The 69,091-nt window shown below is 47.9% G+C and overlaps 4 protein-coding genes across 10 annotated transcripts in view; all 4 read right to left on the reverse strand.

Moving 5' to 3' along the window:
• Nucleotides 1-736, reverse strand: part of LOC121168774 (WD repeat-containing protein 13) — a 9,079-nt gene extending 8,343 nt beyond the window's left edge. The window contains exon 1 of one of the 2 annotated variants that reach the window (XM_040999083.1): nucleotides 677-736. The gene's annotated coding sequence lies outside the window, so the exon portion shown is untranslated. Of the gene's footprint in view, nucleotides 1-269; nucleotides 355-676 lie in introns of those variants that run through there. The other variant, XM_040999094.1, reaches the window with a different exon arrangement.
• A 17,012-nt stretch (nucleotides 737-17,748) lies between these two features.
• Nucleotides 17,749-20,996, reverse strand: LOC121168784 (RNA-binding protein 3). Of its 3 annotated transcripts, XM_040999112.1 has the most exons (7): nucleotides 20,903-20,996; nucleotides 20,297-20,413; nucleotides 20,009-20,115; nucleotides 19,193-19,301; nucleotides 19,005-19,095; nucleotides 18,647-18,731; nucleotides 17,749-18,352 (listed from the first exon to the last, which is right to left on the reverse strand). In XM_040999112.1, exons 2-6 carry the CDS (start codon nucleotides 20,394-20,396, stop codon nucleotides 18,671-18,673), a joined length of 468 nt encoding a protein of 155 aa, XP_040855046.1. In that variant the 5' UTR covers nucleotides 20,397-20,413; nucleotides 20,903-20,996; the 3' UTR covers nucleotides 17,749-18,352; nucleotides 18,647-18,670. The 3 variants fall into 3 exon arrangements, with proteins under 3 accessions (XP_040855046.1, XP_040855039.1, XP_040855057.1); XM_040999105.1 differs by lacking the exon at nucleotides 20,903-20,996 and having other exon boundaries at nucleotides 20,297-20,807; XM_040999123.1 differs by lacking the exon at nucleotides 20,903-20,996 and having other exon boundaries at nucleotides 18,647-18,728; nucleotides 20,297-20,806.
• An 8,614-nt stretch (nucleotides 20,997-29,610) lies between these two features.
• Nucleotides 29,611-52,434, reverse strand: LOC121168794 (TBC1 domain family member 25). 3 transcript variants are annotated; one of them, XM_040999149.1, is made up of 6 exons: nucleotides 52,190-52,434; nucleotides 48,687-48,796; nucleotides 47,311-47,465; nucleotides 31,801-31,928; nucleotides 31,472-31,660; nucleotides 29,611-31,218 (listed from the first exon to the last, which is right to left on the reverse strand). In XM_040999149.1, exons 1-6 carry the CDS (start codon nucleotides 52,310-52,312, stop codon nucleotides 29,848-29,850), a joined length of 2,076 nt encoding a protein of 691 aa, XP_040855083.1. In that variant the 5' UTR covers nucleotides 52,313-52,434; the 3' UTR covers nucleotides 29,611-29,847. The 3 variants fall into 3 exon arrangements, with proteins under 3 accessions (XP_040855083.1, XP_040855071.1, XP_040855094.1); XM_040999137.1 differs by having other exon boundaries at nucleotides 48,687-48,829; XM_040999160.1 differs by having other exon boundaries at nucleotides 52,178-52,434.
• A 9,861-nt stretch (nucleotides 52,435-62,295) lies between these two features.
• LOC121168799 (3-beta-hydroxysteroid-Delta(8),Delta(7)-isomerase) lies at nucleotides 62,296-68,697 on the reverse strand. 2 transcript variants are annotated; one of them, XM_040999173.1, is made up of 5 exons: nucleotides 68,585-68,697; nucleotides 66,962-67,320; nucleotides 64,061-64,097; nucleotides 63,814-63,944; nucleotides 62,296-62,792 (listed from the first exon to the last, which is right to left on the reverse strand). In XM_040999173.1, the coding sequence occupies exons 2-5, from the start codon at nucleotides 67,260-67,262 to the stop codon at nucleotides 62,569-62,571; spliced, it is 693 nt and encodes a 230-aa protein (XP_040855107.1). In that variant the 5' UTR covers nucleotides 67,263-67,320; nucleotides 68,585-68,697; the 3' UTR covers nucleotides 62,296-62,568. The 2 variants fall into 2 exon arrangements, with proteins under 2 accessions (XP_040855107.1, XP_040855115.1); XM_040999181.1 differs by lacking the exon at nucleotides 68,585-68,697 and adding an exon at nucleotides 68,464-68,537.
• Between the last annotated feature and the right edge of the window lie 394 nt (nucleotides 68,698-69,091).

The following is a 69,091-nucleotide window of genomic DNA, read 5'->3' on the forward strand; positions in this document are numbered from 1 at the left end:
ATAGAAACGGAGTCCCGTGAAGCTGGCATGTCACGAAATCCCACCCGACTGTTACCATGGTCATCACCCCTGAACTACCCTGCCTAGACAGAGCCCGAGGTGGCTCACAGCCCCGATTCAGACCTGACCCCGCCCCTCCGGGTCGCCATAGCAACGCCCCCTTCCCCCACCCAGCAATTTTTGTTTGACAGTCCCCGCTCTTCTGACCCCCCGCCGCCCTCCGCCTTCCCTTCTCGGGTCCAAGAGAATAGCCCAGGATCGAGGACCACCTCCGGGGCTGCCTCCGGCTCTTGAGGCCCCCCGGGGCGGCCTGGAGACCACTGTCACCCGTTTCTTCGGTCTCGCTTCTTCCTCTGTCAGGCTCCAGACAAGATGGCTGCCTGCTACCAGAAAGAGCTGCCGAGTGCAGAGTGCATCGATAGGAGCCCTTCGCCGGGCGTGGGAGTCCCGCACGCGCACTGAGGGACAGTAGCGCCGGCCCCGGGACTGAGACTCCACCCCTCGGGCGGACCCTCTCCTGAATGACAGTTTTTACCTGGGTGAGCCAGTTCATTACTCATTACAAATCAGAAATACGACTTTCAGAAACAGAGACAAACAAAAACAGACTTTTGAAAGAATAATGCAAGAGTAGGCTCTTAGTCAAGCAAGACTAAATAATAGAATAAAATATCACCGTGGACGCCGAAACCCTTGGAAAGCTCTTCAGTTCCGGAGTGACTGACTGGCGGGCCTCCGGACACTCCCAGGATAAGTGTCGGTTGTGTGGGTGTAACCGGGAGTGGTTGGGTTCCCATGCCCCCACGGGGCTGGAGGCTTGTCTCTATAGGCGCAGAAATACTAACTCAGGACAGGCTTTGCGGTTTGGATCCAAGTAGGCTGTTCGAAGCTTAGTTTCACCTTGAACAGGAAGCTGTCGCTCAAACTGTTCACCTTAACATCGCCAGCACACAAAATTGAAAAGATTGGGACACAAAGTTGAATGGCTTGTAACTGGACGACATTTTCTGACAAAAATTTTAAAGCTTAGTTTTGTTTTGCTTAGGTCGGCTTGGCTTATGAGCAAACTGTTTCCTCCTTTTTTTAGTTGTTGTTATTATTACTATTATTATTATTATTATTATTAGAAGGGAGGCAGATTTACAGTGAATGACAGGTCTTCTGTTGGTTCACTCCTGAAATGGCCACAATTAGTGCAATTGAGCCTATCTGAAGCCAGGATCCAGGAGCTCTTCCAGGTCTCCCACGTGGGTGCAGGGTCCCAAGGCTTTGAGCCATCCTGGAACTGCTTTCCCAGGCCACAAGCAGGGAGGTGGATGGGAAGTGGCACAGTTGAGACTCAAATATGGGCTGCTCGTGGCTGCCAGGAGGAGACTAACCATGTTCAACCACCATGCCAGCCCCAAAACTTAGTTTGTATGCTATGTTTATTTTATTAGTAGTAGTATTTTTAATTTGAAAGAGAAAAAGGGAGGAAGGGAGAGAGAGATCATTTGCTAACTCACTTCCCAAACTCTCACATCAGCTGGGGCAGTTAAGGTAAAGCCAGGCAATGGGGAACTCAATCAGTGTCTCCCACGTGGGGGGGGGCAGAAGTACAAGAACTTGAGCCATCACTGCTGCCTCCCAGGATGCACATTAACAGGAAGCCGGAATTGGAAGCACAGCCTGGTCCTCAACGCAGGCACTCTAATATGGGATGCATGCGCTCCAAGTAGCTATCTTAATCTTAAGCACTACACCAAATGACTGCGTCTTTTGCACTGTTTGCATAAGACAATGAACTAAGGTGTTAATGAAATGAGGAGATATATCCAAAATGTTATTATCCTTTTTTGTGTGTTTCAACAAAAATATACACCTTGTGGCAGAATAACTTTACGTCCCCCTTGAGCATGTAATTGTCATCATCTTTTCTTTTTTTAAGATTTATTTATTTATTGGAAAGTCGGATATACAGAGAGGGGGAAAGACAGAGAGGAAGATCTTCCGTCTGATGATTCACTCCCCAAGTGAGCGCAACGGCTGGTGCTGTGCTGATCTGAAACCGGGAACCAGGAACTTCTTCCGGGTATTCCACATGGATGCAGGGTCCCAAAGCTTTGGGCCGTCCTCGACTGCTTTCCCAGGCCACAAGCAGGGAGCTGGATGGGAAGTGGAGCTGCCGGGATTAGAACCTGTGCCCATATGGGATCCCGGGCGTTCAAGGCGAGGACTTTAGCTGCTAGGCCACGCCGCTGGGCCCATCATCTTTTCATATTAAGTACCCTGCTGTAATATGTTTGCTAGAGAGTGAAATGTGTAATCTCAGCAAGAACCACTAAATGTTGATTGGATAATACACGGCGCACTAGACAAAGTGATTTATATGTATTAATCTATCTAATTTTTACTGGGAAGGCAGATTTACAGATATAGAAGGAGAGACAGAGATTTTCCACATTCTGGCTCACTCTTCAAAAGGCAGCAATGGCTGGATCTGGATAGGTCCTAACCAAGACTCCAGGAGCTTCTTCCAGGTCTCCTACATGGGTTCAGGACCCCAAGGACTTGGGCCATCGTCTGCGGCTTTCCCAGGCACATTAGCAGGGAGCTGGGTCAGAGTGGAGCAGCCAGAACTAGAGATGCCTCCCTCACGGTTGGAGGCACAGTGCCAGCTCCAATTCATCTAATTTTAATAATGGAATGTTGTGGGGCCTACTGTTTTCCTCATTTTACAGGTGAGGAAATCTGAAGACCAGGAAATGACACTTAATTGGTCCCATGTTTGTGATCAGCACTGAATTTATTTCCATGATTGTTTATTAATTTTGCTTAGATAAAACACATGATGCATACCATTTCTATCCATTTCTCCCCTCCCTGGACGTAGTCCTGTCCCATTCATTCCATCCCCTGCTTCCAGAGAAGCATGATGGGAGGAACTCGCAGAAAAGATGCCCCAGAGGACCAGCATGATGACTCAGTTACTAATTCTCTGTCTGCATGTGCTGGGATCCCATACTTCCCGCTCCCTGCCTGTGGCCTGGGAAAGCAGTGGAGGACGGCCCAAAGCCTTGGGACCCTGCACCCACGTGGGAGACCTGGAAGGACTGCTGGCTCCTAGCTTTGCATTAGCTCAGCTGTAGTCGTTGCAACCATTTTGGGAGTGAACCAGTGGATGCAAGATTTTCTCTCTCTCCTCTCTGTAAATCTCCCTTTCCAATGAAAAATAAATCCTAACAAAAAGGGGGGGAGGGGCTCCTAGATGCATTATTGTCTCACTATTGACATGAAATCTCTTATTGCATTGTTATTTTTATGATTTTCATATGTTATTTAAATTTTAATTTAGTTTTTGGAAGGCAGAGAGAGAAATCTCTCATCTACTGGTTTACTCTTCAAATGCCCACAATAGCCAGGATCAGACCAGGCTGACGCCAGGTTCTCAGAACTCAATTTAGGTCTCCTATATGGTTGGCCAGGACTCAGGTACTTGAACCATCATCTGCTTCCCTTCAGTGTGTGTGTGTGTGTAACATTTATTTGAAAGGCAAGGTTACAGAAAGAGAGAGGGTGGGGGACACACACACACACACACACACACACACACACACACACACACACTGAGAAAGCTTCCATCTGATGGCTCACTCTCAAAATGGCCACCATGGCTAAGGACTAGAAGTTTCTTATGGCTCACTATGTGGGTATAGGTACCCAAGGACTTGGATCATCTTTCACTACTTCCCAGGCACATTAGTGGAAAGCTGGATTGAAAGTGGAGCAGCTAAGACTCAAACAAGGGATTATTAAAAAAATTATTTATTTTTATTGGAAAATAGAGAGGAGAGACAGAGAGGAAGGTCTTTCATGCGCTGGTTCACTCTCCAAGTGGCCGCAAAGGCTGGTGCCCAGCCAATCAAAGCCAGGAGCCTCTTTCGGGTCTCCCACATGGATGCAGGGTCCCAAGGCTTTGGGCCATCCTTGACTGCTTTCCCAGGCCACAGGCAGGGAGCTGGATGGGAAGCGGGGCTGCCAGGATTAGAACCAATGTTCATATGAGATCCCCGCTAGTTCAAGGTGAGGACTTTAGCTGCTACGCTGTTGCGCCGGGCCCCCAAGCAGAATCTTTTTTTTTTTTTCTTAATGCTCCATACTTGTGGAAATAATTCGAGGACAGCCCAAAGCTTTGGGACCCTGCACCTGTGTGGGAGATCCAGAAGAAGCTCCTAGCTTCTGGCTTCAGATCAGCACAATTCCTGCCACTACAGCCGCTTGGAGATTGAATCATCAGCCAGAAGATCTTCCTCCCTGTCTCTCCTCCTCTTTGTAAATCTGACTTTCAATAAAACTAAAATAGATCTTTAAAAAAATCTCATCCTACAAGGCCATGTTATATAAAACAATATAATGAAAGGGTTAAATATAAATTAGTTTTTTTTAAAGATTAATTTTTTATTTGAAAAGTAGAGTTACAGACAGAAGGAGAGACAGAGAAAGCTTTTCCATCTTTTGGTTTTCCCAAACATCTGCTTCACTCCGCAACAGCTAAGGATGAGCTGCTCTGAGACTGGGAGTCAAGAGATTCCTCCAGGTTTCCCACCTGGGTGCAGGGTCCCAACGATTTGGGCCATCCTCTGTTGCTTTGTAGGCCATAGGCAGGGAGCTGGATTGGAAATGGAATCGCCAGGACATGAACTGGCACCTATATATAGGAAGCTGGCGCTGCAGACAGAGGCTTAGCCTAGCACACCACAGCACCAGCCCCTGTAAGTTAGTTATTAATACACATACAGTGTTTGCTACATTTGTAGTGTGAAGGTTACTGTGTTTTGGAGAGGCGATATAATCCATTTCAGATACAGTATAACTTGGCCGGTGCTGCAAGCTATGCCAACTCTGAGTTATATGGCTTTGTGTAAATAGTGTAACCTCTCTGTGACTCAGTCTTGTCATGCGAAAGAAAGCTGTCTTGGTGGGTGGGTATGAAGACTGAATGAGCTAGTACCTGTGCAACTTAGTCTCGTGTCTGGAACAAAGTCAATGTCCATTCAGTGCTGCCTGCTACTTGTTGTTTTAGAAACTTTACACAGTCAAGATTTCCCTCCCAGAGGTCAACCTACTGCAGAAGTGATTGATACAAACGAGAATTATTCCAGCTGCCACTTGGATGTTCATATTTTGAATTTTTCTTTCTTTTTTTTTAAAACTTAATCTGCTTACTCTAATTCCATTAAAATAAGCGCTAACCGACAGCAGAAAGTACTTGTAGTTGGGAGCTTTGGAGACAAAGAGCAGATGTAGCTGCTAAATGGCAGTGTTATGCAACCCAAATCTAACACTTGTCACAAAGAATGCAATAACTGCAGCTGGCATTTTGGTACGGTCAGAGTGCTGGTTCAAGTCCTGGCTGTTCCACTTTCAAATAAATCTTAAAAAAAAAAAAAAATCCAGTAACTCAGGGTAGGGGTTTAGGGAAAAGAAAGGCAGCAAAATTTCCTCAGGATACTAGCAACCTGGGAGGTGGCAGGTTAATGCCTGGATAGCCAATCTCTCCGGTGAACAAAACACAACCAGAACTTCCATACGAAAATACAGATGTAGCTACATGAGCACAATGAAGCGAGTGGTACGCGGGAGAGAAGTTTTCCCAGTCATTGTGACAACATTCTGTGGAGGCACCTCTGACGGGAAGCATGGCTGTCCGAGCTGTAGACGTAAATCTCTTCCTCAGGCCTGGCACTATAGCCTAGTGGCTAAAGTCCTCGCCTTGCACACCCTAGGATCCCATATGGGTGCTGGTTCTAATCCCAGCAGCTCTAGTCCCCTGGCCATGCTGAAGGTACTGTGCTGATTACTTTGTGCCTTAGGCAACTTTCTTATTAAGGCCAGTTTCTGGAATTCTCCAAAAAGCATTGTATATTGGTTGAATTGGACCAACACTTAGCTTTTGTTCCTTAGAGTGGGAAAAAGGAATTTAAAATGTATTTAGTACAGATTTGGCATGGTTGGGGGAAATGTGGGCCATAGGCCTGTGGGGGCGGGTAGTAAGGCACTAGAAGCAACTTCGCTTGGTTGTGAGTGACCTTGGTTGTGATCATGACCTCTGGAAACAAAGCTTCAGCCATGGCGAACCACAGGCCCCCTGCATTCCAAGAGGAGCTGGGGCTGTTTCCATGCCAAAATCATAGTGAAAGGAGCCCAACCAATAAACCAAACCAGATTTGTACAGAAAAGATAGGGAAACTGGCGCTGTTTTAAAAGGTTCTTTGGGAACTGCGTGATGGCTCAACTGGGTAATCCTCTACCTGCATGTTTGAGCAACCCATACAGGCACTGGTTCATGTCTCAGCTGCCCCACTTCCCATCCAGCTCCCTGCTTGTGGCCTGGGAAAGCAGTAGAGAATAGCCCAAAACCTTGGGACCCTGCGGCCATGTGGAAGGCCTAGACGAAGCTCCTGTCTCCTGGCTTTGGATCAGCTCAGCTCCAGCCGTTGCAGTCATCTGGAGAGTAAACTAGCAGATGGAAGATCTTTCTCTCCTTTCCTCTGTAAATCTGCATCTTCAATAAATAAATAAAAATAATTACATCTTTTTCTAAAAAAGAGAAGAGAATGTTCAGTAGTGGGGTGACTCCATTCACGGAGACACAACCATGCCTTTTCTTTTTCAGGCTTGTTCTTTCTTCCCAGACCTGCTGCCCATTTGGCCCCGCCCCGAGTTGAGAAATGCAAAAGGAAGCTTAGGATCATTTGGGGAGTGCACCAGCATAAGGAAGAAACACAAAGGAAAGTAAGGCCTGCAGTGGCTGAGGCTGCTTTTCCTGACTTCCACTGGCAGAAGCCGGCCCGACTTCACAAGACAGAATGGAGCATGGCTTGAGGGGAAGCAGGTGGCCTGGGATGATCAGGAGGTGCTGAGAATCATGGCCAACGGGGAAATGGGAGGAGCTGTGGTGCTGAGTGTAGGAGTGTAGCCATGTCATCCTCATTCACTGATCTCATTTCTGAAGTTTTTTTCTGAATAGTAAAAACTATTTCCTGATGAGAAGAATTTGGCTCAGGGCTAGAGTCCTGACATAGGGGGATAAGCCACCACCGCCTATGATACTGCAGCCCATATTAGAGTGTTGGTTCAAGTCCCAGCTGCTCCATTTTTGATCCAGTTCCCTGCTAATGCACAAGGGAAGGCAATGGAAAATGGACCAAGTGCTTGGAACCCTGTCACCTATGTGAGAGCCCTGGGTGTTGTTCCTGGTTTCTGGTTATGACCTGGTCCAGACCTGGATGTTGTAGCTATTTGAAAAATAAACTACTGGATCAAAGATCTCTTTCTGTCTCTCTAACTCTCCCTCTCAGCAACTATGTCTTTCAAATAAGTAATAATTACATCTTTAAAAATAAATGAGCCCTTGTTATATTCATATGTCACGTAGACATCCAAAAACAAGAGCAGCCACAGGTTTCCAGTTCACATCTCTCATGTCAGGCATCATGGCGAGGAAAGGGACAGAAGGACTGCGTTGGCAGATGCTAAGACATCGTTCGCCATGGCTGAGTTCCCACTGCAGCTGAGCACTGCGCCAACACAGAGCCCCGGGGAGAGGAGGCCAAGATAGCCTTACACCCCTCCGGAACCTCAGCAGGCCAGAGGGAGAGTGTCTCATGAAGCCTGCCTGGGAACTGGCAACATGAACTGGGAATGGCCTTGCATCAGCTCAGCATGTCCTGCCAAGACTAAGATGAGTTTATCCATAAGGCCTGTGCAGCAACAAGGTAGCCAGAACGCCATGGTGAAGCCATGGCCTCCTATCACAGTTCCTCTTTACTGGCTCCCCCGGAACTCAAGTCTCTGTGCAGAGGCTGCTTCCTCCGTGGTGCCTGCCCTGACTACCCTTACCCTTGAATGCTCTGTAAAAGGGCATCACTTCCATCTCCATGCTGCTTTATTTTCCTTAAGGCATTCCACTCCCCAATATTATACAGTTTTATTTCTTTTTAAAGATTTATTTACATACTTGTTTATTTATTTGAAAGGCAAAATGGCAAAAAAAAAAAAAAGAGACAAATCTTTGAATTATTGGTTCATCCCCAAATGGCTGCATTGGTTGGGGCTGGGCCAAGCCAAAACCAAAAGTACCATACAGTTCCGTTCAGATCTCCCACATGGGTGTAGGTGCCCAGGCGCTTCTGCTGCTTTCCCAGGCTCGCTAGCAGGGAGCTGGAGGAAAAGTGGAGCAGCTGAGACTCAAACCAGCTGAGTTTTTTCTTTTTTAAGATTTATCTATTTTTGGGCCCGGCGCGGTGGCGCAAGTGGTTAAGTCCTCGCCTTGCACGCCCGGGGATCCCATATGGGCGCCAGTTATAATCCCGGCAGCCCCGCTTCCCTTCCAGCTCCCTGCCTGTGGCCTGGGAAAGCAGTCGAGGACGGCCCAAAGCTTTGGGACCCTGTACCCGCGTGGGAGACCCGGAAGAGGCTCCTGGCTTCGGATCGGCATAGTATCGGCCCGTTGCGCTCACTTGGGGAGTGAATCATCGGATGGAAGATCTTCCTCTCTGTCTCTCCTCTCTGTATATCCGCCTTTCCAATGAAAAAATAATAAAAATAAATCTTTAAAAAAAATAATAAAAAATAAATAAATAGAAAAAAGATTTATCTATTTTTATTGCAAAGCCAGATATATACAGAGAAGAGGAGAGACAGAGAGGAAGATCTTCCTTCCTTTGATTCACTTCCCAAGCGGCTGCAACGGCTGGAGCTGAGCTGATCTGATCCGAAGCCAGGAGCTCTTCCGGATCTCCCACACGGGTACAGGGTCCCAAGGTGTTGGGCCGTCCTCGACTGCTTTCCCAGGCTACAAGCAGGGAGCTGGACGGGAAGTGGGGCTGCCGGGATTAGATCTGGCACCCATATGGGATCCTGGAGTATGCAAGGCAAGGACTTTAGCCACTAGGCCACCGTGCTGGGCCCTCAAACCAGCTTTTATAAGGGACACTGGCATCACAGTTGGTGCCTCAGCCTACCACACCACACATAATGTACCCCTCTTAATCTGTTTTATGTAGAATCCACCAAAGCCTCACTGCTAAGCAAAACAACTTTTGAATCTGGCATCCCACTCCTAGTTGTATTATAGGGCAACACACAATACATGCTGTCACTTATTCACTCTATGACAATCAGCAGGTGCTGTGCTAGGTTTTCCCCATGGTGTAGCTAATTTTTATCTTTTAAAAATTATTTATGGGCCCGGTGCGGTAGCCTAGTGGCCAAAGTCCATGTTTTGCACGCTCTGAGATCCCATATCAGTTTGTATCCCCATGGCCCCACTTCCTATCCAGCTCCCTGCTTGTGACCTGGAAAAGCAGTCAAGGACAGGCCAAAGTTTTGGTACCGTGTACCATGTGGGAGACTCAGCGTAGGCTCCTGGTTCCTGGCTTCAGATCAGTGCAGCTCTAGTTGTTGCAAGCACTTGGAGAGTGAATCAACAGACAGAAGATCTTCCTCTCTCTCTTTTTTGTATATCTGACTTTCCAATAAAAATAAAATAAATCTTTAAAAATTATTTTTGGATAATCAAGATGGCAGAATAGGGTAAGGACATGTTTAAACAGACAAACATTAGCCAGTGTGAAGCAGAGACGGCACATTCCAGGAAATAGGAGAGGACAGAACAACAGCAGAGGGGTACCTGGAGACTGACAGACACAGGAAAGCAGCGGACACAGTGGTGTGGTGTTGCAGTGATGGATACCCCAGCGGCATTCAGTGAGTGGTGATCTAAACTCTACCAGCAGCCAGAACTCCACCAGCAGTAAGGTGGGAAGGGACGTTCACTGGGAGCTTGGGAGGTGAACCCAGACAAAGAACTGCCTGTCCTGCTGGGCTGTGTGATTTGACCAGGAGCAGAGATAGAGCGGCAGGTTCCAGATGGGCAGTGCAGGAATAGGGTGGATTTCACAGCCCAGTCAGCCCTCTGGTGCCAAATTGGCACCATTTTGTATAGAGAAGCACAGGCTATGAACAGTACAGCACAAGCACTGAGCTGGGAGTGAACTCATTTCTGGCTCAGTGAACTGCAACAATGTGGCATTCTACAAGTTCCACCCAAGATAGGTCCGAGGGCTGAGTAGCCCTCAGACCTGACGGCCAGATGGTCAAGAACTCTAGTAGTGGCATATCAGGTGCCATTTTGTACAGTGTGAAAAAACTTTAAGACTGCAGGGACAGGCTTGGCATGGTGGTCTAGCAGCTAATGTCCTTGCCTTGAACACATCGGGATCCCATATGGGCTCTTGTTCTAATCCTGGAAGCTCCACTTCCCATCCAGCTCCCTGCTTGTGGCCTGGGAAAGCAGTCAAGGACAGTCCAAAGCCTTGGGACCCTGCTCCCATGTGGGAGACCCAGAAGAGCTCCTGGCTTCGGATCGCCACAGCTCTGGCTATTGTGGTCACTTAGAAGTGAATTATTGGATGGAAGATCTTCCTCTTTCTCTCTCCTCCTCTCTATATATCTGACTTTCCAATAAAAATAAATAAATCTTAAAAAAGAAAAGACTGCAGGGACAACCGTGAACTGCACATGTGCTGAGCTAGAAGCGAACTCACTGAGCTCAGTGCATTGCACTGGTCCCACAGTGAAAATAATACCGACTATTGCATCCTACGGATCAAAGTAGGTCCGTGTGGCCCTCAGACCTAGCAGGTAACAGGGTCTGTCAAGATCAGCACCACCAACAACCTAGCTATATAGGATACCTGGTGTCTCCCTAATCCTGGGACCTACTCCAACTAGAAGTGGGAGAAAGGTTGTACAGACAATGGTGCAGCCTCAGCACGGTATCACAGGAGGTGGAGAGTGGTGAGCCAGGAGCTGGGGCTACAGAGACCATGGTGTAAATCTAACATAAGAATCCACACCTGGAACTCGCTGCAGGGAATGGCACAACCCAACTAGAGCTGGGTACCAACTACAATAAATAAAATCGAACTGTAGACTTGTGGGTGACAAAGCTTAGACACCTGCCCCAAGAAGAAGAATCTGCTAATCAGAAGTACAATGACCAAGAGCAAAAGAAGAGACAAAGGCACAATGAATACTACTGAAGATTCCCCTGCAAAGAAGCAAAAGCCTTTGCCAACCTCAGAGTTGCTGAGGAATACATCGAGAAAATGGGGGATACAGAATTCAAAATTCTTGTCATAAAGTTTCTTATCAATGAAAAGCATGTAATACAGGAGTTCAAGGAATTTAAGGAACATGTCACACAGGAAATGAATCAGATATATCAGAAATTAAGAATACAGTGGAGCAAATTGAAAGTATCATGGAAAGTCTCCAAAATAGAATGAGGCAGAAGAAAGAATCTTAGAGTTATGAAAATCTCAGAAATGTGAGGATTACTATATTTTGACAGTAGGATGCTGGACTATTTGCCATTGTCCATTTCTGCAATGATGGACAGATGATTGTTTATGAAGAACTATACTATAGTAATAATATAGGGGAACTAGGTAGAGGGAGAGGGAATTTGGGGAGGGGATCAGGAAAATCCCAGGACCTATGGAACGGTATCGCAAAATGATAATAACAATAATGATAAAGAACAAAATATTTTTGTGAGGGGATTGGTGTCATTGCTTAATAGGTTAATCCTCTGACTTCAGGGACTGGCATCCCAAATGGGTGCTTGTTTGTATCCTGGCTGCTCCACTTCCCATCCAGCTCCCTGCTTGTGGCCTGGGGAAGCAGTGGACAGCCCAAGGCCTTGGAACCCTGGACCCCTGTGGGAGACCGGGAAGAAGCTCCCAGTTCCTGGCTTCAAATTGGCTCAGCTCTGGTTATTATTGACACTTGGGGAGTGAGCCAGCAGATGAAAGATCTTTCTCTCTGTGTCTTTCCTCATAGAATTTAAAAAAAAAAAAATGGAAAAAATTACTTGAAAGGCAGAGTTACAGAGAGAGGAGAGACAAAGATCTTCCATCTGCTTACTCCCTCAAATAGCCATAATGACTTTGACTATGCCTCACTGAAACCAAGAACCAGGGGCTTCTTTTGGGTCTCCCACACGGGTGCAGGGTCCCAAGGACTTGAGCTATAATTTACTGCTTTCCCAGATGCATTAGCATGTAGCTGGATTGGAAGTGGAGCAACCGGGACACGAACCAAATCCCATATGGGATGATGCCGCTGTGGGCGACAACTTTATTCACAATGCCATGGCACTGGCCCCAGATGTAGCTCATTTAATGAGCTAACTTTATCATCCCTGGGTTATATACAAGGAGACAGAGGTGTTCAAAGTGGTCCTGTTAATTTTTTTTTAAGATTTATTTTTATTATGTTTTATTGGAAAGGTGGATATACAGAGAGGAGAGACAGAGAGGAAGATCTTCTGTCCGATGAGTGAGCGCAACTGCCAATGCCATGCTGATCCGAAGCCAGGAGCCTCTTCCGGGTCTCCCACGCGGGTTCAGGGTCCCAAAGCTTTGGGCTGACCTCGACTGCTTCCCCGGGCCACAGGCAGGGAGCTGGAAGGGAAGCGGGGCTGCTAGGATTGAACCGGCGCCCATATGGGATCCCGGGTGTGCAAGGCGAGGACCTTAACCACTTGCACCACCGTGCCGGGCCCAGTCCTGTTTATTTTTGAGATTTTTAAAATTTTATTATTTTTTAATGGAAAGTTAGATTTACAGAGAGAAGTAGAGACAGAGACAGAAATCTTCCATCTGTTGAGTCATCCCACAGTGGCTGCAACAGCTGGAGCTGTGCCAATCCAAAGCCAGGAGCCAGGAACCTTCTCCGGGTCTCCCACGTGGGTGCAGGGTCCCAAGGCTTTGGGCCATCCTCTACTGCTTTCCCAGGCCACAGGCAGGGAGCTGGATGGGAAGTGCAGCATCTGTGATAAGAACTGGTGCCAATATGAGACACTGGCCCATGCAAGGTGAGGATTTTAGCCAGTCGGCTATTATGCCAGGCCCTTGTTTTGTTTTTAAAGATCTATTTTTTCTGAAAGAGGGAGACACTTCCACTCACTTGTCACTCTTCATATGGCTGCAATGGCTTTTACTGTACCAGTCAGAGGCCAAGGATCCATGAGCTTCTTCTGGGTCTCCCATGTGGATGCATGAGCCCAAGTACTTGGGCCATCCTCTGTTGCTTTCCAAGGCATATTAGCAGAGAGATGGGTAGGAAGCAGAGCAACTGGGACTCGAACCGGATACATGTAGGCTTCTCAGACAGTGACTCTACCTAAGTGACAGCATCAATACCAGATCTTTGGGTTTTAGAGAAGGAAAGCCGTGACATCTAGTGCTAGGCAAATGGAAACTTCTGCTGCCTGAGGAAGCGAGAGGGGTCCTGAGATCTGTACATAGCAAGGGGAAGAAGGAAGGTGGTCCAGGACCAGTATCCAGAAAATAGTAACCTGACAAACAAACATCAGAGGGCATGTTAAGAATATGGTTTCCAGGGATCCTTAGAGCAGAAATGCCTCTAACTGTGGAACGGCATGGGCAGGGGGACAGAACAGGCCATCAGGAAAATGTGGTAGCTACCCCCATCCATGCCACTGTTGGCAGCTGAACAAACTAACCCCCTTCATGACCTTCTCCTATTTACAATGAATATTTAAGATTTAAATTTTATTTATTTGAAAGATGCAATGACAAACAGCATGGGGAAGGAGGGATGGAGGGAGGGAGAGAGATGGAAGACCTCTCTTTCTCTCTTTCCCTGTCCCTCTGTGTAACCCTGGATTTCAAATACAGAAAATCTATATTCATAAAAATTGGTAAAATAAAATATATGATATTAGAATGAAAACAGGCAAAAACAAGCAGAATAGAGTTCAGAAATAAATTCACAGAGCCAACCAAACTGTGACAGTGATGTCATGAAAACACATTGGGCAAGGACAGTCTGTTGGGAACTGGACGTTGCCCTGCAAATTCACATCCTTGGATCATGGTCAAAACTTCGTCATAAGGTATTGGCCTTAGGCTTAAGGCCTGCAACCACAACTGGCCCCAGTGGGAAAACAGGCAAAAAGCTGCTGTATGGGAAATTATATTTTCTTGGCTCTTCCAGCAAAAGCTTGCAAGGGGGAGTGCAAGCAAAACCTCGGTTCCGCAAAGGAAACAACCCACACAAGGCAAAGGCAACTTACAGAGTGGGATGAAACATTTGCAATGACTTATCTGTTCAAAGGCTGATATTCTTCAAAATGTAAGAAACCAAACAGCACAACAATAACAATAATCGGATGTAAAAAAACAGGCCAGGGACATGAGCAAATGTTTTTCCAAAGACATACCAAATGGCTCATATTCCCTGAAAGATGCTCAACGTCACTCATCAGGGAAATGCAAATCAAAACCACCATGACATGTCATCTCACAACTCTTTCAATGGTTAATGATAAAAAAAAAAAAAGTAAAGCTGGTTCGTGGGTTTCAAAAAAGTCATGATAGGGTTGGCCCTGTAGTACAGCAAGTTAGCCTGCTGCCTCCTATTGAACAGCCCCTGTGAACAAAGGCTCAAGTCCTAGCTGCTCCACCTCTGACCCAGCTTCCCCCTGATGACCTAGAGAAAGCAATGGAAGATGGTCCAAGTGTTTGCTTGGGCCCATGCACTCATGTGGGAGACTCAAATGGAACTCCTGGCTCCTGGCTCCTGGCTTTGACATGGCCTAGCCAGCCCCAGCCGTCACAGCCCCTTGGGGAGTGAAGCCACGCATGGAAGCGCTCACCCTCCATCTCTAATTCTGCTGATCCAATAAATGAACAACTCCTAAGAAGGCAAGGGAGGGTGCTGTGGTGCAATGAATTAAGTTGCTGTTCAGGATGCCCATGTCTCCTATGGCAGTGCCAGTTCCTATCCTGACTATCCTGTTTGCAATCCAGCTCCCTGCCAATGTTCCAGAGAAGGTAGACCTGGGAGCCCTGCTCCCATTCTTGCACTTGAGCTACTTCTCTGCTTTGAATGTGTCTCTTACACGCTGGAAGAAATGCACCTGGGCACCCTTACAGAGCCCAGAAAATGGACTTGGGGAAAGTGTGTAGCAAATTCTTTGTCTTCCTGCACTGTGCACTTTGGGTGTGACAGATTTCAAACCAGTATCCAGGGCAACCTCTGGGTACATAAGTTGGTGCTGGGACTTCCTTCCTGAACTCCTCAGCTACTCTTGCTACTTTTCCTTTACAGTTTAACTTACAGGCCAGCCTCCTGAACATATAAGGATTTCAAGGTCTATTGGTGTTGATGCCATGGCTTAGTGAGACAAACCTCTGACACAGTACCAGCATCCTAGATGGGTATCAGTTCATGTCTTGGCTGCTGCACTTCCCCTCCAGCTCCCTGCTCATGGCCTGGACTGGAGAGCAGTGGAGGATGGCTCAAATCCAGCTCAGCTCTGGGCACTGCACTCTTTTGAGGAGTGACTCAGAGGAAGGAAGATCTCCCTCTTGGTCTCTCCTCTCTCCGTAAAAACCCTTTGAAATTAAAACCAAATGAAGAGATCACCTTTTTTTTTTTTTTTTTTTTTTTTAAGATTTACAGGAAAGTGGGTAAGACCATTGTTTCCACATTCTTTTTTCCTTCTTCTGTATCTGGGGTAAGGGGGGGAGATAAAGGGAGAAGCTCCACCTATCCTCCCACCCTTCCCAGTGTCCCTGACCTGGGCATGCTCTGAGGGAGCATGCTCAAGTGGTTTTGATATTTCAATAGTTCTGAATTGTTGCCAGTCTCGCTATTCCAAGCATGATAAAATCTCTCCAGAATCCACTGCCTGACTTAGTCCACCTTACACTGTGTTTGCCCAGATTTTCACTGCCAAAACGTAGCTGGGGTAGTTGATTTGTTCTGTCCTCAGTCCTCTGTTGTGGTACCAGGTGTCCTCTGCAGGTTCTGATGGACTGCCATATCCTCCATGTGCACCTGGATATGCTGTCCACTTCTCTGAGCCACTGAGGCAGCCCAGCTCTGACACATGCACTTCATGGTTAAACCATGGAACCTGCACTTGACAGATTTAGCCCCCAGTGCCATCCTCTGCCAGCCAGTGCTGCAGCAAAGCCTAAACCACCCTCACCCACTCTGACTTATGCTTGTACCAGAAGGAAGTCAGATTTTCCCTGATCTAGTTCACATGAGGGCCACAGGTGTTACAGTCCTGCCTGGTCTGCCCCCATCCCAAATCACACTATTAGGCGTGGTGGTCCAGCAGACGAACCCTACACATTCCCTCTACCAGCTTTGCCTCTTCCCCCGGTCCTCACATGTGCTGACTGTTGGGCCTGGCTAGGCTGCACCCTCATCTGGCATGGCCTGCCTCACCTTGGCATTTGCCAGTGGGTGCTGCAGCCTAGCCAGGCCCAGCCCACCACAAATTCCAGGTCACACTGGTGGGGGTTCCAGCCTAGCTAGCAGTTACACAGAAATCGGATCTTCCATTTGATTGTTCAATGCCCAGATAGTTCCAATTGCCAGAGCAGAGTTGATTCCCAGGAGTTCCATGTGCCCAACGTGGGTCCATGGGACTTGGAGTCTTTGATTGCCTTACTAGGTCATAATCAGTGAGTTGGATTCAAAGTGTGGCAGCCAGGAAATGAAATGGGCCTTATATGGGGTGTTTATGCCTGTTAAGAACTTGAACTCCATGAGGAAGGTTTCACATTTTACATGTTTAAAAAAAATTGGGCCCAGCACAATAGCATAGTGGTTAAAGTCCTCACCTTGCATGCGCCAGGATCCCATATGGGTGCGGGTTCTAATCCTGGCAGCCCCACTTCCCATCCTGCTCCCTGCCTGTGGCCTGGGAAAGCAGGTCAGGACAGCCCAGAGCCTTGGGACCCTGCACCGGTTGTGTGGGAGAACCGTAAGAACTCCCGATTGGCTCAGCTCCAGCTGTTGCGGCCACTTGGGGAGTGAACCATCAGAAGGAAAATCTCTCTCCTTCTCTGTATAGCCGCCTTTCCAAAAAAAATAAATCTTTATGCTTGAAAGGCAGATTTGCAGAGCAAATTTCTGATGGCTCACTCCCCAGTGGTAAGGGGATCTTCTTTCCAGTCTCCCATATGGGTACAGGGTGCCAGGGACTTCAGCCCTCCTCTGCTGCTCTTACAGGTTTTCATGGAATTGGATGGGAAGTAGACACAGGAACTGGGGTTCATGACAAGCCAGCACTAAAGCTTAGCCTTAGCCCAGTGCACTACTTTGTACCCAAAATCCTTACACTCCCTTCTCCCATTACTGGCAGGGATGTAGAAGTTCAATGTTTCAGCTGCCACCTGCCATTACCAGGATCCCCTGTAGGAGTCCTGGATGCTCCACTTGGGGTTGTTACTTGCCCACACCTGGAGCAGTGCTTAGACCGTGTTGTGCACATGAAGACACAGATAAAGATCCTGGCTCAGTCCAGCCCAGCTTATTTGGACTGGTTAGGGGGGAACCAGGAAAATGTCCTCTCTGCAAGACTGCCTTTGAAATATTTAAACAGGCTCTCCCCAATCCCTTAGTCCTCCCCAGGTTTCATCATGGACCAGGAGCTGCATATAGCTCATCCTATGAGATGAAGTCCTCACCACCCCGATCATTCCTTTATCAGGGTACCCACACCAATACTCAAGGGAGCACAGTAATTCAACATGATGGGAAGATCTCTGGAAACTCAAGCCTACCCTGGCGCTCAGTTATCCCCTCATTGCAGGTCTGGATAGCCCCCAAGTTCAAGTCAGCTCTGAAGTGAACAATGAAAAAAAGCACTCGTTTTTCAAGGTTCCAACTTTTATTCAGCTTAGTGAGACTATTCTAAGCACACAAGACACAACAGAATACTTTCTTCCAGCACTTAAGTAAAAATGACAATTACCAACATTTTGAAGTTCTCTAAAACCTGGATAATGATCTGGAGTAAAAAAAGTCTATCATGTTGATACAGATTTCTTCCAAGTTCATTTGGAAATTGCTTCCGTGGTAAACAATGTGTACACATTAAAAAAAAAAAAAACTTTAGATACAAATGGAAGAAAAAGTCTGACCAAATAGGCTTTTTCTTTTTTTGTCCAGAAGAAAATAATCCTGAGTCCGAACAATGAAAGGAGTAATACTGAGGCCCTGCAAATATCCTAAAATTTACCTCCAAATGTGCAAGGAAAAAGAAACCACTCAATTTTTAATAAACATACATGGAGCTTTCTAAAAAGGTCTTTCACAAGCTACCCTGGGAAGCTCAATTCAAAAAAAAAAAACAAAAACCAAAAAACAAAAGCTGATGTTAAAAACAGGTGTTTCAGTGCAGCTCCAAAAAACTGTTATAAATACAGCTGTTTAGAAGGATGGTCCTGGGTCAGAAGTGTTAGTCCTTGTGTATCTGAGAATAGCAAGAAGGGGGAGAATCACCCCTGGAAGGATCTGGCCGCCATCTTGCTCACCTTCCAGAGGTGCCTTCAACACCCCCTCCCTCAAGCCCCAAAGAAAGCAGGTGAAAGCACCCCACCCCCACCTGCAAACTAGCCCTGCTGTGCAAACTCAAAGGGGGGGGGGGAGGGCAAAGGATGGGGGTTGTTGGTGGGTTGGGGTATGCGGGGAAACACAGTGCTGAGCAGTTGGACAGGAAGTTGCAAGGAGTACAGCAGGAAGTTTGCAGTCAACACCCGGGTCTCACCTCTGTGACGTGCAGAGCACCGTCCTAGTTGTCGTAATTGTCCCTGTAGTTTCCTCCTGGGTAGCGGTCGTAACCCCCCTGGCTTCTGGGAAAAACCATGCTAGCTTTATATGGATACCTCATAAACAGCTGTTTATATAGTTACACGTGCCACATTAAACCATAATACATGCCAGCACAACATGTCTACAATTAAATGTCATAGTACAATACAGCCAACATAAATGCAGAACTTGGTCTTGGCACAATCCCATGATTAATGCCATCACAAAACCTGAAATGCTATGCTACATAGCCATGCATAGCGCACACAGCTCCACACCCAGGTGTGACAAGCACTAGCCCTTGCATTACCCACCTGCCAAAGTCTCGGGGCCGTGTGTATCCATAGCCATATCCTCCAGGGCGAGCATCATACCTACCAGAGCCATAGCCCTGGTCTCCACCACCTGTAGCAGGTAAGAAATGTCTAACCAGTTACCCAAAGGCCACCAATGGATGGATTCCCCAGACCAACTCCAAAGTCAAACGGATTCCGACACTTACCTCTGGGGTAGCTGCGACCACGCCCCTGGGCCCCAAAAGCGCCCCCTCCTCTGGTCCCCCGGGCAGACTTGCCTGCGTGGTCCACACGGATCTGGCGACCATCCAGGGACTAGGTGTGGCAAGGAGACAGAAGGAGGATGGGTGGCAGTCAACTAAGGCAGTGGTGAGATGGGACTGGGCGGGGGTTTGGGGTGGGTTGGGAGGGTAGGGGTGGGGTGGCACAGGTGGGCTTAAGAGCCCAGAAGTTGTTGCCAAGCACCAGGTTCTGGGTGCCGCATTCCAGAACAAGCTCCTCTGACCAGAGCGGCTTCAAGCAGGAGCTACAGCATCCCACACAAACGACCTGGATCCACCATGATCCCCCTGCTACTACTTACATCTTGACTGAACACAGGCTGAGTTCTCCTCCCCACTCCTCTAAGCTGCCCTACTATTAGGGCTGGACAGACACCTCTCTTGGTTTAAGGCTTCCGAGTCCATCCCAGAAGACTCACGAGGTCCTCTCCGGGCCAGGCCCACAGGTCTGCAGACTCTACTATCTAAGCCCAGAGCAGGTCAACCATCCACAGGTGGCTTCTCGGCCTCATGCAGGACCAGTCGTCGCCTCCCAGGCAGCCCGGCTCTGTCTGCCGCTGCCCTCCACCCCCTAGAACAGAAGGCAGTCACGCTCCTGTGAGTGGGAACTGCGGGGCTTGGTGGCCACGCTGCCCCAAGCAGAGACATATAGGGGAAAAGAAAAAAACAAAACAAAGAAAAAACAGAACGGAGGAAAATGGCACACGGGGACGGGGCCCCACTACAGGCAGAAGACCTCACCTCGCCATTCATGGCTCTCATGGCATCTGAAGCATGTTCCGGGTTAGTGAAGGTGATGAAGCCAAAACCCCGGGAACGCTGAGTCTCCCGGTCCTTGACAACGACCACTGCGGAGGGCAAGAGGCGGGGGTAGCCATGACAACAAGCAATGGCTTGCAAAGGGGACCGTGGGGAACCCACAGAATCCCAAAGAGACTCCAAGCTTTACAACCAAGGCAAAGGAATGTCGGAAAGCCTGAATCCCTCTTCCCCTGGTGTTCCCTGACAAAGGCTGCACCTACTCCTCACCCTCAGAAATCGGTCCGAAGCTGCTGAAGTGGTCTTCCAGTGCCTGCTCATCGGTGTTGAAGTTAAGTCCTCCAACGAACAGCTTCCCTTCTTCGGACATGGCGGCGAGTTCAAGTCCTGCAGGTAAAAAAAAAAAAAGCTACGCAAGTGCGAACAGAGCCACACACGGAAAACACATAGAAAAAAAAAAGGACATCCATCGGGTGGGCAAGTCCTTTAAAGTCACAACTGCGCAAGCTCAGTCTCCGCCCCGGCTCCGGCTACCACGCCCGTCATTCTGCGCAGACTCAGAACCTCCTCACGTTTCTCCCGCGCCCGGACAAGATGGCGGCGGTCACGTGGGCGATGGAGGGGGTTAACCAGGTCCCGGAGGTAGCGTAGTCCCTGCAGCCACCGGGGCCGGCAGCCCCTCTCCGCGTTCAGATGCAACTCCCGAGGCTCCCAACAACCGAGCTATGTTTCACCACTAAGCCGCCCATTCCGATAAATAAAAAAAAAAGCCTCAGCCTACGTGTCAGACTGTCACTTTCCCCGACCCGCGTTCCTTCCCGCTGGCTGCCGCGGCACGTCAAGGAACCCGCTGCACAGCACCTGGACTTTGCTTACCTGGAAATGTAAAAAAAGACGAAAGAGCCGGGGAAATGGCAACCGTTGGAAGGCAGAGGAAACAGGGAAGCTGGAGCGCGGGAAGACGCTTGATAAAGCCTACGTAGAGCGGACGTATGGGAACGCCTCTCCAACGAGCCCCGGCGTCCGTGTTCATTGGCTATGGCCACAGGAAGGGCGGAGAGGAAGGAAGGGCGTAGCTAAGGGAATAATCCACTCTCCGCGTTGGAGAGAGTCGACCTAACCTTGATGCGTTTGCTGCCGCCTAACGGCAGCCTCCTGCCTGCGAGCAAAACGCCTCTGCCTTACCCGCGGGACCCAGATGCTGCACGTCTCTTTGATCATCGTGCTGTGAGGTCAGCCGACCCCGTCATCTAGCGCGTTCACCTCGTACCCCGTAAGGGACTGCTGTTCCTTGCCCTGGTCCACTTTCAACCGCACCTTTACGCACTTTCTGCTTCTCACCCTTAGGCTTTCTCCTGTGTGGCCAACATTTAGCCGAGAGCGCTGGGACCCTTTACACCCTGTCATTCCTTTTTATCTGTGACTTCAGCTCTCACCCTCTAGTTGTACCCTGAAACCACCTCCACATTAAACCGCCTAAAATGTTTTCTGCAAAACAAGATGCTCCGATCTTTTTTTAAGCTTTATTTTTATTTATCTGAAATGCAGAGTTGAGATTTTCCATCCCCAGATGGCTGCAACAACGGGGGCTGAAGCCAGGAGTCAGGAGGTTCATCTAGGTCTCCCATGGTGGTAGGGCCCTTGGACCATTTTCCACTGCTTTCCCAGGCATGTTTGCAGAGAGCTTGATTTGAAGTGGAGCAGCCGGGACTCACCTTGCTGCAACATGGCGGCAGCCCTCCACGTTGTTCTGTCTAGCCTGTGCCTTCTCTGGCAACAGCAAGATTCACATTTTTGCATGGAGTAAGGGAGTTTCTCTTGAGGAAAATTTCATTGCACCCGGCGCAGTGGCCTAGCAGCTGAAGTCCTCATTTTGAAAGCCGGAATTCCATATGTGCTCTGGTTCTAATCCCAGCAGTCCCGCTTCCCATCCAGCTCCCTGGGAAAGCAGTGGAGGGCGGCCCAAAGCCTTGGGAGCCTGCACCTGTGTGGGAGACCTGGAGGAGGTTCCTGGCTCCTGGCTCCGGATCTACGCAGCACTGGCTGTTACAGTCACTTGGGGGGTGAATCATCAGACGGAAAATCTTCCTCTCTGTCTCTCCTCCTCTCTGTCTCTCCTCCTCTCTGTATATCTGACTTTCCAATAAAAATAAAATAAATATTTTTTTAAAATCCAGACTATAATAGCCCCAATAAATGAGTTGGACAGTTTTTGTTAATTTTTTTGTATTTTTTGGAACAATTTGTATAAGATGGTAATTATCAGTTTCTTGAAAGTTGGATAGAATTATGATATGAAAAAAAAATAATCAGTCTGAGCCTGAACCTTTGTTCTTTTCAACAGGCAGACAGAAAATCCAGGAGAGACAGGAGATAAAGAAGTCCCATCTGCTGGCTTATGCCACAAATGGCTGCTGTACTCCAGCTGGGTAGCTGGGAACTCCATCCAGGTCGCCCTCGTGGGTGGCACGGCTCTAAACACTTGGACCATTCCTGCTGTCTCCCAGGGTCTCCATGAGCAGGAAGCTGGAGTGAGGAGCCAGAGCAGGGAATAAAACCCAGACATGCTGGTGTGGGCAAACAGGTGCCCTAAACTAATGGCTTAACGGCTAGGACAAATACTCAGCCATGTGCCTGAAGCTTGTTGTTGCTAGAGGGTGCATGTTTGACCGTCATTTTTGTCTTAAAAATTAGTTATATTGATGTTTTGCATTTGTTTCTGCATCAGTTTAAATGCAGTCTCTTTTCTAGAAAGTTGAACTTTTTCCTCTACTTTTGTGTCTGCAATTTCCCTATTCATCTATTTTTAAAATTTATTTTGGTTCTGTAGTTTGCATCCTTCTCAATGAGTCTTGGCAAAGGTCTGTTTTTAATATTTTCCATGAACCAGCTTTTAAAAAATATTTTGTTTCTTTGAAATGTGGAGTGACACAGAGAAAGGTAGAAACAGATGTAGACAGAACCCTTCCATCTGCTGCTTCATGCCGCCATTGCTCACAACAGCCAGTGCTGGGCCAGGCCAAAGCGCAGAGCCAGGAACTCAGCTCTGAGTCACCTATGTGGATAGCAGGGCCCACGCACTCAAGCTATCTTTTACTGCCTTCCAAGGTGCATTCATAGGGAGCTGGACTGTAAATGGAAATTAGCAATCTGATATGGGATGCTGGCCTTGGAAGCAGTGGCTTAACCACTGGGTTACAACACTAGCCCCTCCAGGAACCAGCTGCTTTATTACCTTTCGTTCTCTAACATTTCCTTCCACACTTACACTATTTCCTCCATGACTCCACATTCTCAGTTTGTTTTCTTCTGTTCTTTTAAAACAAGTTTAAAAACAAGTCTTAATTTTAGAAAATGTATTTATTTGGGAAGGTAGGGAGACAGACAGGGAGATCTCTCATGTGCTGCATTGTTCTCCAAATGTCCACGGCAGCTGAGGTTGGACAGGCTCAAGTCAGGCGTCTGGAATTCAGTGTATATGGGTGGCAGAGACTTAAGTATTTGATCCAGCAACTGCTGCAGCTCAGGACATGCTTTGGCAAAAATCTGGAATCATTAGTGGAGCCAGGATTCAATCCTACGCACTGCAGTGTGGGGTGTGGGTATGTGGTATTCCAGGCAGCATTTTTTAAGCAACTTAAAAAAAAAAAAACAGATTTATTTATTTGAAAGGTACAGAGACAGAGAAGGAGAGGGCTTCCATTTGCTGGTTTATTCCCCCAAATGCCTGTAAAAGACTACAGGTGGGCTGGTTCAAAGCCAAGATCCAGGAGTTTCTTCCAGGTCTCCCCACATGGGTGCAGGGATCCAAGGACTTGATCTATCATTTACTGCTTTCCCAGGCACATTATCAGGGAGCTGGTTGGGAAGTGGAACAGCAGAGGCTTGAACTGGTGCTCATAAGGGATGCTGGTTCCACAGGTGATGGCTTTGCCTACTATACCACAACACTGGCAACCAGATAGTATCTTAGCCAGGATGTCGTCTTTTTTGGCTGCTTTTAAATTGATACATAGAACCTGGCACGATAGCCTAGCAGCTAAAGTCTTCGCCTTGCACGTGATGGGATCCCATATGGGTACCTATTCTAATCCCAGCAGTCCCACTTCTCATCCAGCTCCCTGCCTGTGGCCTGGGAAAACAATCAAGGATGGCCCAAAGGCTTGGGACCCTGCACCTGTTTGGGAGTCCTGGAAGAGGTTCCTGGCTCCTGGTTCCGGTTCGGCTCAGCTCCAGCCGTTGCGCTCACTTGGGGAGTGAGTCAGCAGATGGAGGATATTCCCTGTCTCTTTTCCTCTCTGTATATTTGACTTTCCAATAAAAATAAAATAAATCTTTAAAAAAATAAATAGATACATAAAAATTGTAGGTAATTTTGGGTGCCCATGATTTCCTTCTTTTTTTTTTTTTTTTTTTGAGGGTTGAGGGTGTTCCCATCTACTGGTTCATTTTCTGAATGCTCATGATGCCTAAGCCTTGACCAAGGTCAAAATCAGAAGCCAATCACTTTAGCCATTTCTGCTGCCTCCCAGGGTCTGCATTATTAGGAACTTGGAGTCAGAAACTGAGGTCCAGGTACGCAACGTGGGGCATGGCTTTTTAGCTGTTAGGCTAAGCATTCACCCATGGTGTGATTTTTTTTTAACGTAAAAGGTTTAATTGGGGGTGGGGGGCACAGGATCTAGTCAAATAAGCCGAACCCCATGTCGTGGGCTGACTCTAATGACTTTTCTTTCTTCTGTTCCACTGCTGCAGGGGCCGACCTGGTGGCCGCGGCAGTCAAGCCTGGCAGCAGACAAGGCCACAGCCCCGGCTGCAGGCACACTGGCCAGCTTGCCAATGCCCTGGGCGATCATGTCCCTGGTGTTCTTGCTGTTGAGCTCACAGCTAACCTTTTTTTTTTTTTTTAAAGATTTATTTTTTATTATTTTTTTATTGGAAAGGCGGATATACAGAGAGGAGAGACAGAGAGGAAGATCTTCCGTCTGATGATTCACTCCCCAAGTGACTGCAACGGGCCGATACTATGCCGATCCCAAGCCAGGAGCCTCTTCCGGGTCTCCCACGCGGGTGCAGGTTCCCAAAGCTTTGGGCCGTCCTCGACTGCTTTCCCAGGCCACAGGCAGGGAGCTGGAAGGGAAGCGGGGCTGCCAGGATTAGAACCGGCGCCCATATGGGATCCCGGGCGTGCAAGGCGAGGACCTTTAACCACTTGCGCCACCGCACCGGGCCCCACAGCTAACCTTTTTGAGCTGCTCGCCGTCTGCCTTGATGCCCACGCTGTCCAGCACCTTCCTGATGTCCTTGGCACTCATTGGGCGAGGCATTGTCCTCCTCCCCCAGGACGACCAACAGGTAGGAGGTGACAGAGTGCATGGCAGCATCACCCTCCTCTCGCTTGATGCGCTGTTTTGAGGTATGTTTATATTGTGTAATCTCTAACCAGGGCAAGCGTATCTCTCTCCTTAAATACTTAACATTACCTTATGTTGCAAATATTCGTATTTCTCTCCCTGTCTCCTTTCAAGGGGTCCTCCATCTCGCAACCCTCCCGTGGGAGGTGCTTCCCCGTTTCCTCTTCCCACGGTCACTCGGTCACTTCATGAATAAAACATCTTTCCAACTGAAAAAAAAATTCAAAATAATTTCTAGCTAAAGGCATGCTTATAGGAACATTATCTATGATTTTCATTTGTGATAGATGTATTTAGAATTGAACATTTTTTAACAGTTAATATTACTGTGTCCCATGAATTTGACATGTAGCATTTTTATTATTTTTTGCATCCCCTATTTTTTTAATGATTGAGTTTTATTTATTTGAAAGGCAGGGTTACACACAGAGAGATCACCTGCTGATTCATGCCCCAGCTGGGGCTGGGACTGAGCCAAGCCAAAGCCAGGAGTCAGGAACTTCATCCAGGTTTCTCTCCCATTGGGTGGCAGGGACCCAAGCACTTGGACCATCTTTTACTATCTTCCCAGGCAAATGATCAGGAAACTGGACTGTAAGTGGAATATCCAGAATTCAAACCAGTGCTCCAATATGTTGGTGTCTCAACCTGTTGCAGTAAGACACCAGCCCCATATTGTTATTTAGCTTCAACTATTTCTTTTTTTTTTTTAAGATTTATTTATTTTTAGGGCCTGGCGGCATAGCCTAGTAGCTAAAGTCCTCGCCTTGAATGCCCCGGGATCCCATATGGACGCCAGTTCTAATCCCGGCAGCTCCACTTCCCATCTAGCTCCCTGCTTGTGGCCTGGGAAGGCAGTCAAGGATGGCCCAAAGCCTTGGGACCCTGCACCCGTGTGGGAGACCTGGAAGAAGCTCCTGGCACCTGGCTTCGGATCGGCGCAGCACTGGCCGTTGAGCTCTCTTGGGGAGTGAATCAACAGATGGAAGATCTTCCTCTCTGTCTCTCCTCCTCTCTGTATATCTGACTTTCTAATAAAAATAAATAAATCTTTTTTTTTTTTTATTACAAAGCCAGATTTACAGAGAGGAAGGGAGGTAGAGAGGAAGATCTTCCATCCGATGATTCACTCCCCAAGCAGCCATAATGGCTGGGACTGCGCTGATCTCAAGCCAGGAGCCAGAGCCTCTTCTGGGTCTCCCACGTGGGTGCAGAGTCCCAAGGATTTAGGCCTTCTTTGACTGCTTTCCCAGGCCACAAGCAGGGAGCTGGATGGGAAGCAGGGCTGCTGGTCTGATAAAAGTTAAATAAATCTATTTTAAAAAGTGTTGGGGCTGGCACTATGATGTAGTGGGTGAAGCCACTGCCTGCAATGTCAATATCCCATATGGCTGCTGGTTCAAGTTTGGCTGAACAACTTCCAATCCAGCTTCCTGCTAATGTGCCTGGAAAAGCAGCAGAGGATGGACCAAGTACTTGGACACTTGCACCAATATGGGAGACCCAGATGGACTTGTCCTTCATAGCCTGGCCCAGCCCTGGCTGTTGCAGCCATTTGGGCAGTGAACTAGGGGATACAAAATCTCTTTCCTCCATTCTCTCTTTCAAGTAAAAAAGTCTTTTAAAAATTTTATTTTCATTTTTTTCAGTTGAAAGTCATATATGTGTGTATGTATCTATAAATAGATAGATAGATAGAGACTCTGCTATCCTCTTGTTCACTCATCAAATGCCTGCAATGGCCTGGGCTGGGCCAGGCTGAAGCCAGGAGCCTGGAACTCAATCTGGGTCTCCCATGCGGGTGGCAGGGGTTCAAGTTCCGTTCTTTTGTTAATATTTATTTGTTTTTATTTGAAAGGCATATTTATAGAGAAGGAGCAATAGAGAAGGGGACTCAAGTTCTTGGGCCATCGTCTGCTGCCTTCCAGGGTGTGCATCAGCTTGCGGGATTCTGCTTCCTCCCCAATCATGAACTTATGGTCCAAGTTCCCTGTGAGCCTGAGGACTGGACTTGGCTTGGGCAGCCAACAAGCTGGGATAACAAGCAGAGGTAGACTCAAACCCAGGCCTTGTGTGTGATACGGGATGCAGGTAGCTCAATTTGTGTTTGTAACTGCTATGCTGAACACCAGTCCTATAGGTAATTTGTTGCACAGCAAGAGATAACTACCATATGGGGTTCATTTCCTTATTGCGATGAACTGTTGTCATATCTAAGTTGTCAATTTGTGCAATCTGATGAAGGGCTGGAGGCCCTGCTCTTACCTGCTCTGGGGTAAAGGGCAGTGTGTGGAGATAAACCAGAATGCTGGATAGTCCCAGTTCCTGGCGATGTGCAAACCTCACTCCTGCCTGCTCACACCCGGGATTCCCCCTGGTTGGGGTTCATTTGTCAACCCTCAGAAGGAGGTCGCTTTTTGAAAAGGCAGTCTTTCCCAGTGTGCTGCACCACTTCTGGCGTCGGCAGGAGGTGTGGGGCGGAGGTGATTGCCTCTGGCTGCCGGGGACTAGCTAGCTCCCCAGATACCTGTACTCGTGCACTAGTTGAGTTCTGCCAGGAGGGAGCACCCGAGAGCCTCCCCAAGGCAACACAGGAGAGCAGAGAGCCAGAAGTTAACATTCGGTCTCCATCCCACTCCACCCCCATTTGCTGCCTCTAGCCATGTGCCCTGAAAATGCATCTCGTTACAGTCCTACCTTTGTGCACACATGGGCCTCTCCGAACTACACTGCAGGTTCTGGAATCCATGTGTCTCTAATTTCTTTTGGCTGGCTTCAGGCACAGAAACCGGCAGCTCATGCCATCTGTTGATTTGGGCAGAAGCCAGAGCCTCCAGTGCCCTAGAGGAACACATTTTTTTCTGCCCTTCAGGGCACCTAGCGTCTGAGTCACACAAAGGGCTTCTTGCCTTGGTCCTTGGAGGCCCCCAAGTTGCCATGCACAGAAATGACTGGTCTGGCCTTTCAAATGGCTGAGCTCATTACTCATAGCCTGGAGCCCAAGGGCATCAGGTGGTTATGAAGAAAGGGAAATTTCTGATCCTGGGGCGCCAAACATCCCCTATCATGAGTGGCCCTCAGGGGACTCTGAGCTCCCTAGATCCAGCGAACACTTGTGGGGAGGCACAGCATTTGCACACCCTTGATGCACAGTGGTCTCGTCCTGTTCAAGCCACAGAGCTCTCAGCTGAGCAATGGTCTCCTCCCTCTTCAGCACTGTGGCAATGGGAACCTTTTGAAGGTCACCCCCAGCTTTATATGACATGCTTAGGGCTGGCGGGAAATAAACAGCATGGGCTGCCCTGATGCCCCTTCTACTTTGAATGCAGCAACTTCTGGCCAGGACCTGGCACTGTGAGAGGCTATGAACTGAGGATCCCACTTGACCTGTGAGAAAGCCCCATCTTCTAATGTCAGTGGGAAAAAAGGACCATTTTTGATCATGAGTCTAGCAACGAGTAGGTGGCTTCTTTTAGTGCCAGAATTCTTATGACACTTGATTTGTACGGGAATGGAGAAGGCAAATAAATGCTTATATAAGGAGTCAAGGCTGCAGTGGTCACAGCAGGGGCTGTGAGTTGGCAGCCTGGTTAAGGGCCCTACATCACATGGCAAGGGTACAGTCCCCCAGTTTGCTTCCCAAGCAGATGCCACAGTAGGAGCCTTAGATTCCTGTCCCAGGGCTGCTAAGATTCACGCCTAAGACTTGCAGAGAAGGGTCAGGTGCCAAACTGATACTGTGAAATGCCAGGGCCAGCTCACCTGCTGTTCCTCTTAGCAGCTCATTACTTTACAGTCTTTGTAATATAACCTTGCCCCTTTTTTGGAGCCAGGAACTGCCTCTCCTCTCTGCTTCTGGGTCCTGTCCTGGAAACCCGCATTCCTAATGCATGCCCCTCCCTGCCCCCCACCCCAGGCAGACAGATGAACCAAAAACCGAACGCAGGCAGCCTTTCAGCCTTTCCTCAAGCCCTCTGGCATCTGGGCTCACCTCCTAAGATTCCCAGCTGCTACCCCTACCCCTGCCCCTCTCGCCACTGGGGGAAGTTGGAGCTACCCTCCACCAAGGCAAGGATTTCAGCTGTCTGTTCGAGGACCATCCCTGCAGCCTCCTGCCTAGTGAAGACTTCGGGGAGAGAAATACACAGACTACCATGACCTTCGTGTGTGCAAAGTGTAGTTAAAAATAAAACCGCGCATGGAAACAGAAGAGGCTGTAGCCTCTGGGGATTGCTGGGGAAACTGAGGGGGAGGCAATGCCGAAGCAGAGCCCAGTACACTCAGGCCCAACTCTCCAACAGGTCAAGGAGTGGCAGGCAGGGAGGTTGGGGGTGGGGTGGGGAGGAGGGCCTCATGTGAAGGCCCTCCGGGCAAAGAAAGAACTGGCAGGGTTGATGGGCTGCCTGGTCAAGACGGGGCTGTAGCCTCAGCCCCCTCCTCCGAGTCCCACACCTCTGACTGCAGGTAATCGGCGAACAGTGCCTTGGCCCGGCGCAGCACACGCCCCAAGTGGTGTTTTCGCACGAGGCGATCAAAGTGCATGGCCAGCTCGTTGTAATCCAGCCCATTGCGCATGATGTGGTCGCGATGCTCCAGCAGGATGGCCAGGCAGAGGAAGAGCATGAAGGGGTTCCCTCGGCCAAATTCCTGGGGTGGGGGCAGGCCTGCTGGGGGTGGGGGTGGGGGAGGCAGGGGCTTCCCAGGGTCTTGTGGAGAGCCTGCCTCTGCCATGAAAGGGGATCCTATGGCCAAGTCGCTGGTGGGAGAGGCCTCCTGGGTGGAGGGTGGAGAAGAGGAAGATGGGGAATCGGGATGGGAAGAGGAGGAGAGCAGTGGGTCTGGGGAGTTCAGCAAGGGCTCGGAGAGGGACTTGGTGCTGAGAAGGGTGGCTGGGTGGGGCAGCTGGACACGAGGGTCCCTCCGGGGGCCCATGTTATCCCTGAGTTGCTGTAGGCCATCCAGGCTAGCTTGCCGCAGGAGGCGGCCCCCACCGCCAGGCCCTTGGCTACTGCTATTGGCCAAGTGGTCAACAGCATCTTCAAAGGCTCCGCCTCCTGCACCGGCAGGCCTCAGCATGTGCCGCTGGCGCATAGGCCGCCCCCTGTGGCCACTGAAGCCAGTTTCTGCTGCTTGGCTAGGGGGTCCAATGAGCTCCACCTCATGTTCCGGGGGGTCAGGAGGCAAGGAGCTCCAAGTGACCTCAAGCATACGCAGGGCGTCATCGAAGGCGAACTCTCGCTTGAGCTCAAGCAGTAGCCAGCGGTAACAGAAGAACAGGTCGTCAGCACCGGCTTCTTGCAGGTACTGGTAAAAGTCGGGGTCAGCGTGTCGCAGCAGCAGCTTGAGGTGGGCAAACTTGGTGGCCATGGCACGGCCGTCGGGGTGGAAGTTGGCAGCCAGGCGCTTCATAATGCCACAGAAGCAGACAAAAGCATGTCCCTCATGGTCCATGACGGCGAGAATGGGCGAGGCGAGGTCACTCATTCCCTGACAGTAGGACACCTGTGGGTGGGTAACAGCGTAAGTGGTGAGTAGGTCGTGCAGGGCCCGCAGGTGTGGCCCGTCTTCCGGCCCTGCGTAGTAGGGGTGGGCCCGGTCAGTGCGCAGCACGTCTTTGAGGACTGTGCTTCGGATGAACTCCAGGTCCTCTGGGCTTGCTCGCTGTGCCCACTCGCTCTTGAGCTGCTCATACTCTCGGCTCTTGCGTTTCATGTAGTCCATCCGCTCGCGGCCTGTCAGCCCGTCAGGGTATACATTCAGCAGGTACCTCCATACCACCTGGCCAGGTAGGAGAGGGATGAGGCCAAAGATCAATCCGTCATCATCCACCTACAACTCCTCTCTCCCCTGCCCAGGGTCACGTGAGACTTCTGTCTACAAACCCCCTACACATACACCCCACACGTCCCTACCCCCCGCTGCTGTCCTGGAGTATCTCCATCCCAGCCACCAGTTTGTGGGCTACAGGTGTCTGGAGGGCTGCCGATGAGTGCAAGATTAAAGGAGCTAGTAAGTGATGCAGGAGGCTCACCTTCCGCAGAGAGGGCTCCACCCCGCCGTGGTAGATGCGCAACCGCAGCTCCTCCGGGCGGGAGAGCTGGCCTTCATGGTTGAGGTATGTGTGGAACTCGGCATCACTCAAGGGAGGCTTGAAGGGCTTGGCATCTTCCCCATATGACCAGCTCAGCACCTGCTGGACCTTAGACAAGGTACGGCCTACCTGTGGAGGAAGGAGGGTGGCCCACGTGGATCAGCTGGGTAGGTGAGGGGCACAGGCCGAGTGGGAGGCTCAGAATCAGGAGATGCCAGCTAGGCCCCACCCTCCAACCATGGTGGGGCCCCTGGGGTCACTGCCAGCACCTGAGAGAGGATGGACTGCGTGAAGGGCAGTGCAGCTGTCGTCAGCGATGACCGCTTCTCAGCCAGCAGCACATCAGAGCCAATGACATCCTTGGGGCTGATTATGTCCCAGTCTTCCAGCAATGGACCTGGGTACACAGAGGGAAGCACCGTGAGGGCAGGGCCAAGACCCTGACCTCAAGACCTGATTCTTTTCCTTCTACAGATGCCAGACCACTGCAGGGCAATGCAGAACTATCATCCCCTTTTCTTGTGTCATCCAAAACACGTAACCAAATCACACTATGAGCAATTCTTTGGCGGTCCATGTTTTGCAGACAAAATGGCTGGGTAGCCTCCAATTTTTTTTTAAAGATTTATTTTATTTTTATTGGAAAGGCAGATATACAGAGAAGAGAGACAGAGAGGAAGATCTTCCGTCCGATGATTCACTCCCCAAGTGACTGCAACGGTTGATGCTATGTTAATCCCAAGCCAGGATCCAGGAACTTCTTCTGGGTCTCCCACACGGTTGCAGGGTCCCAAGGCTTCAGGCTGTCCTCGACTGCTTTCCCAGGCCACAAGCAGGGAGCTGGATGGGAAGTGGAGTTGCTGGGATTAGAACTGGTGCCCATCTGGGATCCTGGCGCATTCAAGGCGAGGACTTTAGCTGCTAGGCCATCACACCAGGCCCAGATTTATTTATTTTTATTGGAAAGACAGTTGTACAGAGAGGAGAAGAAACAGAGAGATCTTCCACCAGATGATTCACTCCCCAAGTGACCACATCAACCAGAGCTGTGCTGATCTGAAGCCAGGAGCCAGGAACCTTCTCTGGGTCTCTCACGTGGGTTTAGGGTCCCAAGGCTTTGGGCCATCCCTGACTACTTTCCCAGGCCACAAGCAGGGAGCTGGATGGGAAGTGGGGCTGCCAGAATTAGAACCAGTGGTCATATGGGATCCCAGCTCGTGCAAGGCGAGGACTTTAGCCGCTAGACTACCATGCTGGGCCCAGTATTCACAATTCTACCATTCAGTGCTACTATTACAATCACTCCTCCCTCCTCCCCACCTTTTTATTTGAAAGGCAGATTTACAGACAAAAGGAGTGACAGAGAAATAGCTTCCATCCTCTGGTTCACTCTCCAAAATGCTGCAACAGCTGGAATTGAGCCAATTTGATACCAGGAGCCAAGAACCTGCTCCATGTTTCCAATGTAGGTGTAAGGTCCCAAGGAATTGGGCCATCCTCTGCTGCTTTCTCACTCCATAGCAGAGAGCTGGATGAGAAGTGAAGCAGCTGGGACATGAACTGGTGCCTGTATAGGACCTTAGTGCTTGCAAGGTGAGGATTTAGCCACTAGGCCATTGTGCTGGGGCCAATCACTCCTTTTATTATGACAACATAGGTACAGTCAGGATAAGATACTCACTGCAGTCTCCACAGTGAATGAACTGATATTTCGGGGTGGGCACAGTGGTGCGGTGAGTTAAGCCGACAGTTGGGATAGTCATATCCCACACTGGAGTCCTGGTTGGAGTTTTGAGCTCCTTTGCTTCTAATCCAGTTCCCTGCTAATGTGCCTGGGAGCAGCAGAGGATGCCCCCAATACATGGACCCTTGCCACCTACACGGGAGATCTGTGTGCAGTTCCTGGGCCCTGGCTTTGGCCTGACCCAACCCTGTATGTTTGTTGGCATTTGGGAAGTGAGCGTGTTTCTCTGTGTGCCTCTCCTTCCCTCCCTCCCTCTGTCACTCCTCCTTGCTCACACGGAGTGGAGGGGTGAGCAAAGTTTTGGCAATATTTGGTTTGCCACAGAAGTTCCCTGGATGTCTCATGGATGCCTGTAAACCTGAACGGCCCAAAGGTGAAGCCTGAAACCTAAGAGCTGTCCATCCGTGCCCCAGCCATCCCCCCATTCCCTGGGGCAAGCGCTGCTATGCCTTGTGGCTCCCGTGTGTAAAAATGACTCTAAGTCTACCTCTTGTTTCATCTGCACCTCTTCTTTCATCTGCAACTGCCTCCTACCAGGCCTCTGCTCCCTCCCGGCTCCTCTCCACTATCCCAACAGCCTGAATTTCTAAAATATTTAACAGGTGACACAAAGAAGTTCATATGAGTAGCAGAGCAAATTAATGGCTGGTGTTGTGGTGTAGCACATTAAACTACATAGCCTGCAGCACTGGCAACCTATATGGGTGCTCGTTCGAGTTCCAGGTGCTTTATTTCCAGTCTAGCTCCCTGCTCATGTGTCTGGGAAGGCAGTGGATGATGGCCCAAGTCATCGGGGTTATGCCATTCACGTGAGAGACCTGGAGGAAGGTCCTGGCTTTAGCCTGGCTAAGACCTGGCCATTGTGGCCACTTGGGGAGTGAACCAACAGATGGAAAACTTTCTCTCCCTATCTCTCTTTTTCTCTCTCTTTCTGTGTATGTGAAATAAATAAATATTTACAAAAAAAGAACAGGGAGATTAAAAAAAAAGAGAGACAGAACTAAGGTTTGATAATTTGAATGAAGATAAAGAGACTTGAGGCCTGGCCAAGGAGATCAGGAAATGCAAGGAGAGGACAGGAATCAGGTGAAAATGCCCAGATTAAACAGGAAACCGGTAGAAGAAGGACTTTTCTGAGATGAAATAGCTCATCAGGTGGGACTAGTGAATAAACAACTCTTTCATGAGTCCTCTGCTCCCCCTCCTCATATGCTGGTCAAATACCCAAATCCTGTGAACGAGGGAAAATTCTTGTCAGTTCCCAAAGCCAAAGAATGGGCTGCTGACAACAGAAAGCAGACTGGCCATGCCTCTGTGTCCCACAGCTCTGGATGTGAGAAGACAGATGGCTTGTGGTACCCTTGCAGCACTACGGAAAAAAGGCCCCCCATCCAAGGGCCCAGCACCCAGACAAGAGTGCCAACACACCTGACCAAAGCCAGCCATCAGGATATATTCAAGTCACATGCCCGAGCAGGGGAGGACAGTGAAGTTCTCTAAGCAGATCAATCCCAAGTGAGTATGAGTGCTCCAGATCAGCGAAGGCAAAGGAGAGGATAAATGACTACCCATCATGCTTGCACAATTAAGCATGATGGGACCCTGTACTCTCGTGGGAAGAGGCTCCGGGCTCCTGAGTTCCGATCTGTTCAGCTCCGGCCATTGTGGCTACCTGGAGAGTGAACTAGCAGACTGAAAACTTTGTCTCTCCTCCTTTCTGTAAATATGACTTTCCAATAAAAAATAAATCTTGTTTTGTAATTATTTTATTTTTATAATCTTTACATAGTTGATGAGGGCAGAAAGGGTCAAGGGCTACAGGAAAGTAGGTAAGACCATTGTTTCCACCTTATTTTTTTTCCTGTATCGGGGTAAGGGGGTTAGGATTTAAAAAAAATACATATATATGTGTATATGTGTGTGTGTGTGTGTGGGAGACCTGGAGGAAATTCCTGGTTCCTGGCTTGGGATCAGCGCAGCACCAGCCGATGGGGTCACTTGGGGAGTGATTCATCGGATGGAAGATCTTCCTCTCTGTCTCTCCTCCTGTCTGTATATCTCATTTTGCAATAAAAATAAAATAAATCTTTTTTTAAAAAAGATATTGCCTAGTGATGACCTCAAGACTATCATGATGTAGTACAATACACCACACAAGGGTATGCAGGATGCTGATGTGAGCACACCTGCTGCGCTGCTCCTTAGGTAAGTGCAGAACATCCACAATGATGTGCAGTACAGAACAGTTGGTAATGATAATAGAAACAACTACATTACTGGTTTATGTACTTACTGTACCACATTCTAATATTATTTCAGAGTGTACTGCTTCCACTCTAAAAAGCTTAGGAGAGGGCATTATGGGATTATTGCCACTTGGGATGCCTACATTCCATATCAGAATGCCTAGGGATGAGGCCCGTCTCTGCCTCTACTTCCAATCTAGCTTCCTGCTACTGTGTACTCTGGCAGGCAGCAGACGACAGCGTAAGCACCCACATGGCACACACAGAGTTCCTTGTTCTTGACTTTGGGCTGGACCAGCCTCAGTTGTTGTGAGGAATTTGAGCAGTTGAGCAGTGAATGGATGATCTCTCTTAAAATTATGCTTTCAAGAAATAAAAGTTATTAAATAAACATGTTTTTCATAAAATATTTTTAATTGGAAAGGCAAGATATACAGAGCAGAGAGGAGATACAGAGAAAAGATCTTCTGATCCAAAGCCAGGAGCTTCTTGCACTCTCCCATGCGGGTGCAGGGTCCCAAGGCTTTGGGCCGTGTCCTCCACTGCTTTCCCAGGCCACAAGCAGGGAGCTGGATGGGAAGTGGAGCAGCCAGGACTTGAACCAGCACCCATATGGGATCCTGGGATACAAGGCAAGTATTTAGCCACTAGGCTGTTGTTCTGGGCCCAAACAAGCATGTTTTAAAAGCTAAAAATTATGGGGCTAGCCATAATTTAGTACCTGATATAGTACTAAAGCCTCTATCTGTAGTGCTGCCATCCCATGTGAGTGCTGGTTCAGATCCCAGCTGCCCCACTTCTGATCTAGCTCCCTGACTGGGAAAGCAGCAAAAGACAGCGCAAGGCCTTGGGGCCCTGTACCTGCGAAACCTGGAAGAAGCTTCTGGATCCTGGTTTTTCAGACTGGTTTTGCTCTGGCCATTGGGGCCATTTGGGGAGTAAACCAGGGAATGGAAAATCTCTCTGTGTCCCTCTCTCTCCTTTTCTCTGTAAATCTGTCTTTTAAATTAAAATAAATATTTTAAAAATTAAAAACCTTACTGTAAAACCTTACTTATTATTCTGGCAGGAGCCTTACATACCTTTGATTTACTGGATCTCTTGATTGTGTAAATTCCCTTATGCTTAACGAAATCTTGCGGTGTTTTGTGCATCAGGGCCCTAGGAGAATTAGCTGAACTACACACACACACACACACACACACACACACAGCCTCACAGTATAGTAGGCTATCCCATCTGGGTTCATGTAGTACGAACATCCAATCTATGATATTCGTGCAATGAGGAAATCAACAACCAACAAATGTCTCAGATTGGAGCCCCATCATTAAGCAACATGGTCCTGTAGAGTAAAACGTAAGATGATAGAGAGAATGTGATTGGCAAATTAGTTTGCGTTACCTTAGGATTCCTAGAATATAAGTGACTCAGAAAATGTTAGCGAGACAGGATAATGGTAACCTGGAATTTAAATGGAGGTGGAGGGATTGCGGAATGGAAGTGGTCTAAACACAATCCAAATGTTGGGAGTTAGAGAGCAGGGAGTTAGAATTAGAAGTGCTCCAAATTTGTACTTCTAGAGCTGTAGAGGGTGGGATAGATGGAAGAAGGGGTCTGGCGATTGCACCGTCAAGTCTGTAAGAAGCACAAATACAGCAATGCAGCTTTGATAAAAACATACTTCAGACGAGGTGCCAAGGATGGCTGCGGAAGGAAGAAACCTAAAGGTGCAATCGGCAAAGGCAAAGGAGACGGCAACAACGGCAACGTGAGTGGCAGACAGAGCACGACTCCAGGCTGAAAGCACACCACTGGAAAAGACAGACCTTGCCTGGACGAAAGGAAGATAAAGCAAGACTCGGAAAAATAGGCAAGACTGTCTGCAAGCATATTATCCAGTGTAAAACCTGACCTCAGCTGACCCAAGACTATATATATATATATATATATATATATATATAGTCTTTATGTAACCCACATGGTGTGAATATGCACACATTTCCTGAAAAACATCCAAGTGTTTCCTTATGGGCTGCTGGCCCAGACCCTGCTGGTGGTATTACATAACACTTGAGCTATGCATGACATTTCCTTATCACATAGTCATCAAACTTGCCAAATCCTAAATTAATACAAAAATTTAGGGCAATGCCAGCCAGTAATCTCAGAAGGTTTCCCCTAGATCTAGGTGAAATTATTTTAAGGTTCGTGTGGAAGAATTCATATTTAAGAATAGCTAAAAACAAAACAAAACAAAACAAAACAAAAAAAAACAAAAAAAAAGGTTTGTCTTATGAAAACAGACCAGAAAACCAATGGCATAAAAATAACAGTCGGGCCCAGTGGCGTGGCCTAGCAGCTAATGTCCTTGCCTTGAACACGCTAGGATCCCATATGATCGCCAGTTCTAATCCCGGCAGCTCCACTTCCCATCCAGCTCCCTGCTTGTGGCCTGGGAGACCAGTCAAGAACAGCCCAAAGCCTTGGAACCCTGCACCCGTGTGGGAGACCAAGAAGAAGTTCCTGGCTCCTGGCTTGGGATCGGTACAGCACTGGCCATTGTGGTCACTTGGGGAGTGAATCATCAGATAGATCTTCTCTGTCTCTCCTCCTCTCTGCATATCTGACTTTGTAATAAAAATCAATAAATCTTTTTTAAAAAAGCAACACAGTGTCAGCCCAGCAGCAAGCACAGCTAGTTGGGTGAAATGCAACAGAGAGACCAAAAATCAATGTGCATGAACATGAAGACCCAATATAAGGCAAAAGTGATATTGCAAATCAGCATAGAAGATATGACTATTTAATAAAGGATGCTGGCAGCGTTGATGACTTGGAATTTTTTTTTTTTTAAGATTTCATTGTGTTTGAGACTGGTGCAGTAGCTCAACAGGCTAATCCTCTACCCTGTGGTACCAGCATCCCATATGGGCACATTGATTCAAGTCCCCTCTGCTCCCAGCTTTGGATCAGTTCAGTGCTGCCTGCTGTAGTCATTTGAGGAGTGAACCAGAGGATGCAAGATCTCTCTATCTCTCTCCTACCTCTCCTCTCTCTCTGTAAAAACTACCTTTCAAATTTAAAAAATCTTGATAAAAAAGATTTATTGTATTTATCCCAGTGGTCCTGCTTCCCATCCAGCTCCCTGCTTGTGGCCTGGGAAAGCAGTCGAGGACGGCCTAAAGCCTTGGGACCCTGCACCCGCGTGGGAAGAGGCTTCTGGCTTCGGATCAGCTCAGCTTTAGCTATTTGGGGAGTGAACCAGTAAGTGGAAGATCTTTGTCTCTCTTCCTTTCTGTAAATCTGCCTTTCCAATAAAAATAAATCAATCTTAAAAAATATTTTATTTTACTTGAAAGTGCGAGTTACAAAGAGAGAAAGGGAGAGAGATCCTCCATGTGCCAATTCACTCCCAAAATGGTCACAACAGTCACAGCTGGGTTGATCTGAAGTTGGCAGCTAGAAGCTTCCTTTGGGTCTTCCATGTAGGTGCAGGGTCCTAATGCCCTGGGACACCATCTAGTACTCTCCCAGGCCATAAGCAGGGAGCTGCACGGGAAGTGGAATAGCTGGGACTTGAACAGGCACTCATACGGGATGCTAGCACAAGTGGAAGATTAGCCTGCTTCACTGCTACTCAGGCCCACAAATGCCTTTTTCTAAAAACGTTAAGTTTTCCACAATACATTTCTGTATGTATAGAGATTCATGTTTCCCCTTCCCTTCCCCTCTCCATTTTCTCCTTCCACCATTTCCCTCCATGGTATCACAACAGTATAGTCCCGTAGCATGTTACAAGTTGAATTTGCTGACAATTCAATTTATCATGACAAGAGTATAGGCAACAATAAAAAACCTAGTATAATGTTTTAACGGTATATTTAAGTTTCATTGGGAGTTCTACTTTTATTTGGAAGTAGAGGCGCATATACTGCATAGCACCTTAACTTCCTGGTGTGCTAGTCCCTTTGTACAATATATATATATATATACACACAATACATACATACACAGATATATATATATTAGACAGAGAAAACATTGCATATTGGTTGTCTTAGAACATATGATATTTTTCCTTTTGGGACTGGCTTACTCCACTAAGCATAATGGTTTCCAGGGGGACCCTTTTGTTGCAAACAGCAAGATTTCATTTCTCTGGCTGAGTAGCAGTCCATGGAGTAGGTATACCATAATTTCTTTCTCTACTCCTTTGTTGATGGGCATCTGGGTTGATTCCATGTCTTCTCTATTATAAATTGTGCTGCTGTGAATATAATGTGGCAGGTCGCTCTCTTGAATGCAGATTTCATTTCCTTTGGATATATTCCCGGAGGTGGGATGTTCTCTGAGCACCCCCCATACTGACTGACAAAGTGGCTGTACTAATTTACATTCCCACTAAGAGTGGAGTAGGCTACCCTTCTCCCCACATCTCCACCAGCAGGTATTGCTTGCTGGTTTTTGTATGTAGGCCATTCTCACTGGAGTTTAGATGGAACCTCATGGTACTTTTAATTTGCATTTCCCTAATAGCTTGGGGACTTGAGAGCATTTTTTCATATGGCTATTAGCCTTTTGAATTTCATCTTTTGAGAAATATCTGTTCATGTCCTTTCCCCGTTTCCTTTTATTTTATTTTTAACATTGCTTACATAGTTGAGAGAGACGCATGCCCGTGGGGGTCTCTGATTAGGGTTAGGAAGGTTGAGGCATGGAAGAAGGTAGGTGGGACAAATGTTTTCATTTTTTTCATCTGTGTCTACAGGAAGAGAAAGGGAGGGAGCCACTCCTTGCTGTCAAATTACAACAGCATCTGGGGATGGGGGACAATCATGTGATGACTCCTTAGAGACCCTGGTGGGGAACAGTGTTCTGAGGGTGTTACTTGAGTGATATTGATAGTTTCTGAGACATTGTCAGGTTTATTGCACCAGGGTTGATCATCTTTCCAAGGTCTATTGATGGACCAAGTCCACCTCAGTGCATCCACAGGCCAAGGAACATGTTACAAAGTTTGGCCAGGAGAACTGGCCAACCTGTTCTGCTTTGCATCCTCTGATGAGGCACTCAGAGTCTTCTGCCAGCCTAGATCAACTGCCTGTCATGCATCTGAGCATGTTAACCACTGTACAGGAATCAGCAACTGAGGTAGCCCTGTCCTGACACCTGCACTCCAAGGTAGAACCACATAACTTGTGACTTCTCCCTGTGGCCAGGGTTTTCAGTGCAGAAGTCTAGTTAGTTCCCTAAGAAACCTTGCCTGGGGGCCCAGCGCGGTGGCCTAGCAGCTAAAGTCCTCACCTTAAACACACTGGGATCCCATATGGCTGCTTGTTCTAATCCTGGCAGCCCTGCTTCCCATCCAGCTCCCTGCTTGTGGCCTGGGAAAGCAGTGGAGGATGGCCCAAAGCCTTGGGACCCTGCATCCCACGTGGGAGACCCGGAAGAAACTCCTGGCTCCAGATTGGCTCAGTTCTGGCCATTGTGGTCACTTGGGGAGTGAATCATCAAATAGAAGATCTTCCTCTCTGTCTTTCCTCCTCTCTGCATCTCTGACTTTGCAATAATAATAAATAAAACTTTTTTTAAATTATTTCTTTTTATTATTATCATTATATGATACAGATCCATAGGCCCTGGGATTTCCCTTATCCCCTCCCCAATTCCCTAAAAAAAAAAAGAAGAAAGAAAAAAGAAAAGAAAAGAAACCTTGCCTGGGTGACGTCAGACTTTTACGTGCACTAGCCAGTGTAAGGTCAGGTTCAGTCTGTCACCTGCAGCACCCAATGCACATACCTGTGGATGTAGCTACCTGGTCTGCAGCCCAATCCATCCTAGCCCACCACAGACCTGAGCTTCATGAATACCAGTGTGTACACTGGCCTAGTCAGGGACAACTGACCCTGACAACCCCCACCAGGCCCACCTCCAACCCCAGTTTTTGCATGTGTTGGCATGTGATGTATCCTAGCCCATTCTGTTCCACATCCCATCTGGCTCATGCGCATACCCATGGCTGCCAAATCTTAGCTCAGCCTACCCTGCCCCCAGACCCAGCCCACATTGCATGTTCGTGGGTGTTGCCGCCACCTTGCCCAAACTGGTATTCTACCATCCCTGGCTCTTGTTCTCACCAGTGAGAGCTGCAGCCTAGTAGAGAAGTGCCCAGTTTCTTTACCAGGCTCATTCCCAGCCCAGATCTTGTGCTTGCCAAGGGGTACTGTGGTCTAGCCTGATTTGACTTTTCCCCAGCCTAACACTTACCAGTGGGTAAAGCAGCCTAGCCCAACCTGGCCTGCTCCCAGCCTAGCTCTCACCTCACTAGTGGAAGCAGCAGTCCAGCAATAGGGTCTCCAAAGTTCTCCTACCAGGCCCACTCCCAACCCTGGGTCTTGTATGTGCTAATAAGTGCTGCGGCCAAGTCTGAGGTGGCCCACTTCCTGGTCTCGGCATTCGCCAGCAGGTGCTACAGCCTGGCTCAGCCCAGCTAGCCTCCAGTTCGAGCTCTCATAGGTGAGTACAGCAGGCTACCTCAGCCTCAGGTGAACTGGCAGTGTTGTAGTCCAATCTGGCCTGGCCTTCACCCTGTCCTGGCTCTTAGTGGTGCCAGTGTGTGCTCTGGTCTGGCTCAGAGCAGCCTGCCTCCAGATCCGGGTCACACAGATACTAATGATTTACCCATTTCCCATCAGTGTTGTTTGTCTTGCAATTGTTCAGTTTCTGAAGCTTTTTGTACATTTTTCATATTAGACATCCGTTGAAGTGTGTTGACTGTGAAGATTTTCTTCCATTTTGTTAGTTGCCTCTGTACTTTGTTGACCTTTCTGCACAGAAGCTTCTTAGTTTGATATAGTCCCATTTGTTTATTTTGGCTCTGACTGTCAGTACTTAGGTTTTCTTCTCTAAGAAGTCTTTGCCTATGCTTATTCCTTGTACGGTGTTCTGTATGTTTTCCTCTAGCGGTGTTATGGTGCTTGGGTGTAGGTCCCTGAAATGCTTTATTAAAATAAAGATTTATTTATTTTTTATTGGAAAGTCAGATTTACAGAGAGAAGGAGAGACAGAGAAAGATCTATCTGCTGGTTCACGCCTCAAGTGGCCACAGTGGCTGGAGCTGAGCCAATCTGAAGCCAGGAGCCAGGAGCCTCTTGCCAGTCTCCCATGAGGGTGCAGGGTCCCAAGGCTGTCCTCTATTGCCTTCCCCAGGCCACAAGCAGGGAGCTGGATGGGAAATAGAGCAGCCAAGGCACAAACAGGCACTCATATGAGATCATGGCACATGCAAGGCAAGGACTTTAGCCACTAAGCTACTGCGCTGGGCCTTGAAATGCCTTTTTAAAAAATATTTATTTATTTATTTATTTGAAAGGTATAGGGAAAGGGAGAGGGAGAAGGATCTCTTTAATCTGATGGTTCCCTTTCCAAATGCTTACAATAATTGGTGTTGGGCCAGAACTAAGCAAGGATCCTGGAACTCTGCACGGGTCTTCCATGTAGGTAGCAGGGCTCAAAGTATTTGGGCTGTCATCCTCTGTGTTCCCAGGCACATTAGCAGGAAGCCAGACTGGAAGCAGAATAGCTGGGATTTGAATCAGTGTTCCGATATGGGATCATGATGTTACAGGGGGTGGCGTCAATCACTGTGCCACAGCGCTGGCCCCTGGAGTGCCTTGTTCAAGTCTGGACTCTTCTGCTTCCCATCCAATTCCCTGCTAAGGTTCATTCTGGAGGGAGCAGGTGGCAACTCAGGTACTTGGATCCCTGTCACTCATATGGGAGACCTATGTGGTATTCTGGGTTCCTGGTTTCACATCCTGGCTGATGTGGGTATTCAGGGTGTTAATCTGTGGATGAAAGGGCTATCTGTCTTTGTTCTTTGTTTCACAGCATTCCAAATGAACAAGAACACATAAATAAAGCCCCCTTCTAAAAATGGAAAGAAAGGAGTGCCAATGACAGTAAAGGATTCACTGTTCTGCCAATGGCAGAGGTGCCAGAAATGGTCTACTTCCCAGAGAAGGGACCAGTCCACCCAAGTGGCTCACCACATGCGTACTGCTTTCAGGGTCATGAAATGATCAGAAGAATGCCACAAATAACATTTATAATTATAGTTGCACATATACAATGTTAGCTTAATAATAGGTGATGCACCACATCTACTAAACATACTTGTGCGGCTCTATATGTGGATTACTCTATATGTGAGTGTGGAAATATGTAGAAGTCCATCAGTGTACACACCAAGCTACTTTTGAGACCAGGCCACATTGTGTCCCAGAGATTTCCACATTATCTGAAATTTTATTATTATTATTATCATTTTAATAAAGCAGAATGTATTTAGTGGGTGATTAAAAAGTATCTTCTTTGGCAGGTGAAATACCTCAACAGGCTGATCTTCCACCTTCAAGTGCCAGCATCCCATTTGGGTGCTGCTTTGTGTCCTAGCTGCCTCTGATCCAGCTCTGTACTTACAGCCTGGGAAAACAGGAGAGCATGCTCGAAAGCCCTGGGATCTCACACCTGTGTGGGAGACTCATAAGAAGCTCCTGGTTCCTGGCTTCAGACTGGCTCAGTTCTGTCTGTTGCAGCCATTTGATGAGTGAATCAGCAGATGGAAGATCTATCCCTCTGTCCTTCACTCTGTGTAACTCTGCATTTCAAATAAAACTATATATATTTAAAAAAAAAAACACACACACTTGCTAAAAATGAAAATAAAAAAGAAATGCAACTCCAAGGAAATAATCAGGATTTTAATGGGATGATGAGCTAATTCTATTAAAGGAAAGAAAGTATACAAGCAAATTCAATAAAAATTTTAAAATGTAGAACAACAAATCAGAGACTAGCATTAGGATGCAGTTAGTTAAGCCGCCACCTGCGCCACCAGCCTCCCACATGCACCAGCTCAAGGTCCAGATATTCCGCCTTTGGTCCAGCTTCCTGTTAAGGCACGTGGGAAGGTACAAGATGGGCCACTTGAGCCCCTGACACTTTTATGGCAGATGTAAAACAGAGTTCTAGGCTTTGAACCAGCTTAAACCTGGCCCTGGCTAAGCAGTCATTTACAAAGTGAACCAGTGGGCTGGAAATCTGTTTTTCTTTGTCTCTGCTTCTCCCCTTTCTCTGTCTCCCTGCCTTTCTTCCTTTTTTTTTCTTTCAGATTTATTTTATTTATTTCCTTTTATTGCAAAGTCAAATATACAGAGAGGAGGAAAGAACAGAGAGGAAGATCTTCTGTCCGATGATTCACTCCCCAAGTGACCTCAATGGCCGGTGCTGCACCAATCTGAAGCCTGGAGCCAGGAGCTTCTTCCAGGTCTCCCATGCAGGTGCAGAGTCCCAAGGCTTTGGGCTGTCCTCGACTGCTTTCCCAGGCCACAAGCAGGGAGCTGGTGGGGCTGCCGGGATTAGAACCAGTGTCCACTTGGGATCCTGGCGCGTTCAAGGCGAGGACCTTTAGCCGCTAGGCCACAGTCCCGGGTCCCACCCTGCCTTTCAAATGAACAAATAAACCTTTAAAAAAAATCAAAGTGGGCCCGGCACAGTAGCCTAGTGGCTAAAGTTCTAGCCTTGCATGTGCCAAGATCCCATATGGGCGCCAGTTCTAATCCCAGCAACCTCGCTTCCCATTCAGCTCCCTGTTTCTACCCTGGAAAAGCAGTTCAGGATGACCCTCTACCAGTATGGGAGACCCAGAAGAGGCTCCGGGCTCCTGGCTTCAAATCAGTGCAGTTCTGGCTATTGCGGCTGCTTTGGGAATGAATTAGTGGACAGAAGATCTTTCTCTCTGTCTCTGCTTCTTTTTGTATATCTGTCTTTCCAATAAAAATAAATCAAATCTTTTAAAAATTCCAAAGCTATGATGATTGAAACAACATGGAGTTGGTTTAGGAGTTAATAAAGTCTTTTAATATTTATTTTCATCTACTTGGGAGTGTGAAAAAGAAAAACAAAAGCAACAACAACAAAACACACACACAAAGTGGCGGACTGATTTTTCTGTCTGCTGGTTTACTCCCCAAATGCTCACTCCATCTGGATCTCCCATGTCGGTGGCACAAACCCAAGCTCTTGGGTATCCTCCACTGCCTTGGATACAGAGGAGGCTGCATCAGAAACACCGAGTAGCAGGCACCTGAACTGACATTCTAATATGAGATGCTGCATTACAACACATGTCCTGCAGTGGGAATTTTCTTCACATTAGCCAGGCAGACGTTTCTTTAAAACAAAACATTTACAGGCCTAGCGTAGTGGCCTAGTGGCTGAAGTCCTTGCTTTGAACACTCCAGGATCCCATATGGGCGCCGTTTCTAGTCCTGGTGTCCCCACTTCCCATCCAGCTCCCTGCTTGTGGCCTGGGAAAGCTGTCAAGGACGGCCCAAAGCCTTGGGACCCTGCACCCACGTGGGAGACCTGGAGGAGGATCCTGGCTCCTGGTGTCAGACGGCGCAACACCAGCCATTGAGGTCACTTGGGGAGTGAATCAATAGACAGAAGATTTTCCTCTCTATCTTTCTCCTCTCTGTATATCTGACTTTGCAATAAAAATAAAATAAATCTTTAAAAAAAATAGAAAAGAAAAAGAGAGTGAGAGAAAATCTTCAATTCTCTGATTCACTTCTTTTTTTCAACATTTATTTTTATTGGAAAGTCAGATATACAGAGAGGAGAGACAGAGAGGAAGATCCTCTGTCTGATGGTTCACTCCCCAAGTGGCTGCAATGACCAGAGCTGAGCCAATCCAAAGCCACGAGCCCAGAGCTTCTTCCTTGTTTCCCACGTGAGTGCAGGGTCCCAGGGCTTTGGTCCATCCTCAACTGCTTTTCCAGGCCACAAGCAGGGAGCAGGATGGGAAGCGGGGACACCAGGATTAGAACTGGCACCCATATGGGATCCCAACATGTTCAAGGTGAGGACTTTAGCCTCTAGGCTACTGCACTGGGCCCTTGGTTCACTTCTTAGTTGGCTACAACAGCCAGGCTGGGCCAAGCTGAAGCCAGGGGCCAGGAACTCCATCCTGGTGTCCGATATGGATGGCAGGAACCCAAGGACCTTAAGCATCACCTGTTGCTTTGCAGGCACATCAGTTCTAGAGAAAATTCTGGGCTTTGTACATTACCTAAGCTCAGATATTCTGTTATAGCAACACAAAAACGCCCAAGCCACACACCCAGGAACATGAATACCTGTATAATAGTATTCTCTAATGTATGCAGCAGAATCAAATCTTTGCGACCATGTCTTAATGTCTCTGTATGCTCACAGAAACCAGTATGTGGGCAGCAGTAGGAAAATACAGATGAGAAAAAATGGCTGAGAGATCAAGGGAAAAAAATGAATGAGCAAGAGCACAAATGACTACGGGGGCAGGGTGAGTGAAGGAATAAAAACAGTTGTGTTTTGATAAGCATTGTGTTAAATAACAATATCACTAAATCAAAAATCCTATAGCTACACTGCTAAATTGCATTACTTGAAGATAACATCTGCCACTAGCCTATATGCTTTAAATGTACAACACGAGAACTGGTACAAGAGCTAACTCTTTCTGAGCAGCCACTGTGCAGCCAGACACTGTTCTGGGCATTTGAAAATGAATTGCATTCTCCCAGTGGCCCTGAAACACCATTAGCTATATTTTATAGGTAAAGAAACAGATTCAGTTGTCGTGCCCGGCTCTATGCCCAGGATACCTTGCTACCCATCCACTGCATAAAGAAGTCGATTGCAAGCATGGAGTCAGAATTCTGTCGCAGGCATTGGGTACTCACTGTCCTCTGAAGGTCGAATGTCTACCCGCAACTGTAGGTAAGGTTTGGAGGCAGTGGCGAAGGCTGTGCTGAGGTCCCAATCCGACAGGAGGGAGAGGTAAGCTTCCTGGCCTAGCCGGTCCCGACCCAGGTAGCTGATGCCGAAGTTCTTCTTCCTGGACAGAGGATATATGAATGGAACTCTCCGGGGCCTCGGCAGGCGGAAAGCCTCAGAATTGGTTTCCAGAACAAAGGAGGAACACGGAAGGCGCTGCAAGTCACTGTGTCCTGGATACTGTGCCGAGGATTGTGGGCTGCCTGAGGTCACACTGTTCAGAGCCACCTTGCTGCCCAAACACAGAAGCAGATACACAGCTGATGATGCCTGCAGGGTACGCTGGAAATTGCAAAGACGCTGTTCCCATCTGGTACTTGAGGGGGAAGAAGTGGGAAGCCTCTTACTTTGTACTAAATAAAGCTACCAGTTACACTACTCCTCAAAAAGGCAGCTTCAGGCTCCTAGGAAGAGCCTAAGGTAGTCCCTCCCATCACCAGCAGGTGAAGAGCAGGCTGCATCTGTGCAGGGGACACCCATGCTGTCATCTGGTTCAGCCTGCAAAAAGGCAGGACCCGGCCATGCCCTCACTGTGCAGCCCATGTGTAAGCTGGTTTTTCACTGGCACACTGAGTCCTTGCACGAACTTCATCGAACTGTGTGGGGCTGTTTCTTCTTTCTAATAAAGAGTAGCCACCTTTATGGGCTCCATTTCCCATAAACTCTTGTTTTCAAAAAGCCAGAAGGCTGATGCCTTTTATTTGACACAATAACAACAAAGAAACGTAGGCAACAAAGTTAAATAACACCTAAGAATTTCTTTTCCAGACATTCTTGTGCAACTGTACAAAGAGGCACATTGCGCAAGAATCACTGTCACCATGGAGACATTCTAACTGCTCATCAATTCTGTCCTGTTTCCATTTATTATTATGGGCATGTATTCCTCCCCAACAACCATTACAACAAAATAACTATCACACCTGTTCCTAAGAGGCAAAACACTTCTCCCCACCCTCAGACTGGGCTGGCAAAGTTTGCAATGTTTTCTAATGATCAGTGTTCCTGAGGGTGACAGGGACCCAGGCTTTGGATAACTCTGCTGGTGAAGTTGTAAATTGGGAAAATATGCCTGAAGAGCACTTGGGAAATAGGCATTTCATTCAGAAATGGCACTGGTAGGAACTTATCCTAAAACTAGACATTCTGCAATACACCGAGATCTGCTAATGTGTGCTGTTCATGGTGGGACTATTCATAAGAGCAAAGCAAGCAAACAGAACACTACCCAACAGTGAGCCAGCCATTCCTGGGGCCAGGCTCCAGTATCATCCCCACTCACCCGTTCAAATCAAAGGCTCGAATGAGGATGTGCTGTAACACGTCCAGCGAGGTTATCTGGGGGTCTACGGCGAAAGAGCGAAACTCGGGAGCCAAAAAATTTTCATGTTTCTGCAGAGAGAAGGTGGGACTACATTCAGCAAACTGAAGAGTATGGGAGGTGCACAGCGGCAGAAGACGAGGTCAGGGAGGTGGCAAGGGCCACATCAAGGCGAACTATCTGGGGCCATGGTGAAGGCTTTTGTCTACCGAGTGAGGGGCAGCCACAGGAGGCTTCTTAGTGAGAAGGGTTGTGGCCTGACTAAGGATTTTTCAAAAAGATCTATTTGTTTTTATTTGAAAGTCAGAATCGATAGAAAAGGAGATACAAAGAAAGATCTATGCACTGGTTCACTCCCTAGATGGCTGTAATTGCCAGAGCTGGGTAGGCCAGGAACCAGGAGCTTCCTCCAGGTCTCCCACGCTGGTGCAGGGTCCCAAGACTTTGGCCATCTTCTGCTGCTTTCTTAGGCCACAAGCAGGGAGCTGCATGGGAAATGGAGCAGCTGCGACATGAACTGGCAGCCATATGGGATGCCAGAGCACAGGTGGAGGCTTAACCTGCTATACCTCCTGAATCCTTCTGACTGTTCCATATACTGTGTGGGTTGGGGAGGGGTGAGGGGAAAAGGGTGCTGGGGTCCGTGCATTGGATGTGGGGGGACACGAAGGTGTGAAGAGTATTGTTCCATTGCAGGCAGGGCTGCAAGGAACTTCCCACTGTACGGCAGGGCCCAGCGGATGTCTCTACAACCACCTGAATGCAGCTCCACCTTCCTTTGCGTGGACACCGGACCACCTTGCAGAAGAATTCTACTCCATCCAGGCATTGTTTGCTACTGTGGAGTTGGCTTTTTTACTCAATATGAGCTTGGAGGTTAATGTCAATAATAACGTCTTGCAAAAGGGCCTTCTATTATTCCTACTGTCTTGGCTGTCCCCACTGACCTTGTGCTAATCACGGGACCTGCATTTAGGACTTCATTCTTTCCTTGATCTTTACGTTTTCCTTTTCTTTGTGATACAAGATTGAGTTGTAGGATAAGAACTGTAGCAGAAACTTCTAGAGTTTTTAGGTGAAACAAATGGCAGAATTATCCTTATTAACACCCACTTGACCATGATGCAAAAAGAGTGAGCCAGAGTTTGACTGTTTCTGTACAAATAAAGCGGACAGCTTTGTCGCATTGTTCATTATGATCAAGAAATCTTAGTGGTCCATTTCTTTCCTCTTTACGCCTCATCCACGCACCCTTCTCGAGTCCAAACTCAGCTGGAGCTGGACTCCGGCTAAAGGGGACCAAGGAGGAAGCTCTTTTAATAGTCCAGGTGCCCAATCTTCCTCAGTATCCCTTCAACCACGCTGGTTCAAATCTCCACATCCAGTCTTGCCCCTTAGAAAATTGGTCCTCCTCTTTGGGCCTGGCACAATAGCCTGGCGACTAAAGTCCTCACCTTGAATGCGCTGGGATCCTATATGGGCACCGGTTCTAATCCCAACTGCCTATTTCCCATCCTGCTCCCTGCTTGTGGCCTGGGAAAGTAGTTGAAGACGGCCCAAAGCCTTGGGAGCCTGCACCTGCGGGGGAGACCCAGAAGAGACTCCTGGCTTCAGATTGGCTCAGCTCCAGCCATTGTGGCCGCTTGGGGAGTGAATCATCGGACGGAAGATTTTCTTCTCTGTCTTTCCTCCTCTCTGTATATCTGACTTTGTAATAAAAATAAAATAAATCTTTAAAAAAAAAATGATCCTTCAAGCTGCAACCAATCGAGTGCAGCTATAACAAGAGCACATCTATACCAACATTCCCCTGCTGTGTGGGGGTCTGGCAGTGCGATGTAACAGCCAAAGTCACTGCCTGTGATGCCAACATGCCACATAGGCGCCAGTTCAAGTCCTGACTTCTCCACTTCTATCTCAGCTTCCTGCTAATGGCCTGGGGAAAAGCAGCAGAAAATAACCCAAGGGCTTAGGATCCTGCCACCCACAAGGGAGAGCGAGGAGAAACTTCCGACCCCAGCCTTGGCCATGACAGCCACCTGGGGAGTGAACCAGAGGATGAAAGAACTGTATCTCGTTGACTCTCTCTGTCTGCAAATCCTTCAAATAAACAAATAAATCTTTTTTTAAAAAAAAAGTAATGAAAAAAATCAAAAACCTGTTCGATGACATCCCTAGGTCCCGAGCAGCTAGATCCACAGGGCCCTGACTGGTCTCCCTCCAGCTTTTTTGTTTTGTTTTGTTTTTAAGATTTTTTGATTGGAAAGTCAGAGATACAAAGAGGAGAGATAGAGAGGAAGGTGTTCCATCGGTTAACTCCCCAAATGGCTTCAACAGCCGGAGCTGAGCCGATCTGAAGCCAGGATCCGGGAGCCTCTTTTGGGTCTCTCACATGGCTACAGGGTCCCAAGGCTTTGGGCCGTCCTCCTCTGCTTTCCCAGGCCACAAGTAGGGAGCTGGATGGGGAAGTGGAACAGCCAGGACACATACAGGCACCCAAATGGGATTCCAGCACGTGCAAGGAGAGGACTTTAGCCACTAGGCTTCTGCGTCGGGCCCTCCCTCTAGCTTTTAAACTATATTCACATAGGTTCAGGTGGTTGAAAGTTATCTCAAACACATCCTAGCTCCGGGCCTTTGTTTCTGCTGATGCCCCTGTCTGGAACATTGACCTTTTCCCAGCTGCTGCCACAGCCACCACCCCAGTCTAAGCAAGGCCTGCTGCTCGCTGGAACCACCACCAGCAGCTTTGTTCCTCAGAGCATACACCAAGGCTCTGCCACTTGCCCTTTCACCTCTCGCTTTCACCTCCCACCACGCTTCGCACACTCTGCCCCAGCAACAAGCCGACGCACAGAGGCATGCCAAGCATAGCCCACCTCTCCTCTTAACCTCTGCCTCTGCTGTTCCCTCTGAAACGAATACTCTTCCGTATCCGACATACACATGGCTGACTCCTTTGTGTACTGACGATAGCTGCCGGGGGCAGGAGGGGAGGTTCTACCGCTACCATCTTGGCCAAAGGAACCTCCTAGCTCGCTAACGTCCGCATTATTTCTTCATGGCACTAAGCAGTCTCCCAAGCATGCCACTGCTTTAACAATAAGTCCCTCCCCACCAGCATGCCAGCTCACCGAGGGTGGGGATTTGCACAAAAGTGCACTCAGCACACACGTGTTCACTGACTTCATGGGACAACAGCATACCCCTCCTTCCTTGGGCCCCTCCCTCAACCTTACAGTCCCGCCCATCTACTCAGAAACCCCACCTCCTTCTTCCCTAGGCCGCCGGCACTCCTTTTTATGCCCCCAGGTTCTAACATATTTCCGTAAGGCACCACACCTTGAAGCTTTCCCTCCAGCCACCGCATTACTAGGTGCTGTGGTCTACAACCATCTCCACCTTCCCATCTCCTGAGACATCCAGAGCGGTTGGCCGACCGGCCAGGCCACTCTAAACCTCACCTTGACTCGGACCCGTACCACCTCTCGCTCCTCGTCCTCCGCTACCGCTGCTGCCTGGGCTCCCCCGCCAGGCGGGGGCGCTCCGGAGCCGACCAAGTCCGAGGACCCGGAGGTCGTCGCCATCCCGCGACCGTCCCTTAGTGTGACAGCTGCTCGTAGCCCCCCACCTCTGCGCACACCCTACAGTGCGGGCGCCCGCTGCCCCACCTTGCACCGGGGCGCAGGCGCAGAGGGCGCCACACAATTCTTCCTACCACAGCCCCTCCCATCTGGCCCCGGAGGGAGGTCAGCTCCGCTCATGCGCCAAGTTTGCTGTTGCCAGGTGTCCCGCCCCCAAATCCGGGTATTTTGCTTCGCTTCCGTCACTGCGCAGGCGCGAAGTGAAGTTCCGCCCGCCCTCGTTCCGCGGTTTCGTTGTTTTGGCAGTTTAGCTCCTGATTTACGTAGGTGAGTGTTGAACTGGACAAGCTGGCGAGCGAAATGGGCAGGAGTTGCTGCTGTTGATGTCAGCGTTCATGCCGCACCCCGCCCCCAGTGGCCTCGCTCCCCTGCTGAGAAATGATGTCATCTATTTCAAATACCTGTGTGCTATATTTCAAATGAACCTGATGAACATGAAAAAATATGTTAGCCTTTTATAAGTATTATTTACACATTATAAAAATTCACATAATTGTACAATTATGATTCTTACAATTTATGCATTTTTTCCCCCAAAGATTTATTTATTTTCATTGGAAAGGCAGATTTACAGACAGAAGGAGAGCTACAGAGGAAGATCTTCCATTTGTGGTTTCACTCCCCAAATGACCGCAAAGGCCGGAGCTACGAGGATCAGAAGCCAGGAGCCAGGAGCTTCTTCCGGGTCTCCCACGCAAGTGCAGGGTCCCAAAGCTTTGGACCATTCTCGACTGCTTTCCCAGGCCACAAGCAGGGAGCTGGATGGGAAGTGGAGCAGCCAGGACACAACTGGCACCCACCCCTGACGTTTAAGGAGGGAGAGGATTACCCAGTTGAACCATTACTCTGGTCTGATTCTGACACTGTGTATATGCTTGTTATAGTTAATTAATGTCCCCTCCCCAAAGTCATTTTTATGCTCTCAGGAGGCCTTTGTCTTATTTCATCTTCTAACACTGAAGTTGAAGTCAGTTCTATTACTAAAGCCGTGTGTGTTCATGAAATGTCTGTACAATGGGCATGGGCATTGTGGCTCTGCTTGGGACACCCACATCTTGTATCACAGGGCATGCTTCCAGGCCGGCTGCTTCTGCTTAGTGCAGCCGGGGAGCCAGTGGATGAGGGCCCACGTACTTGGGTCCCTAGCACCTACCTTGGAGACCTCAGTGGAGCTCGTGGCCCCTGGCTTCAGCCCAGCCCACACCTTGCTTGCCAGCCTTTGGGGAGTGAACCAGTGGAGGCAGATCACTATCTCTTCTCCCTCTTTCGCCATAGCTTTCAAATACGCATACACACATAAGTTTGCTGAATTTTTGAACGTATCTTAGACTGTTGAGAAACATTTATTGCAAAATATTAGAAGACATTCCTCCCATTTTGTTGCACAACATTAAACAAATGTAGTTTGGACAAAATACAAGTTGACTTTACAAATACTGTTTCTAACAAGGGTCATCAGATGCGTGGACTTTGTTACCCAAAATCATAGGTTAGGTTCAACTGGGAGGAAAGACAAATTTTATTCAAGTAGAGAATAGATTTATAAATTGAGAGACAAATGCTCAGTAACAACCAAAGCAAGCATTAATTCAAGGATCAAAAAGACTTGATTTTTAAAGGGGAAAAGGGGACCCAGTACAGGAGCCTAGTGGCTAAGGTCCTCACCTTGCATACACCAGGATCCCATATGGGCACCGGTTCTAATCCCGGTGGCCCCATTTCCCATCCAGCTCCCTGCTTGTGGCCTGGGAAAGCAGTCGAGGATGGCCCAGACCCTGCACCCACAAGGGAGACCTGGAAGAGGCTCCTGGCCCCTGGCTTCGGATTGGCTCAACTCCAGCTATTGTGGCTGCATAGGGAGTGAATCATCAAATGGAAGATCTTCCTTTCTGTCTCTCTTCCTGTCTATCTGTATATCTGACTTTCCAATAAAAATTAAATTTTTAAAAAAAATAAAGGGGAAGACAGATACAATGAGGTGAAGTATAGTGACTTGTTTTAAATAATTTCTGATAGGCTGTATTCATTACTCACATTGAATGCGTTTAGGCTAGGTCAGCTTGTGCTTGAGCTGTACGGAGTTGGTTGCTGAGGGGTGGGGAGGGTGGTTGCTATTTTGAGAAAGTCATTCACAAGCAGTAAGTCTTTTGAGTCAGTCCCTAAATCAACAGAAATCCCAGGTTTGTAACCTATAGCAATGTAGGCTCTCCTAAGTACATTCTTCCAAATGGCATTCTTTGAAGTTCTATCAGTGAGGTAAACTGTGGCCTGTGGAGATGACAGGGCTACATCAGGCTAAGCTGCCAACCGCACTGGTTTGAGTCCTGGGTCTCAGTCCTGGCTGCCTCACTTCCCATTCCAGCTTCCTGATTGTGGCTTGGGAGAGCAGTGGAGGATGGCTCCTAGTTCCCAGGGCCCTGCACCCATGTGGGTGACCCGGAAGCAGCTCCAGGTTCCTGACTTTGTAGGATCAGCTCAGTTTCAGACATTGTACCTATTTAGGGAATAAACCAGTGGATGAGAGAATTCTCTGTAACTCTTTTCTTTCTTGGTTTTTTTTTTTTTTTTTTTTTTAGCCAACCCCCCACTTTTAATTTATTTATTTTTATTGCAAAGAGAGGAGGACAGAGAGGAAGATCTTCTGTCCGATGACTCACTCTCGCAATGACCGGAGCTGAGTTGATCCAAAGCTAGGAGACAGGAGCTTCTTCCAGGTCTTCCACGCAGGTGCAGGGTCCCAAGGCTTTGGGCCGTCCTCCACTGCTTTCCCAGGCCACAAGCAGGGAGCTGGATGGGAAGTCGAGCAGCCGGGATTAGAACCAGCACTCATATGGGATCCCAGCGCATACAAAGCAAGGACTTTAGCTGCTAGGCCCCTGCGCAGGGCCCTAACTTACAAATAAATAAAAAAGATTTAAAACAGAACCTATACACTGTCAAAATACAATATGAAGCTCAGAGATACTTTGCTATCTTTTTGAGCAAACTGCAGCCATCGTAATGTTGTTTTTGTGGTTGACTTTGTAGAGAAATCAGAAATTCCATTTTAATATCTTTCAAACTTTGTTTTCTTGGTAGTAATATTAAAAACACATCTCTAGTTTTTTGGAAAGTATGAAATAATAGTGAATTTTCTTTGAATGTTAGGACAGGGGCAAAAGGTCAGAAGAGGGTTATTGGCATATCTGTCTTCATGCCATATGTACAGAGTCAAAAGTAACTATGGTACTGTAGATTTGAGAATTGGCTTCTCTTTTTAAGGTGTCACAGGATGCGATGAACAAATCATTGGCCTGTAGCTTAGAGTTTATCCTGATAACAGTCTGGTAAAGGTTTTAAACAGGCATATGATGTGGTCAAATGCCTCTGCCTTGGTTGTGGAGAGAGCCTGGGATAGAAAGATGCTGAAGGGCCAGCAGGCGCAGTGGCTCAACATATTAATCTTCCACTCTGCTGTGCCAGCATCTCCTAAGGGTGCTGATTTGTTTCTTGGCTACACCACTTCCCATCCAGCTCCCTGCTTATGGCTTGGGAAAGCAATAGAGGATGACCCAAAGCCTTGGGACCCTGCACCCAAGTGGAGAACCAGAAGAAGCTCCTGATTCCTGGCTTTGGATTGGCTCAGCTCTGGCCATTTCGACCATTTGGGGGGTAAAGCAGCAGATGTTAGTTCTTTCTGTCTCTGCTGTCTATACATCTAATCCACCTTTCCAATAAAAATAAATAAATCTTTATGCTAGAAATTGTACATATATTCATGTTTAATCTGCAAAAAAATTCTATGAGGTACGATTTGTTTTTAGCTTTTTATATGAGAGCAATGAAGACCAGGAAGAAACAAGCTCAAGGTCAAAGGAGTAGTAAGCAGCACAGAAAATAGGCAGTGCAGTGAGCAGAAGGCAGGGCTATGTTTGGCATGTTTGAGGAAGAGCAAGTAGGTCAGTATGCCTTTAAGTAAAATAAACTATGAAGTGAGTGATGATAAGAAATAAGGGGAGAGCAGATAAGAATTTGTTGTTAACAACGAGTCATCTCTCTAAAGCTATACTACAGGCTTGAAATCAGAGTCAGAATTTAAACGGGAGTTTAAAAATGATTGAGATGTCTGTATCTGCTGTCAGAGTAGTTGGTTTTGATGCCTGGTTCCAGCTGCTGACTGTAGCTTCCTGCAAATATAGGCCCTGGAAGCAGTGATTGTTTAAGTAATTGGATTCCTGTTACAAATGTAGACTTGAGTTGAGTTCCTGACCTGTTACTTTGGCCCTGATGTGGTCCATTGCAGGCATTTGGAGTGTGAAGCAGAGGGTGTTAGCTCTCTGTCTTTCTACTTCTCAAAGAATTTGAAGTCATGCTCTACACAAGTCATCTAAATCCAGTCGGTGGATTTGTCATGTTACTCATTCTTTGCCATGTTTTCAAAACTCAAGTAGCCAATTGATTTTATAACTAAGGGCCCATAAGGTTAGTGTCAGAGGCTGGGGTGAGTAGTACGGTCTTCAGAATCAGAGATGAAGGTTGGTTTGGTGAGGGAGGGGTATCTGTGGTGTGAATGATGGGGAAATCTATGGGGAGAATGATGGGAATCTGAAGTGAATAGAGGTCTTTGGAATAACTAATCAATGGTCAGAGTGGTGGATGGTGGTGTCTGTAGATGGGAAGTGAGGTATAGGTGGTGAATGGTGAATGACTGAGCTGAGGCATGGAATCCTGGGGTTAAGTGATTGGGCAGCTCTGTGGTATGATGATGGGGAGTTTGTAGGGTTACTGATGAATAAAGAGGATGAGTAGTGGGTCTATGGGGTCGGTGATGAGAATTGGTAGGATGAGTGATAGGGAGACTTTTGGAATATGTTTTGGGTTTTTTGGAGGGAATGAAGATTTAGGGGGTGAGTAGTACGGGGTTAGTAGGGTGAATGATGGGGTCTGTGTTGTGAATGATGGAGGTCTGTGGGGTCAGTTATGGAGTCACTTTTCATTCATGGGATGAATGAAAGTGATGATGAGTATCTTCGGAGTTAATGGTAAGGTAAGTGATAGAATGTGGGTTAACTTTTCAGGATGAAGAAGTCGAGTGATAAGGTATATGTGAATGGGTGTGAGGTCAGTGTTGGGAGCTCTGTGAGATATGGCATGTAGAACCTGTGGGGTAATTGATAAGGGATATGTAGTCAGTGATAGGGAGTGTTATGAGTTGATTTGTGCTCCCCACCAATTCACATGTTTTAGCATTAGTGCCCCATGTGACATATTTGAGGAAGGGTCTTTAAGGAGATAGTTGAGGTAAAATGAAGTCAGAATGGTAGAACCCTCATCTAAGGACACTAATGTTCTTATATAAAGAAGACTCAAGGGGTGCAAGCCACGTAAGGACCCAGTGGGAAGTCAGCCAGCTATCTACAAGTCAAGGGGAGAGGCCTCAGAAGAAAGCAAGCCTGTTGACAGCTTGACCTCAGAATTCCGGCTTTCTCGCAGAACTGAGAGAATAAATTCCTGTTAAAGCACCGGCTCTGTTGCACTTTGTGACTGAAGCACCTGCTGATTACCACAAGGAATGAGAGGTGTAGGGGGTTAGTAGTGGGCCTTCTGTTAGGTGTGATCAAGGACAGTAAGCTGGGAGGTGACCTCTGCGGGATTGTAAGGCTGTCCGCAGCATGATGGAGGTCTGTGAGTGATGTGTTGAGGAGTCTGTTGGATAAATGATGGGGTATAGAAAGATGAGAAGCAGGATTCCATAGGGCTAATGAGGGAGCTTGTGGGACAAATGATCTATAGGGTCTACAGGGTGAAAGATCCGTGCATGAATGATGGGGTTCTGTGGGGGTGGGTTATGTGTGGTTATGGGGTGAATGATAGCGGTCAGTAGGGTAAACATAGGAATCTATAGAGGTACTGGTATTCTAGCATATAAGGTGTTTGTAGCAAGGCTTTGTGGTGTGAGGGGTGTGTGTGTGTGTGTGTGTGTTGGGGGTGTCTGTGACAAGGCATCTGCGGGGTGAGTGATGAGGTCAGTGTGGTGAGTGACAGAGCTCGATAGGGTCAGTGATGGGTAAGTGTGAAGTGAGCAATAGCCAGATGATGCAGGGATGGGGTCTCTTGGATGAGTGGGGGGTCTGTGAGATGAATGGATGTGTAGCATGTGGAGTGACATGTGTATGTGGGACTGATACTGGGAGCTGGGAGTGAGATGGGCATCTGCAGGACTAGGGATGAGGGACCTGTGAAGTGAGTAATCAGGATACATGATGGGCATCTTTGGGGGATGTGCTTGGAGGCTGCAGGTTGAAGGATGGAAGGAAGGTCTGTGAGGTAAGTATTGGGGTGTAACTGGGGTGAGTATAGAGAAGTATTATGGACTGACCTACATCCCCACCCCTACCCCCCATGAAAAAATTCTATTGAAGCCCAAAACCTTAGTACCTCACAATGTGGCTTTAGTTGGTGATATGGATTTTAAAGAGATAATCAAGTTAAAACAAGGCCATTCTAATCAGAAGTGTCTAATGTCCCTATTAGGATAGTCATGTGCATTAACAGAGGGAAGACCATGTGAGGGAGGTATCTTAACTGCAAGCTGAGGACAGGTGGTCTCAAGGAGAAATACACCTGCTCGCACCTTGAATTTGAACTTTTAGACTCCAGAACAAGGTTAAAACTGTTTTTTTTTTTTTTTTTATCTTGTCTGTGGCCCTGTATTATGGAAGCCTTAGTAAACTAATGCTAGTAGGAAGTAGGTAGTAAGAAGATAGTTACTGCTAAAACAGATACCAAAATATGTGGATGTAGCTTTGGAACTGGGTAATGGGTAGAATCTGGAAGAGTTTTGAGGTGCATGTTAGAAAAAGCCTATATTGAACCTGGCATGGTAGCTTAGTGGATGAAGTCCTTGCCTTTCACATGTCGAGATTCCATATTGGCTCTGGATTGTGTCCTGGTGGCCCCACTTCCCATCCAACTCCCTGCTGATGCCTGGGAAAGCAATAGAAGACGGCCCAAAGCCCTGGGGCCCTGCACCCATGTGGGTGACCTGGAAGAGGCTCCTGGCACCTGGCTTTGGATTTGCTCAGCTCTGTCTGTTGCAACCACTTGGGGAGTAAATCAGCGAACGTAAGATCTTCCTCTGTGTCTCCTCTTCTCTGTATATCTGTCTTTCCAATAAAAATAAATCTTAAAAAAAAGTCTGTATTGTGGGTACCAGTTCTTGTCCCAGCTGTTCTACTTCACTTCCAGCTCTGTGCTTCTGACCTGGAAAAGTAGTAGAGGATGGCACAAAGTCTTGGGTCCCTACACCCACATCAGAGAGCTGGAAGAAGATCCTGGCTCCCTGCTATGGATTGGCTCAGCTCTAGTTGTTGTGGCATTTGGGGAGGTGAACCCAGCAGATGGCTGCTCTTTCTATCTTTCCCTCTCTCTTTAAATCTGCCCCTCCAATAAAAATAAATACATCTTAAAAAAAATAATAAAAGGCTTGGTGTGGTAGCCTAGTGGCTAAAGTCCTGCCTTAAAAGCGCTGGGATCCCATATGGGCACTGGTTTGTATCCCAGCTGCTCCACTTCCCATCCTGCTCCCTGCTTCTGATCTGGGAAAGCAGTGGAGGGTGGCCCAAAGCTTTGAGTACCTGCACCCGCATGGACAATCCAGAGGGAGCTCCTGGCTCCTGGTTTCAGATTGGCTCGGCTCTGGCCATTGAGGCATTTGGGGAGTGAACTAGTGGATGGAAGATGTCTTTCTTCTTTCTGTAAATCTGCCTTTCCAAAAAAAAATAAATCTTTTTCTAAAAAGATTTTATTTTTATCACAAAGTCAGATATACAGAGAGGAGGAAGATCTGTCCAATGATTCACTCCGCAAGTGACTGCAACGGCCAGTGCTGTGCCAATCCAAGCCAGGAGCCAGGGACTTCCTCCAGGTCTCCCATGCGGGTGCAGGGTCGCAAGGCTTTGGGCTGTCCTCGACTGCTTTCCCAGGCCACAAGCAGGGTGCTGGATGGGAAATGGCTGCAGGATTAGAACCAGCACCCATATGGGATCCTGGCACATTCAAGATGAAGACTTTAGCCCTAGGCCACTGTGAAGGGCCAAAGATAAATAAATCTTAGAACAAACAAACAAAAAAATCCTGTTTTGCTACCATGGTCTGATGTTTGTGTCCTGTCAAAATTCCTAGGTGGAAGCTCCCATTGTGGTGGTATCAGGGTGCGAGGGCTTGGGGAAGTGATTAGATGATTAGACAGGGTGGAGCCTTATGAATAGGATTAGTGGCCATACAGGGGAATGTGAAGCCACAGTTCAACCCCCCACCACATAACAGACAGCAAGGCACCATCCATGGAAAGTTTCAGCTGGAAATGAGGATCATGTGAGCGGAAACCAGAGAAGGAAAAAAAAAAAACCAATTTGATTGTGTTCTAGTTTTCTGTGGAAGGTCAAATTTGTAAGTGATGAACTTGGATCTTTATTTGAGGCAATTTCTAAGCAAAGGCTTGAAGATGTGGGATGTGGTCTGATTTCTCATCACTGCTTATAGAAAAACATGACAGGAGACAGTCACATTGAGAAAGAGAGTGTAGACAGGAACCAACTAGAATATGCAGATTCAAAAAACCATTTGGCCTATTCAATGTTACAAAACACAGAGAAAGCATGTTCTGGGGAGAATATCCCAGAGTGTGACCGGACAGTGAAACCATAAAACAATCATGGGCGTGCCCTGTTGAACTGATCAGCAGTGTCAGCACAGGCCAGGCATACAGGCGAGATCATAGCAGCAGAAACAATGCTGACTTGGACTAAAGGGGACAGTGATGGGACAAAACCATGAAAAGTCCCTGATCGCATGAGATGTTACAGGACAGGATGATAGAGCTTACATGCATTTCTCTTCAGGAACACCAAAGAGTGATCCCCAAGGTGAGGCCATCTCTGCTGTAGCATCAGTGGGCCAGGCTGCTGTCCCAGTGGACCCAGAACTTGATGTCTCCCAACTTGGTGAGCCCACAGACAGATCGTTCAGCCTTTACAGGGGATTATTCTCTAGCCCTAAAGTACCAGAATGTACCCTGTTAGGTTTGCAACTTACTGGGGACTTGTGATTCTTTTTCCCCCCATTTTTTTCCTTTCTAGAATGCGAATATCAGTCTTGCACTTGTCTTACCACTGTATTTTGGAAACAGAGAACTCATGTCACAGCTTCACAGTTAGAAAGGAATTTTTGTCTCGGGATGAATCATATCTCAAGTCTCACCCACGCTTGATTTAGATGATATTTAGTAGAGAATTGGGATTTAAAGCTAATGCTGGAAAGGAGTAAGAGTTTTGGGTTGCTAGGATCCAGGTACATGTATTTCACTTGTAACAAGAATGCTACAGACTGAACTGTCTTGCCCACCTTCATACAGTGAAGCCCTAAGTCTCAGGACCATACAATATGATTATATTTGAACATGGGACCTTACTGAAAAATGTGGATTAAGTTAAAATGAGACCAACAAGGCCCTAATCCAAATACCTGGTGCCCTTATCAGAAACAATCTGCATATAGAGATACCAGATTGGGTGCCCAAAGAAAAGACCACATGAGGCTACTGGAAGAAGGCAGCCCCCTGTAGGCCAAGAGGAGCCTCAGAAGGGGCTAAAGCTGCCAGCATTTTGTGCAGCCTCCAGAAGCCTGGTGGCATTCTGTTAGGGCAGCTTCTGTTAAGGGGACTCTGGGTAGAGTCAGGGGGTAGCCTTGAAGGGAAAGTCTGCGTGGTGAGTTATGGAGTCCACTGGGTAAAGAATGGGAGCCTGTGGGGTCAGCCAGGGAGTTTGTGAGGTCATAGATGGCAAATCTATATGATAATGACAGGAGTCTGGGGAATGAATTATGGAGGGGTCCGGGGGGTTAGTCATGGGACATTGATGGGATTAGTAATTCCAGATCTCTCAATGTTAGAATGAATATATTTTATTTCCCGATTTAAAAACTGCCACCATCACAGGCCTCCTATCTTTCTCTTGAACGTTTGCTCCAGAAGCTCCTGGCAATAGCTCCCTGCAGCCCATACCTTCCATGTCTCTGGCCCTTTCTATTCCCACCCATCAGCCTGAGTGTGACAGATTCATTATCTCTGTCCATCCCAACCTGTGAGAGCAGGATTAGACTCTTCTGGTGGCCAGCAAGTACTTCATCAGCCCACATCACACCCTAGGGACCATGGCTGGCTAGTTCTGCTTGCCCTTGGCTCTTGTGGCCTTGGCATCCAATGAGCTCTGAGCATGCATGAGATGCTTCACCGAATCAAGCACGAGGAATCCGGGCAGCACCAACCACAGGCCATTGAGGAAGACAAAGTAAAACCAAAAATAGAGAGGGTGGCCCATCTCCCCATGCTGGAATCCATCACGATGCTCCGTCAGGAAGTACAGCACGTCCCCGTAGACCTGGCCTGTGGGAGGCAAGAGGAGGAGATGCAGTCCCCGTGAGAAAGAGGATGCTACTGTCTCCCCAGCTCTCTATTCCAGGGCATTTTCCAAGTTGTCGTTCAAAGTCTCAGGACCCAGGATCCCAAATTCAAAGAACTAGGGATTCTAAAGGGATTGAGCTGAGAAGCTGAGAAAGCAGAAAAGTAATGATTCCAGAAATCAGACAGCTGAGCATTTCTGCATTTAAGAGAGCTCACATACACACACACACATACACACACACACACACACACACACACACACACACACACACACACACATGAGAGAGAGAAAGAGAGCTTACATTTCCAGAATTGAAAGAATTTGGAGCATTAGCGTTGTGACATAGCAGCGCCATTGTCCCATGTGGGGACCAGTTTGTGCCCTAGCTGCTCTACTTTCCAATCCAGTTCCCTGCTAAGTGCCTGGGAAAGCAGCAGAGGATGGCCCAAGTCCTTGAGCCCTGTACCCATGTTAGAGACCTGGAAGAAGCTCCTGGGCTCTTGGTTTTGAACCAGCCCAGCTCTGGCCATGTAGCCATTTGAGGAGTGGACCAGAGAATGGAAGATCTCTCTGTCCCTCTCTCTTTCTGCAATTCTGACTTTCAAGTAAAATGAATAAATCTTTTCTAAAAAATGCAGGAATTCAAGACAGTCCAGGATTCCAGAACTAAAGATAACTCCTCTTAGCAGGACTAAGGGGAGTGAACAGTTAAAGAACACAAGACTGAATCTCAGAAGAAGGAAGCTCAGAGTCCTGATCCTGGAGGATGCAGGGCTTCTGGAAGCTTCGCTGGAGATGGCATTGGAGTGGAGGAGACCAGAATTGTCCTGCTAGAGAGGCAAGCACAGGGCTGTTCCAGAACCCTGGGGAGTTTGTCTTTCCAACTGACCTTCCCAGCCCGCTGTGGGCAGAATTGAAAGCTTCCCCCCTGCAGGGATGCACCTGTGTTCCTGCTTTCCCCCTTCCCCCACTCCTCACACCCTTTGAAGACCATCTCCTCACCCACAGACACCACAAGCTGGAGGATGAAGCGGAGTGGGTGCTGGCGGAGAAAGGCAATCACTACCCATACGCTGAGTGGTCCCCACAGGAAAGCCGTGATGGTCTCCATGCACACAGTAAAGTTGTCACCCCTGCAGGAGAAAGGATGGGGTTGGGGGATATGGGCATGAGTGCAGGCCAGGAGTGCTCCCTGACTCCCCACCACCCTGAATCAAGGCAACCCCTGAGAATAGAGACAAACACTTACAGGATGTATCGGCTGTCTCCTTTGGCATATTCTTTCCCTGGAGTAAACAAGATAGACACGTGAAGGGTAAACACAGTAAAAAAAAAAAAAAAAAAAGAGGAGCTCACATTTGTGGGAGTTAAAGTCCCTGTGAGAAGACTGCATTTCTAATTCACTGAGCCTTGGTTTCCTCATCTGTGAAATGGGGCTGCTCTTCTGGATTCTAGAGGTGAATGTGGAGGTATGTGACAAGGTTTGTGGAAAAAATAGAATGAAAAGATAAGTCCATTTTTGCTGTAAACAAATTTTGAAATCCATTCAGCTGGCTCATAATTTGCATTTCCCCTCTCTCTTGTTGATACAAAGGTTGTTTACACCAAAATCAACTTATCTTTTTAATTCTTTTTTTTCCATGCATTTTTTAAAAGTGCCCTTGTGTGCTAAGCCTGACACAAAACAGTACTGCTGTGATTGTGGCATAAGAGTGAATAACAGAGTGAATGAAATAGCCAATAAGAAAGGGGAGACAGGTGAACAGACCAGTGAACCAAAGAGGGAGCAGAGAATGGATAAGAAAGAACTACCTCAAATGAAATTAGGCAGGAGGGTTCACAAAACAGGATTTCCAAATGGCTGATAAATACACAAAAGGCCCTCAAATGGTAAAAGCAACTAGCAACCATGATGAGATACCACTCATACCCACTAAAATTTAACAAACACTGGGTGAGAATATGGAGGAACTAAAATTTTACTATGCTGCTGGTGGGAATGGAAAAAGGTACAACTGCGGTTAACATTGTAACATAAAGCTGCTGCCTATGGCACCAGCATCTCATATAGGTGCTGGTTCATGTTCTAGTTGTTCAATTTCTTTTTTCGTTTTTTAAAGATTTATTTTATTTTTATAGCAAAGTCAGATATACAGAGAGGAAGATCTTCTGTCCGATGATTCACTCTCCAAGTGATTGCAACAGCCAGTGCTATGTCAGATCCCAAGCCAGGAGCCAGGAACTTTCTCCAGCTCTCCCATGCAGGTGCAGGATCCTAAGGCTTTGGGCCATCCTCAACTGCCCTCCCAGGCCACAAGCAGGGAGCTGGATGGGAAACGGGGCTGCCAGGATTCGAATCAGTGCCCATATGGGATCCCAGTGCTTTCAAGGCGAGGACTTCAGCCGCTAGGCTACCATACTGGGCCCTGGCTGTTCCATTTCTAATCTAGCTCCCTGTTAATGATCCTGGGAAAGCAGCAGCAGATGATCCTAGTGCTTGACTCCCTAAAACATGGGAGACTTGGAAAGAGCTCTGGTCTCCTGGCTTTGGACTGGTCTAGCCATAGCTATTGTGGGCATTTGGGAGTGAACCAGCAGATAGGAAGATCTCTCTCTCCATGTAACAGAGGGAGATCTTCCATCCACCAGCTCACTCCCCAAATGGTCACAGTGACAGGAGTGAGTCTGATATGAAACCTGGAGCCAGGAGCTTCCTCCAGGTCTCCCATATGGGTGCAGGGACCAAAGCATTTGGCTATCTTCTGTTGCTTCCCCAGGTGCATTATCAGGGAGCTAAAGCATTATGCATGGATTTTAAAAAGCAAATGTTTGCAACCAATAAATTTTAATTTCATTTTCCATGGACTTTTTAAAATACCTTCACATTTACCCAAAAATAATGAATGCAGATGTCCATTCAAAAACCTGGCTGAAATATTCCCAGCCATGCTACTCAGGAGGCCAGAAAGGAATATTGTTTCTAACAACCTAAGACTGGGACAACTTCCCATCAATACCTGTTGAGTCAAACAGACATCCACACTTTGCTTCCTATGTTCTCACACCATAAGGATCAACATGTAAGACTTCTGTGACCCTAGGGCCTGGTTCTAACCCCAGCGACCCCATTTCCCATCCAGCTCCCTGCCTGTGGCCTGGGAAAGCAGTTCAGGATGGCCCAAAGCCTTGGGACCCTGTACCCACGTGGGAGACCTGGAAGGAACTCCTAGCTCCAGATTGGTTCAGCTTTGGCCATTGCGGGCTTGGGGAATGAATCATCGGGCAGAAGAACTTCCTCTTTGTCTCTCCTCCTCTCTGTATACCTGACTTTCCAAGAAAAATAAAAATAAATCTTAAAAGTATCAAAAAATTAAAAAAAAAAAAGACTTCTGTGACCTCACAAGTTGTAGATTGTTCCCCACCAGCAAGCTGGCTGTGTTGCAGCACCAAACCTGCGACTGGGCGTCCTGTACTCCCATTCAGTGCAGAACCACCACCCCCCCTCCACCCCCTCAGGTGGAAGGCTCAGTTCCCTTAAGCCCCCAGGCCATGAACTGGAGTTTGCATGACTCATTTCTTAGACTTGATGAATATGCTTGAACGGCTCACAAAGCCTCAGAACACACACATTTTCTAGTTTATCACAAAGGATGTGGATGAAGAGACGCATAAAGCAAGGAATGAGAGAAGTGTATGGTTATCATGCCTTCATTAGGGCCCACCCTTCTATGTGGGTGTTATTTTGGACCTTGTCTTTTATATATATATAATGGAGGTGACATTACTTATGCATGATTGCTAATAAGTCTGGTGGGGAGCCCCAGCAAGGCCTGTCCAGATGCTACAGCATTCCATTTTTGAGGGCATGGGGTGAGACACCACTGGAGTGAAAGAAGCTTACTATATTCCATGTGTAGTCTGCCTTTCTCTCACTTGCCTTGGAGAACTATAAACCAGGAATTGTGGATGCAAACCTCTTGTACATGTGATGTATATGTATCATAAATACCACAACTGTTTTTTTTTTTGTTATTGTTGTTCTGTGTGACTATTATGTGCAGCCAGTTTTCCAAATAAACTAGCAGAAGGAAATATGGTGGGTGGGTAAGTAACCAAGATGACTCCCGCCTAGAAAGAACCCAGTACTCACACAGTTGTGATAAAAAGGCTTGATCTCCAAGGAGGATCTCATGGTAGAGACTGAACCAGCCCTCAATCACCAAGTGAATGAACGCACACACTGCAAACCAGCACAGGGATAGTCGCCGCCAAGTCCCCAGGGGCACGACAGCAGCCCGGGCTGACAGCATCCATGTGATCACAACCAGGACCCCTGAGACAGAGAAGAGGCCAGCCAGGATATGCCAGGTAGGGCGGTCATTAGGCACAAAGTTGTCCAGCCTCAGGTGCCGAGGCCAATATGGATGCAAGGGGCCACTGTTGGAGGTCATGATGCTTGGCGGGCTTTGTGTGGATAAACAGGTCGCAGGCAAAAGGAACAGGAACAACCTGGACAAACAGAAATCACAAAATGAGATTGTAAAATCAAAGCTACATAACATTACAATAGAAATGCCAATGGGCTGAATTTAACTAACAGACAGTGAGGCTGGATTGAAAATAACCTAATTATATGCTGTTTGGAGAACATGACTGAAATAAAAGGCCACTGAAAGGTTGAAAGCTTGTTGCAGCTCAGTGGCCAAGACACCTGCATGCCACAGGACAGTGCATGGGTTCTGCTTCCTGCTGATGCACACCCTGGGAGGCAGCAGGTGATGGCCCACGTACCTGGCTCCCTGCCACCCATGTGAGAAATCTGGATGGAGTTTCTGGCTCCTGGCTTTGGCCTGGCCTAGCCCTGACTGTTGCTGGTTGCTGGTATTTAGGGAGTGAACCAGCAGATAGAAGGTATCTCTCCCCCTCTCTGCCTTTCAGATAAGTAAAAATACATAATATTTTAAAAGTTTCCAAAAAAAAAGTCTAGTGATAACTAAAGAAAAACCATTAAAAAATAACTTTCAGTGAAATAATTTTACAAAAAAACAAACAAATAAAAAAAACACCACCACAGGAAATAGGAGGCCTGACCCCAAGAGGTTCCAGTTTCAAGAGGTCCCAGTTTGGAAGCGAATATACAAACCAGAGTTGATTTGAAGACCAAGGTCAAATCCTAGCCATCTAGAGTCAGACTTGGGGCTGGGGAGAGATTGGGGGTTGGGGGGCGACTCAGGATTGGGCCCAAATCGCAGTGCTCACAGGACACACAGAATCGAGACTTAATTCCGGGGTTCATTGGTCGCAGTCGGTTGGGAGAGTCACAGTCAGTCATCAGGTCTAGTCTTTGTTTGGCGCGAGTCAAAGGAAGCTAGCCTGGTCCCACAGGAGTTATCAGTGCCTAGCATCTTCCCATGTAAAACTATTCCCCCGCTTTTAGTCCTGGAAACTGCAGCTGGACAACGAAAGCGAAAGGAATGATTGGAACCCACGAAGACCCTTAGCCCAGCGCCAGCTCAGAAAGCCGGAGCTTTCCTCAGAGTCTAGGGTCTTGTGGACAGTTGTGGTAAACAGAAAAAGGACCGCCAACTAGGGAGTCCACCAATCAGAACTAGAACCCTCGGGTCCAGCGGCTCAATGAGAAGGCGGACCCACCCTCGTCCGGACAACCGCGCAGCAGCTGCATCTCGCGCAGGCGCACGCCTTGGTGGCGGGGAAAGGGTCTGGCGATCAAGTATTAGGGAAAGGAGGAGTGAGTCGGCCGGAGGGCACTCACCCAGCCCCGGGACGGCAGTGGCGGTTCCAACGGTCTCTCGGCTCTCTTCTCTCTGCGAGCTCGCTGGCTCCGTGGCGTAGCTCCTCCGGGCTGTCCTTCCCTTCAAGGGTTCCCCCGCCCAATAGAGCAGGCCAATGGAGAGGCGAGGAAGACGGCAGGTGCGGCTCCCAGCCAATGGGAGCTCTCTGTGTGCAGTTTGGCCCGGTCCTCTAGCATGGTGCCATTTTTGTCGTTGGCTGAGACCCAGTCAGGAGCGGGATAGAGGCGGGGCCATGCCCTGGTGGGCTGGTCAATCTGTCTGGCTCAGTCCTTTCAACTCTGCCTTTGTTTCTTACACTGAACACCCCCTGCGTTCCCAGACTAAACCACGGAATCTTAATATTACAGGCCGATCACACACATCCTGTACCCTGCACCCCCTCCCCTCCCCACCTCCCTCACGCCGTTCAGCGCTCAGAACTCTGTGAGGATAGCAGCAGTAAGCCTCAAAAAACTAATCAGATTTCA

The sequence above is a fragment of the Ochotona curzoniae genome, unplaced genomic scaffold, assembly GCF_017591425.1.
Source record: "Ochotona curzoniae isolate NIBS_2020 unplaced genomic scaffold, NIBS_Ocur_1.0 contig_1274, whole genome shotgun sequence".
NCBI classification, from domain to species: Eukaryota; Metazoa; Chordata; class Mammalia; order Lagomorpha; family Ochotonidae; genus Ochotona; species Ochotona curzoniae.

Bases quoted from the DNA above. Each gene is read 5' to 3' on its own strand.
- LOC121168794 (XM_040999137.1), bottom strand. From the start codon at position 52,312: ATGGCGACGACCTCCGGGTCCTCGGACTTGGTCGGCTCCGGAGCGCCC. The intron at 31,929-47,310 runs GTGAGTACCCAA...CTGTGTACCCAG, and splicing joins CATTCGACCTTCAGAGGACA to GTCCATTGCTGGAAGACTGG. The intron at 31,661-31,800 runs GTGCTGGCAGTG...CTTCCTCCACAG, and splicing joins CGCAGTCCATCCTCTCTCAG to GTAGGCCGTACCTTGTCTAA.
- LOC121168784 (XM_040999112.1), bottom strand. From the start codon at position 20,396: ATGTCCGAAGAAGGGAAGCTGTTCGTTGGAGGACTTAACTTCAACACC. The intron at 19,302-20,008 runs GTGAGGTCTTCT...TGCCACACCTAG, and splicing joins TGAGAGCCATGAATGGCGAG to TCCCTGGATGGTCGCCAGAT. The intron at 18,732-19,004 runs GTGGGTAATGCA...GGTTTTTCCCAG, and splicing joins CGGCCCCGAGACTTTGGCAG to AAGCCAGGGGGGTTACGACC.
- LOC121168799 (XM_040999173.1), bottom strand. From the start codon at position 67,262: ATGACCTCCAACAGTGGCCCCTTGCATCCATATTGGCCTCGGCACCTG. The intron at 63,945-64,060 runs GTAAGTGTTTGT...TTTCTCCTGCAG, and splicing joins GGAGACAGCCGATACATCCT to GGGTGACAACTTTACTGTGT. The intron at 62,793-63,813 runs GTGAGGAGATGG...TGCCTCCCACAG, and splicing joins CCAGCTTGTGGTGTCTGTGG to GCCAGGTCTACGGGGACGTG.